The 67,004-nt window shown below is 34.6% G+C and overlaps 3 protein-coding genes across 7 annotated transcripts; all 3 read right to left on the minus strand.

The window, feature by feature from the left end:
* Positions 1-27,718: 27,718 nt before the first annotated feature.
* LOC145823933 (uncharacterized) lies at positions 27,719-28,564 on the minus strand. The gene has a single exon (XM_082923503.1). It carries the CDS (start codon positions 28,562-28,564, stop codon positions 27,719-27,721), a length of 846 nt encoding a protein of 281 aa, XP_082779629.1.
* A 4,435-nt stretch (positions 28,565-32,999) lies between these two features.
* On the minus strand, positions 33,000-35,919 carry LOC114320847 (protein IQ-domain 26). 2 transcript variants are annotated; one of them, XM_028267924.2, is made up of 4 exons: positions 35,752-35,919; positions 34,631-35,067; positions 33,846-34,046; positions 33,000-33,762 (listed from the first exon to the last, which is right to left on the minus strand). In XM_028267924.2, the coding sequence occupies exons 2-4, from the start codon at positions 35,030-35,032 to the stop codon at positions 33,217-33,219; spliced, it is 1,149 nt and encodes a 382-aa protein (XP_028123725.2). In that variant the 5' UTR covers positions 35,033-35,067; positions 35,752-35,919; the 3' UTR covers positions 33,000-33,216. The 2 variants fall into 2 exon arrangements, with proteins under 2 accessions (XP_028123725.2, XP_082781550.1); XM_082925424.1 differs by lacking the exon at positions 35,752-35,919 and having other exon boundaries at positions 34,631-35,499.
* Positions 35,920-46,854: 10,935 nt separating this feature from the next.
* Positions 46,855-57,824, minus strand: LOC114320846 (uncharacterized). Of its 4 annotated transcripts, XR_014366781.1 has the most exons (7): positions 57,618-57,824; positions 55,108-56,004; positions 53,779-54,559; positions 51,543-51,667; positions 48,754-48,859; positions 47,958-47,996; positions 46,857-47,363 (listed from the first exon to the last, which is right to left on the minus strand). XR_014366781.1 is itself a non-coding variant. In XM_028267919.2 (6 exons), exons 3-6 carry the CDS (start codon positions 53,914-53,916, stop codon positions 47,360-47,362), a joined length of 306 nt encoding a protein of 101 aa, XP_028123720.2. In that variant the 5' UTR covers positions 53,917-54,559; positions 55,108-56,004; positions 57,618-57,824; the 3' UTR covers positions 46,855-47,359. The 4 variants fall into 4 exon arrangements, 1 of the variants encoding a protein (XP_028123720.2); XR_014366780.1 differs by having other exon boundaries at positions 46,855-47,363; positions 51,543-54,559; XM_028267919.2 differs by lacking the exon at positions 48,754-48,859 and having other exon boundaries at positions 46,855-47,363.
* Positions 57,825-67,004: the final 9,180 nt, after the last annotated feature.

Consider the following 67,004-nt stretch of genomic DNA (forward strand, 5'->3'; position numbering starts at 1 on the left):
GATTTGAAGTGATGTTTCAGATCTGTTATTATCATGTTCTTATGTTAAAAATACCAAGATTTGAGTATTGTTTCCATCTCTCTTGTATTTTTCTCATTTTGGTACAAACCATCTTCCTTTTGTACAAATCTCTCAACTTTTCAAGGGTACTCTTTCAAACAAATTTTCTGAGTTAAACATGTGATAGTTAGCATATTTTCTTCACAAAAGAAATGAAACTTTCCCATGGTGGAACCCCCTTTTTTATAAATTTCCTTGTTTTGGGCATTCCACCTTAAAACCTGTTTTTTTCAGTCAATTTCAAAAATTTCAGAAAAATGTAAAAAAATATTATGAACCTCTATTTTATGTCAAAACCTTCCTTAAGGAGTTATCTTTCAACTAAAATTGGTTTCATCGAAAAACATTGAGTGGTTTGCAAGAAAATCAAGTTTTCGTAACAGTCGACAGATCTAGGCAGATTCTGGACAGATTCTGGAACAGTACTGGACTATTTTCTAAATAACTTAAAATCGGGAAAAGCAATCCCATTTCCGAAAGATGTTCTATGAACTAGATCAAATTCTCTACGAACCATAAGGAAAACCGAGTCCGGTGGATGAACCTAAGTAGTCCTTCCATATTAACCTTCATGTGATGTAAATCTGGAAATTTGTTATGTTTGGATGTTTTATACCCTTGTATTCATGAAAATGTCTAATGGCCTATTATCATATCTTGGAATAATGTTGTATGGGTATGTTATGTTAATTATCTTCTTATCTTGAGGAGGCATGCTTATGTGAATTTTATTTTATCGTTTAGTTGAACTAATCTTGACTTAAAACACTTAATTCAATGGGAAACCTAATTGGGAGGGTATTGGGTTTTCGAGCACTTGAGAAATGAAAAGATGAGAATATGTGTCATATGGATTGTTGGGATGCGTTCCCTATTTGAAGTTAAAGTCTTGCGCAAGTGGTTTTCGGTACCCTTGAACGGAGCGGTTGTATTCGGAGCCTAGGTGGTCTGGTGTGGGGAGGGATTCGGGCAAGGCCCTATTTCACCGTCTCTTTTGAGGCCCTGTGGTTGGCGCTACGCGGTATATAACCGTTGATAGGCATCCGAGGTTAGTTCTGCAACAAAGCAGCAAAAGAGGGGGCATACTGAATAATCAGCGTCCAATTCTTGTGGTTGGGAGGACGAAATCTCTTTGGGGGATTTCTAGTTGCTAACACCTAACCTAACCCTTTATTTATTTATTGAAGTATCATGCTTTACTATTTGACGTTATAATTGTGATTGTGTATTGGACTGGGAAAAAGGGGTGGGATGTGTGTGTGTGTTTACTGGGCATTCAAAGCTCACGGCGTATCATGCCAGGTGACGAAGAGGAACTCATAGCTGGAGATGTCGAACCTGAAACATTTGAAGACTTTTGGTTATCCTAGAAAAAAAAGTTAGGAGTTCTTTTTGGATATTTTGTAAGACTCATGCGAAGATTTAAACTTTCTTTTGGGATGTAATGTAATGGAACGAACTTTTGTAATAAAGGATATTCATGGCTATTATGTTCTATATATTTATATGTATGAACCTTATCGTTGCTTATGAGACCTTGTGTCAATACCTTTTAAGATCTATCAAAAGGGTAGTACGCTGCCTAAGAATGTTGGACTTAGAAGGGAGGCTATTTTGACTCCTCCGGCGATCTAGGATCTTACTTGGCTATTGACCATATGACTCATTAGTGACTCTCCCTTGTCTGCAACCAATAGCGTAGAATCGGGGCATCACATGTTCTTTTTCTTTTTAATTATCAAATATTTTAAAATCACAAGTGCGCAATAAGAAGGCATAATACCAATTGTGTTGCAAGCACGAGGTTTGAGGTGCTTGGTTTTGTTAAGTTGTGTTTGTTGAAGGCCATGGTTGCCATATAAAACATTTATTAAAATCTTTTCTTCTCATGAAAGGGATTAAGGACTTGGGTCGTAATGTGAGATAACTATTTGGAAATTTGTTGCCGAGAGATCGATAGTTGTTTCTTGGAGTGTGAATGTAAGGTGAAAGCTCAATCTCCTAAGGTTCTACATTGTTAGGCCACTAAAAATTATTTTCTCGAGGTTAAGTTTGTTTGAGATACGACTGTAGGGTATGTTAATGATGCCTTCACTTGACTTCTTGTTTTATAGAATTGATGAATTCTTGTGGCTTGTTAAACATAATCATGTGAATGAGTTAAAAAAAAGGTTCGCCACTTTAATCATTTGAGTGTTATCAAAATATCAATGTGGGACTGAAATATTGAAGTTTTCTTTAGTCTTCGAGTTAGATTTTTGGTGTGGTGAATGTAAACCAATTGGGAGTTGTTTCTTGTCCAACTCGTGAAATTCATTACATTGGGAAACTCTTCTAGAGACTTGTGATAGAGTAGAGATTGTTCATGATTAGTTAGAGCAAGTGTTAATTTTAGAATTTGTTCCATTTTGGTTGTTCAAAACTTTGATTCTTGAATTGTCTAATTTCAGGGACGAAATTTCCTAAGGTGAGGAGTTTGTAATGACTCGGATTCTAATTTGTATTAGATTGGTGTAAATTAGTACCCGTCACCTTAAAATTTGTATGGTTGTCGGACTCTTGACATTGATAGGTTGGCAAGTGAACTCTAAATATTATAATTGAGGATCCTTGGGGATGTTTGGAACCTTGATAGAAGCCTTAATAAGGTATTTAGGCAAGATTATATCAAAAGCCTCAAATTTGAGTTTTTGTTTTTGATCAACCTTCACTCTTTAGCCCTTTTCTCCTTCCATACTTTGAATTTGAAGAACCATTGGAAAGCTTGTTTCTGGGGCTTCGATTTGGACACAAGAACGACCTAAAACAGAGTCCGAACAAGAAGTTATACCTGTTTGAATTCTTAGTGCCTCTACTGGTTTTCTCTGGGATCGACACCCGAGTTCCAAGGGTTGACCCTTCCCTTCCTGTTTTGTCCTAGGTCACATTTTGAAATAAAGGGTCGACACCTAAGTCCCAAGGGTCGACCCTTGGCTGCAGAGAACATTAATCTTCCAAGTTAAGGGTCGACACCTCAGTCCTAAGGGTCGACCCCTGCATGTTATTTCCAGAATTCTTGGGTCTGAATGGGCCCTACTTTTGGGGGTTTTGGACTTATTCTTTGCAATGACCTTAGGGCTATTTTTCTACTAATATAAATAGACCAAACACTCTTCTCTCTCATGATTTCCTCCTCATCTTTCCTCTCAAACTGTGAGCCTCTCTCTTCTCTCTCTCTCTCTCTCTAAACCCAATTTTTTCCCACTTAGATCGCTAGATCTACTCATCTAGAAGCATCTTCTCAACTAGGTCCCTTGGGGAAGGTTGTAGAGCGTGTCAAAGGCTTTGTTTTGATTCAAGGGCTTCGAGATTTCATCAACTTTGGGTTTCTCTAAGTTTTCTTTTCATTTCTTTGAGATAGGGATACTTTTATCCCAGTATTTCTTTATTTTGAAGAAATTTCATGGTATTGTCGTGACTTATAAGCTAATTCGAGGATCTTGTTAGATTAAACCCATGTTTTACATAAATAAATCATTTTTCTTAACTTTCGCTTGAAATTTCTTAACTCTTTTTTTTAAAAACATACATATAAATGTTGTTATAACCTATATCTATGATTTAGGAGAAAAACCCCCAAATTTCGTAAAACCCTAACTTTTCAATTTCAATAGAAAACACTAAATTGAGTGGAATTTCCTTTGATTCGTGGAATATTATGAACAATCAGGATATGAAAGATGTGCATGTTGATATGGAAAAGGAATTGTGACTTGAATGTTATTATTCTTTGAATATTATGTGGTGTTTCATCTATTGTGACGATGGATGTGTGTTGATGGAATTAAAATGTGATGGAATTGTTAATTGTGCATGAGTCCAAGTAAGAGTCCATTTTGGAAAATGTGGTGTTGTATTGGTACCCGCACGGGAAGTTTAAAAGGTGCTCAAATGCCCTGTCTAGGCTTATCGCTGGACGAATGTGGGAAAAATGTTTTGGGGTGGTCACACAGTCTTGCCATATAATAGCTGGCGAAAGTGAAAAAAACGGATGGTTTTCTTGGGTGCCCACTTCCTGCCGTATAACAGCCGGCAAATGTGGGGAATGGTTTTTGAAACTAAAGCAACTTGTGTTGGACTCTTACATGGGACTCATGGTTTGTTTTCCTTTGATGTGATTGTTTAATTGTTGTGTTGTAAAGGTGTGAAATGTAATGGTCCATTCTTAAACGTTATGTATTTACATAATTAATGAAGATTACATGTGTTCATAACTCCTTATTATGTTTTGTCTCAAGGGTGCCATAAATTTATTCGAATGATTAAATACTTGGTTAAATATATTCTTACTGGGCATATAGCTCACCCCTATTCTATTTTTCAGGAAATAATGTTGTACAACTACAATGGTGACTTGAAGTAAGCAGTGTTGGGATTGACAGTTGAGAATATTTCGCTGTAAGGACTTAGAGTTTTGTAATAGGGCTGTTAGACTTATTTTGTTGTTGTCTTGTACACCCACGGGGTTCTTCTATTGTAATTGTCATCTTGTTTGTAGAATTTGGAGTTGGGTACAAAGTTTTAAGGACATGTAAGTGTGGAAGTCGTAAATTTTAATTGTTAGTTCAGTGAAAAGGATGGTTTTGGGATGTGTTGTTATATTGGTTGCGATGGATTCATGTATGAAATAGCAGTGCGTTACAAAACTTATGGCGTAGGCGGTCCTTGCTGGACATACGTTAATCACCGAGCCAGCATCCACAAGCACTACCAGAATCCTTTTTTTTTTTGGCGCTCTAGAGTCACATACAGCGGTCGATTGTGGTTTGCACCTTCAGGTGGAAACTCTTTATCTGTAAAAGATATCACTGGTGTAACATCCCCGGATGTGACCAATGACACCAGTTGGTCAGTGGTGGTGTCGATGGGCAGCTTCGTTCTGTTCATGGCCTTCAGCAGCGCCTGTCTATGTTCCCGGGAAGCCATTATTAGCCCCTAGATTGATATGTCTGCCTAAATGTTCTTGTGATAACCATGGTCCATATTATGCTAATTAATCTTAATTGTGATTGTAATTGTGTGTTTGATATGATTTTGAGTGCCATTTATATGAATGTATATGGTTTTGAATTTCTATCGGTTCACCGTAGGAAAATCTGTTTGATTATGTGCTTTAGAGTTTAAATTGAAGGCCTTATCGGCCACAGGAACCGAAATTGACTACGCCATTGTGATCAGCATAATTTTTAGAGCCTACAGTGAAATTTGATTGAAAATTGATTTGGATCAAATTAATTAGATTAAATTAATGGAATAGTGTTCAATTAATTAGTATTAAAGCAATTTGATTAAGAGGGGCTATATAAGGGCCATTATACACTCAATTCCTTTCCTTTTATTCAATTTGGCTGAGATTAACTCTCTAGAGGGAGAGAGGGCCGAACCTAGTGAGAGAGAGGGGCCAACATTGAAGATTTGCTCAAGAAGCTTGAGGATCTTGGAGTGTAACTCAAGAATTAACCATAATTTGGAAGATTTGAGCCTCTAGGTGAGTAAATTCATGGATTTTAGTTTGTAAGTTTGTGAATTCAAAGTTGAATGATGATCAAGAACAAGAATTGTGTTATAAGTGATGAATTTGAAGCTAATATGTACATGCATGTATAGAATTACCATGATTTGGCATGATCAAGCATGTATTAAGTTGAATATGGGAATATGAGCATTGAAGCATACATGCAAGTATAGTTTGTTGATTTTCATGTTTATGAGCATAATTGGTGCTATTTGAAAGGGAATTGAAGTAAAAAATTGACATGCATGTTTGGTTGTTGGAAATATGGAGCTTACATGAGATTTGAAGGCATGAGTTTGATTATACAAAAGAAGTGTTGAATAATTTGAGTATGTGACCATGATTTTAAGCAATTGACCTCATCTTGCTTGTATACTCATAATATATAATGTATTTGTATGTTTTGAAACCAAAATTATGAGTTTTGGACCTTTGGAGGTCGAGTTTGAACTTGAAGAACAATTCTAGATTTTCCAGAATTTGGCATGTCCGCTCGAGCGAGGAAGACGCCACTCGAGCGGGAAATGCGAGCTCCCAGAAGTTTTACAGACATGGGTGTCCGCTCGAGCGGGTAGATTCACGCTCAAGCGGGGAGCCATGTAGTGAGACCTTCAGCTCGAGCGTCCGAATTCATGCTCGAGCGTAAAAATGAGGCAACCAATACTTTTGCAGACCTAATGGGTCCGCTCGGGCGGGAAAGTCCACGCTCGAGCGGGGACCCATGTTTCAGAAAATTTGTAAAGGAGTCCTGTGTTTTATTTTCCGTTCTCTTTCACTTCTAAGTGCTCTTAGGCATGCATTGAGCATTATGAATGAATTAAAAAGATAAGAAAGAAGCCTAAGAGGGATGTATGAATTAAGAATGGATTGAATCGTTTGTGACCCATATGTGTTATGTAATGTGTAGGGTCAAGCTCAAGGGTGAATCCACCGGCAGAACACTGTGAGTAATATCTTAATAAAGATATTCTGAAGTATGTTATTTGTCCAATTACTTATCTCCCTTATAAGTCTTATAAGTTTGTTAATTTGAATTGTGGACAAATGTGTGCTATGCCATATGGTTAGGCCTAAGGCCGTCTGACACGAATGATAGTCTGACATGAATGATAGTCTGACTCGAATAATAGTCTGACATGAATGATAGTCTGACTCGAATGATAGTCTGACACGAAATGATAGTCTGACATATGAATGAATGGGCCAGAGGCCGTATGACATGATAGTCTGACACGAATGATAGTCTGATATATCAATGAATGAGCCAGAGGCCGTATGACATGAATGAATGGGCCAGAGGCCGTATGACATGAACGAATGGGCTAGAGGCCGTATGACATGAACGAATGGGCCGAAGGCCGTTTGACACAAATGATTGGGCCAAAGGCCGTCGGACAGGAACGATTAGGCCCAAGTCTATCTGTTGTGCATTGTTATAGTGTATCTTCTTTATTCGATATTATTCACTAGGCTTTCGCTCACGCTCATTCATGTGTGTGTAGGTGAGCGAAGGGATGTCCAAACCCAGCCTCAGTGAAATAATGTGGGAAGCAGTCAAGGTTTTGGAGAGTCAGCCCAATGTCTCACGCACGAGACTTTTCTTCGCCTCTTTTGCCCTTTTAATATGGTTTTGTTATATTGGCGAAAACGTTGGATCACTTTTGTATATAAACTTTGGGTTTGACCGACTTAGGCTTAATGATCCTGTATGTACAATACTTTGTGTTATTACTTATGTTGACGTGAGTTATTAACATGCATTTATATGGATTGTTATGGTGTGCCATGTCAGCATAGCTCTATGGACAAAAGTTTTTAATTTGCTTCCGTTTAGCCCCTTTACTCTGATGAGTTATGTCTAGCTTGGTTTGAGGCCGTAGGTAATCCCTTCATTACTGGCCGGTTATGTCCTTAACCCATTGGGGCGGGTTCGGGTCATGACAGTTCTTCAGCTATTTCAAGACCAGGTCTTCCTCAACATCCTTCTCTTTTGATTTCTCAGCCTCTTTTCTAGAGGATTCTGGCTGACTAAAGTTAGCGGTTTAAAATGCCGACCATTGCGGGTCATATGATTAATCTCAATTGTATGCCATGTATCGCCAGGGGTATCGGCTTTCCACCCTTCATCAGTGTATGCATGACTTAGGTCACTATCTTTCCACCACTCCCCTACAGTCATGGCCGGGCTATTATCAGGTTCTATCTAGAGCATGTTTACATCGCGTCCCCCGTCATCATACCACTCCTCTTCCACAACAGTTTTGGTTTCTGCATTCCAGTATTGCCTGAGTTTCCTTGGCATCCTTTTCTTATCACTAGGCTCCCATTCAGGTTTTCCCGTGCTTTGGACATCTTCCGTTGTTGGCTCGACTTCTGCTTTTCCTTTCTCTTTTCCCCACTCCAAAGCTATCTTCCTTTGGATTTCCTCTATTCTTTCACGTTGGAATTGTTCTAACTCTCGTTCTTTGTTAGTTTTAGGTATGGCCTCAGTCGTAGACACGTTCTCAATCTAGCTGCTATCACCAACTTCCTCTTCTTTCACAGTCTCCTCTGCCTGCTCCTCCGTATCTAATTCCTCTTCACTCAACCACCCATTGCTGGTTTTGAGTTGGCTTGGATCCCACCACCCAATTTGTACACTGCCCACATCTTCTTTATCAGAGAAGTAAAGATTCTCCAAATCTTCCTCTAGGTCGGCCAAGTCCTCTTCTAATTATGCCAAGTCATTTAGGCCTTGTTCAGGCCAATCATTCAGATTTTGCCCTAGTGCATCTTCCCTAATGGCGTTAATGTTAAGGAAGTCCGATAGTGTATGGATTTAGTTAATGTTTCTAGGCGATAAGACTTGATTTTGGGTGGGAAGTGGGTTTGTGGTCACATTTAGTTTGGCAAGTGGGGCGATGATTTTATTATCAATAAGATCCTAGATCTCATGACGTAAATGGTTAGTAGGGTGACCATGCTGTTGGTGGAAAATGCAATATTTGGTGGGGTTGTGTCTAGGTGGTAGTGGGTCAGGGAGAGGTCGATGGTCGAGTGGCTTGAGATGCCTCTTTACCATTAACAGTTTGAAGGTGCAGGTTGGGCTCATATGGAGGGGGTAAAGATTCTTTGGTTTTGGCTTGGACCGATGGGTTGTGAGGTTGTTCCGACGAAAGGATCGGCCATTTTGGCCTCTGTGACAATAGTGCTGACATTTGCAAGCTATGGAATAGTGCTATTGATAGCATTGGTATTCCTGGTGAATGGCCTTCTTGTAGGTTCGCTGGTTATCTAAATGATACTCTTCTTGAATGCACTTTCGATTTGAATCCCTAACTCGTGTAGTGAAGCAAACATAGACAACAGCGCCACTATCATTCTCGACAGCATATCTGGTTCAAGATTCTGGACCACCAACTGGACTTGCTTCCTTTCAAAGGGTCTGTTTGTCATCCTGGTTGCCTTTGCTCTCCATTTGGTGACAAAGTTGATGAAGGGTTCTTTGGGGTTCTGGGTAGTAGCTTCCAGTTCACTGATGGTTACCTCTATCTGAGTGTTATGAATATTGGTTGACAAACCCCTCAGACAGCTCCTCCCAATTCCGCTTCATAGAATCCTCTAGTTTAGCGTACCAAATGGTCGCCATATCAGACAGAGTTCTCCTGAACAACAACAATTTCTAAGCCCAAGACAGGCCCATTGGCCTCAGAACATCCGAAAACAGGCAAACATGTACAATCGGATCCCCACTTCCATCGAATCTGTCGATGTGAGGCATCTTAAATTTCTTTGACAATATGACCAAGGCTTTGGTATAGCCCTCTTCAATATTCGAAATGAAATTGAAGCCCTAGGATTTTTTAAGTGCTTTCTCTAGCTTGGCAATCTTGATCGTGGTTGGATCAATATCATTAATATCAAAGGGAAGGAGTCCCGCATGTGGCTATGCCAGAGGCCTGTAAGCTGGAGCCGGTGAAAACATCTCCTGATGATTCGGGACCTGGAGGTTGTCCACTAGTGGAGGTGGATTGGGATTCGGCTGAGAAGCTGGGACTGGATGCACGGTAGATGCTAATGCCCCAGATAGACATCGCAGATCAGCGATAATTTCATCATGTGCGGCCATCCTTAGATTTACGGTGTCCATGGTCCTCTAAAAAGCTATCATCATGGCAGCAACTTCTTCTGCGCTCTATGCCATTGCTGGTATAGGTGAACTAGGTACTGGTGAACTGAATGAGTGGGAATGAATAGGTGTTTGCTGACTGCTCTGTGCTGGTACGAATAACTGCCTACCCTCTCTTCGTCAAACAACTGATGGAAGTGAGACTAACACTGGCTAACTGCCAACAAGATCCTAGGTTTTGCAAAGTTTGCCAGAACGAGTCCACATAACTTAGGGGATATTGGGTCTATCTGAAGCTATGATTGTAAACTACCTAGCAAAAAGAAAGAAAAGGAAAATAATAAAAAATCAGACAACACTTTGGCCCAATTCTCAATAGATATAATCACAAAGCTAAAGAACTGTAATTCCCAGTAATCTCTGCTCCCAAAACTAATACCAACCACTGATATGAACATTCCTGTACAGTTTCACTGTAAAAGCACATGCCAAGTAAAAGAACCAAAACATCCTTATGAGAGGGTAGGGTTACCCTATCCTAGATTTTGACATGATCTAGGCTGCACTATTTCAAGCAAGTGGTTTCATAACATCCTATATATGGGTGAGCATCCTGTCCTAATTTAGAAAAGTCACTATGGCTTTACTATATGTAACTAGGCCAAATGGTCAAAAGGGGTACCTCGGCAAGATTACATAACATACCTCTCACACCAAACACCAAGAAGTGAAAGGTGGATCAAGTGGTATGGCGCTGATCTAGAACCAAGGGTTGTGTTTCCAACATGGCAGAGCCCACGACCGATCAGCCTTGTGGTAAGCTTTTGGGCAAGCCTCCGACAAACCGTCCAAGAATAGCAGATGGAAAACATAGTAATGTAAAGTAACAATGCAAATGAAATGCAAAGAACATATATATGTAGATAAATTATCACATCATGAAGTTCAAGTCAAGTTCACTAATTCTCCAGTGGAGTCGCCAGAAACTGTAGCTTGTTTTTCGTGATCCTTTTAGAAGAGATTAGCTATACAATTCGGACTCCCGTGGTTTTGAATCTGATTTCACAAGTGCAATGTGAAATAGATAAACACAAATGAGTCCGAATCCGACAAATCTTTTGAAAAATCAATTTGAATCAAAATGCCAAAAATGGACTACATTGCCAAATTTTAGAGTTGCCATCTAAATATTTTTAGAAAATTTAGGAAACCTGTGACTCGTGCCAAAAAGGTCGTTAGTCCGTCATCACCAAAGTGTCTCGGCTCGAGAACTTAGGTATGAGAGGGGAAGGTCATGAATTAAGCATCTCACTCACCCGATCAAAGATCGGCCTCTACTAATCATGATGTGATTTTTATTTACACTATATGCTCGTGTCCCGATTTATTATGCTATGTGTACTAAGTGTTGCACACAAGTATAGACCAATTCACAAAATTTGGAATGCATTGATTTTATATTTTTTTTTGAAAGAGTGTTTTGATTACATGTCACTTGAAAAAGCAAGCTCGTATGTAAAAAGGCCTTCATCCACCGGCATTCAAACAAATATATGCCTCATGGAAAACATGCTTGGTATGGCAATACAAACACTCATGCAAAATGCTAAAGCAATGAATGCTCACCTAGTACTCTAGGGCAAGCCGAATAGAAAAATGCATGCTCTAATATTCAAGTGTCTAATGCAAAACATATAAAATGTAATTATAAGGTTCGGTTTTTAACATGGCATATGAACTGATTTGATATCATGTAGTGAAGAACGTATGTAGTGAAACACATACTCAAATAATAAAGGGACAACTATAAAGTGAGAATGATGCACCGAACCAAATGTGTGAAAAATGGATATTAAGCATGGTAATGATATGAAAAAATGCAAAACATGATGCTACCATTATAAGTGGATAAATAAAAGGGAGAAAGAATGGGGGTTGGAAGACATACACAATTATTACATATTTGCCCTAATGCAAGAGGGTTCAAATGTCTGATTGTCCAAATTAAACTAAATATTACAATACCAAATGAATGATAAATGAGCGAATAACTAACTATCTAATTTATTACAACAAAGGTATGACAACAAGAATATGAATAACAATAACAATAATATAAACAACAACAATAAAAAAAATGCACAAGGATCGTATGCGCGTCAATGAAGACGATTTTCAGAAACTACTCTATCTGCCCTCTAGGAATTTGCTCTATTTGAACCTCAGCCACTGCACTCTGTTTCTGCCAAAAGCACTCTATTTACCAAACATTGGAGCCCAGTCGGCTCCCAATAAGGCCCGGCAGGGTCCAAACAAGGCCGGTCATGCCCTATTCTCTTGTAGAAAAATGATTTTGTGCTCTAAGGTGAAAACAATGCAGACAAAGCAGCATTAAACCATGTTTGTCCCTTCTGCTCTTCTTTATCATGGAGAAACTTAAGAGAAGAACGGATTCGGTTCCAAAACCATCAATAGGTGCAAGTTTTGGACACGATTGGATATAACTTTATGAATGTAATGAAAGAAATACCATCCCTCCCTCCTATCATGAAGTTAGTTCAAAGAAGGAGGTAAACACACCTGAAAATTCATCAAAACATCACAAGTTAGTATGCGATGACTATAGAAGCGATGGATTCAGTATAACGTCCAACCAAATCCAACCAATGTTATTAAGCTTTTTTATTCTGGTTGATCCAATTTTAAGCCAATTGTATTAACCTTTTTTAACTTACCTTTCCATTACTTAATCGTTTTGTCCAAAAAAATAAGAGTAAGTCCACTAAAAAGAGGGAAGTGTCAAACAAGAAGTTGTTCTTAGCATGAGAGAGATGTTATGCCTTGGTAATGAACCTCCAAAGAGATTAAACCATTAAGCATGGAAGGGTTTCTTTCTCAAACTTAAACAGCACTCGTTTGAAACAACTCTCAAACGAGGAAAATCTAGAAAGGAGGGAGGGTGCAAAGATGATTATGCGAAGTTGATTATTACAAAAAGTGGGAGTCTTTACATGAAAGAAAGGTAAGGAAGGCTATCAACTCAAATGGCTCGATGTCTAAGGCCTAAACAACCAAAGCCATGAGGACTTATAACACAACAAGCAAAGTATTCAAAGCATAAACTAATTAAATGAATTAAAACAGCCCTAAACAGCCCCTAAAATGTTTAAAAAAGAAAAAAAAAAGTAGTAGTTAAAAGTATGTTTAAAGAGCACAAAAAGAGAGGTAAGAACAAAGAGACACAAAACTAGTAAACAAGACAAAGGAGAGGTGCCTAACCCCTCCACTTTTGAGACTTCTAAACCATGTTTTCCAGCCCTTTTAAACTCTGAAAATTAGCATGTAAACCAAACAAAAGAGTAGGAAAACAAGGGGTATGAGCTATGGGATAAGGTGCAAGAAAGGGTGTTAAACCTCTCTACCTTTGGTAGTTCTTTAACCCCAAGTTTCAGCACTTGAAATGGATCCAAAATAATATAAAAACTCAAGAAAAAGATAGAACAAGATTAAATGAAAGAAAGGAAAAAGGTGGTAAGCTTATACCTCTTGAAGAGAGCAAGCTTCGGTTATAAACCAAACTTGATCCTAGAGCACTCTCAAGGTTGAATTATGGTTCTCAAGGCTCAACCAAGGCTCCAAGGTTCAGCTCTAAGGATGTATATGATGTATGTGTATAGTTCAAGGATTATAGGCTAGCTCAAAGATAGCTTGCAAAGGAAGAGGGAGCTCTCAAAGATGCTTTTAGTTCTTTGAAATTTTTCTAACCCTCAATACAGAGCCATCAGCTCGTATTTATAGAATTTGAGCCAAATAGGTCATAAATATCTTCAAAAATAGATAACTGGCGAATCCCACCCAAAATAGTGTTTCTCGCCCAAAAGGCACTACTGGGCTCTAATGATCATGGTCGGGCCCCAATGTGATCCATCTGTTTCTCTGTTTCAGGCTCAATGTAGGTTGGTACAGTGCTCAAAAATGGATTTTTGAGACAAAAACAATGTGGGTATGGAGGGTTGGGATTGTGTAGAGCTCGAATTCAGATTCCTTTGTTGAGAATTCAAACCATTGACAATAACGTTCATCAACGAGTGCTTAGAATAAAGCGCCCAAGTCTTGTGAGCAGTCAAAAATGGGGTGTCTACACCATCCACCTGCTTCAATCCTCTAATCTGCGATAGTATTGCTTTTCGAAGTTTGCCTCTGTTGGCGTTTATTGAATGCCGTTAAGAGCACACTGTCGGTCTCCTACTGTGCCGTGTCGACATTTGTTCATCGTTGTGGACACCAGCATTGATGACCACGGGTGGTGATGTCGGTATTGGTGGTGTCTGCTGCAATACCTGATTTTATACCATGAACTTCACCATGGTTTGCAATTCTGACACCTTGTTGGCCAAATCCTTTACCTCTACATCCTAACGTGAACATTAATCCTTCTAGATTTGGACATCATTCTTGTTATAATATTCTTCTCGGGGTTGATTTGGTGCCCTCTCATTGCCCCTCCTCAAGTCGTCTTCCACCCTTAGATTTTGGTTTATTCTCATTTCTTTCTGAATATTCTTAGGCATAAATTGAGAATGCTAAATAAGTTAATGAGATAGAATGAGACCAAAAAGAATTAAACAATTTAAAGGATGGTTTGAATAAGCAATGCGATTCAATGTGTGTATGTGTTTATGTGATTTATAGGTTCATCTACGAGGACGTGTCAGCAACCAAATTATTGTGAGTAATATCTTAGTAAAGATATTTTTACGTACATTATTTTCTAAGTGCTATCAATGTGGTAAGTTTTTCCGAACCTATGATTTTGTGCTATGAATGAGCCTTCTATCTTAAAAGATTTGTAAGTATGATTGACAAGAATGAAAGCATATGCTGGACCTAAGGTCATTTTGTATAATTGAAAAGGACCTAAGGTCATTCTGTATATTTGACAAGGTGAACCCAAGGTCGTTCTGAATATCTGATAAGTCTAAATATCTGTTATGAGTTGACCAAATGGTCATTATACAATTGTCAATGATTGGACCCAAGGTCGTTTCATTAAGTTATGATCAGTTCTGTTCTGCACATCTATTATACGTTGGACACGAGGTCGTTCCGCTATTTATTGGACCTAAGGTCATTCCATTATGAATTATTTATGATATGGAAATGTTTATGTTTGTATAATAGAACTCATTCATATAACCTCTTTAATATGATGTTATTCACTAGGTTTTAACTCACTTTGTTATATATATATATATATATAGGTGAGCAACGGGATGTCCAGCCCTAGTGAACTAGTCAAAGTTTACCCAACCTTTGTGAAGTCTGTTAAGGAGCGCCTTACGAGCGAGGCTTTTGCTATCTTTGTTCCTTTGTTCTCTTTTGCTGGTCATGTATGACCATGGTTGTACTTAGATTTTTGGGTTTTTATATGATAATGAACTTGTGAACGGTCTTGAACATGTATTATCTGATTATGTATGTATGGATGTGAGTTATTAACATATAAAATGTTTTTGTTCATGCCATATATGCATAGCTCATTGGAGAAAATTTATTATTCTACTTCCACTCCTGGACCCATATAACTAAATATGTTTTGAATTCTATTAGAGGTCATACATAATCTCATGATTACTGGCTGGTTATGATCTAAACCTCTAGGGGCAGGTTTGAGACATGACACCGAATGCATGTCGATTGTGAGTCATCTCACTTGCCGTTGTAATGCCCTTCCTACTACTCATTTCTAGTCCTATTTCAAGGATGTACCCTAGCTTGCTCATAAAGTAAATGCGCTGAGCACTCACGTACATCCATTTTTCCTCGACCATAATTGTCTGCACTGATTAGGCATATACTAGAGTGAAACCCAGAAAGAAAAACATAGCTAACGTTTGGTAGAGTTTTCTAAATATGATTTGAGAGTAGGAATTGTATTTTGAGTTTGTGAGTTTTGAAATTATGATTTAAGTGTAGAAAATTTGTTTAGTTATGGTTTTTGAATAGAGTGTTGAATTGAGTTTTGAATTGAGTGTGAAATTGAGTTTTGAAAGTTTGATGTGAAATTTGAAGTAAGAAAATTTGTTTGATTATGAATTTTTTTTTTAGTTTTTTAAACTTAATTCAAAAAGTTATAATCATAATCAAACACACAACTCAAAATTCAATTGAAATTTTTTATCAACATTCATAACCAAACTCTTTTTAAAATTCAATTCAAAAAATGGATTAAGATTTTTTTTCTTCAATTAAATTTTTTTTTGATATAATTTTTTTTCAATTAATTTGTTTTTTTAAATAATTTTTTTAAATTTTTTTTTCAATTAGTTTTTATTTCAATTGATTTTTTTTTCCAACTAATTTTTATTGCAATTATTTTTTTCAATTTATTCTTTTCAATTAATTTTTTTTTTTCAATTATTTTTTTAAATTAATTTTTTATCAATATAATGTGAATGATCTCATTGTCATAAAATAATAAAAAATAAATATAAATATTTTAGACCTGAATAACTTATTTTTTTGTTTGTACGTGTTAAATTTAGACAATAAGTATTATGTTCAAACTAAACACATTTGTAATTTATATTTTTTTAAAAATAAATAAAAAGTAATTAATAAAATTTTTGTAAATAGAAACCAAAAATATAAGCATTACTAAATGCTACTTAAACATTTTTTCATTTGTTAAATTTTATCACTTTTATGAAAAAACCGTAAACCTATACCATTGTTTTCACTTTCATTTGTACCACACCAGTCCATTTCACTGTCAATTGCACCCATGAAAAAGAGACCCGTGAAGTGGAAGTACCATCAATAATATTAGTGTGTGATGGGTTTGATATTGAAATGAACACATTACCCCTCTTTTAGTGAATACTAAATTCATATGTTAGAAAAAAATAAAAAGGACAACATGGTAATTTAACTAATATTCTACAGAGCCATCAACCCTCTGCAAAACCTCAGTTGGTCAACTTTGAAAAAAGAAAAAAGAAAAAAAAAAGCCAAAACTCAGCGGTATGTTTTTGACCATTTGTTTGACTAAAGCTCTTTATATCACTTTGCTAACCAACAATTTCACTTCACAACTTTCAGCAACACCATCTTCATTCCAACAACTTCGTTACTTCACAACTTTCACCAACTTCTTCACCATTTTCATTGGCATTCATTATTCAAATAGTATCAAAGTAATATTAATACCCGAACCATACAATCACCTCCTCCACCACCTATCTCAATTAATTTCCAAATCAATTAATTTCAAAAATTCAGTCTATATTTTTACAATTCATATCCGTGTAAAACAAGAGACCAAGAGCTTTGATCAAAGGTTCCTTCAGATCTGTTCACAATTTCAGAGCTGTAGAAGTAAGCCGAACAATGCAGCAAACAGGTCGACCTAGCAGTCAACCGGTGGATCATCCGGCAGGTCAACCGGCCTCACCTCTTCCAGCTCCAGCAAGTCTGAACCCGAGGCTAAGCTTTGGCTATATGTTGCTTACCTTTTGCACACTATTTTCATACATTTTGCAATACATTTTTCATACATTTTTGTTACCTTTTGCTATCCTTTTGCTTACATTCATAAGTCATGCCAAGAACAAAAAGAACCAAACCAAAACGTGGCCAAACTTTTAACCCTTCACCACGCCAACAAGAGCAGACTTATCCAACTATTGATTTTCTCACATACAATCATGAACAAGCTTATCCAAATTTTACCAACCGACCAATTGTTATCGAGAGAATGGTAAATCCTCCTTCACAATATGATCATTTGTTGGTTGGCAGACTGGAGACAATGGGATGGCTACATTTAACCAATTTACCACAAAAGATATATCCACGTCTTGTGTATTTGTTTTACCTTCACTTAAGACCTATTAAGGGAGTAGTTGGAGAGAATAGTTTGACATCTTACATGAAAGGTAAACTAATCACACTAAACCCCCACACTTTGGCACAAATTATTAGAGTTCAATCAGGGGATTTGCAAAGTCATTTTCAAAGTGAGGCTGACCTAGTTAACATAGTTGGTGATGTAAGTAAGGTTTATACTACAATTTGTGAGAATCGATTTACTGGCACTAATTTACAAGAACAACATTTAAAACCCCACCTTCATATTCTTCATCGATAGATAGTAGAAAATGTCACTCCCAAAAAAGGACATTTTGATGTTGTTCCATTTTATAATGTTTATTTGTTATATTGTTTTAGTTGGACAAACATTAGATTTATGCTACATACTACTCAAGGAAATGGTGGTTGCAAATCTTGGTACTCTCAGTGGCTGGTCACTACCTTTTGGAGCTCTGCTAACCAAAATTTTCAAAGCTCATCATGTCAGTCTTGTAGGTGAAGCAGATGTGAAAATCTCTTCCCCAATTTCAGAGTATACACTGACCCGAGTTGGTGGCGCTGACAACTTATTGGGATCTATTAATGTTGCAAATGCACCAATAGCTGATAATTCCGAAGACTCTAATGACAATGCCATGCCACCAAATCAACAACCCCAATACTGGACTGATTATTTGGCATTAAAACAAGAACAACACAATCAGCGCGTACAATGGGAACAACAAATGGAGAATTAGTTCAATGCATTGGGTAATCGGTTTGATGCATTTGCCGCTGCTCAGAACTCACTAATTCAACAATTTGGTAAGTTTTCTGTTGACACTGAAAGACGTGATAAAGTTACAAGCAACCGCATTGATCAAATTGACCATCGAGTGACTCAGGTCTACCATCACTACTTCCTTCCACCTCCACCTCCACCACCACCACCGCCACCTGACAATGACGCTTAATTTGTTTCGATGAGCGATTAAATGGTTGACGCATGTTATGATTTTTAGTTGTGTTGCAGATGTACTCGTACTTTCTTTTCTTATTTGTTTGTTTCCTATTCTTTCTTTCTTAATTTTTTTGGTTCATGGATGTAAGCACCATTTTTCATTGTATTTTGTTTGTGAATTTTTTTTTCCCGTATAATTTACCGATTTCTGTTTTTATTTTTAAATGATGCACCTATCCGTTTATTTTAGTTTGTTTTTATTTTATTTTCATTTTTTTTTTCATAACCAAACTCTTTTGAAATTTCAATTCAAAAAATATTTATTAAAAAAAAATATTGTTAACCAAACTGTTCTTAAAATTTAATTGAAAAAGTTAATTATTAACAAAAAAAAAAATAACAGTTATAACCAAACTAGTTTTTTTTTTTATAATAAAAGTTAACTGAAAAAACAATGTTAACCAAACTGGTTTTTTTTACTAAAATATTTTAATATTTTACAACAAAATTATTTTTTTTTATATTTTTTTAAAAAGTATGTTGATTTTGTAGAACACTAACAAGGTAGATGAATTTTAAAATGGTTTTTTTTTATAATTTTTTTTACTGAAATATTTTAATATTTTACAACAAAATTATTGTTTTTTTATTTTTTAAAAATTATGGTTGATTTTGTAGAATACCAACGTGGTTGATGAATTTTAAAATTGTTTTTTTTTAAATAATTGTGTTATTGAAATATTTTAATATTTTACAACAAAATTATTTTTTTTTTATTTTTTTAAAAATTATGGTTGATTTTTAGAGCACCAACAGGGTAGATGAATTCCAAATTGGTTTTTATTTTTTTTATTTTTTTACTGAAATATTTTAATATGTTCCAACAATAATTTTTGTAATATTTTTTTTTAAAATTATGGTTGATTTTGCAGATCACCAATGGGGTAGATGAATGTTAAAACGCTTTATTATTATTATTATTATTATTGTTGTTGTTGTTGTTGTTGTTGTTGTTGTTGTTGTTGTTGTTGTTGTTGTTGTTGTTGTTGTTGTTGTTGTTGTTTTACTGAAATATTATAATATGTTACAATAAAAATAATTTTTTTAATATTTTTTTTTTTAAATTATGATTGCTTTTGTAGAACACCAACAGGGTAGATGAATTTTAAATTGATTTTTATTTCCATGCCAACAAGAGCAGACTTAACCAACTATTGATTTTTTTATGTATAACCCAACGTCCTATTATGGTTGATTTTTTAGAGCACCAACGAGGTAGGTGAACTTTAAAAAAAAAAAATCCAAGCATGTTCATGAAGCCGACATCCACTAAATAATACTTACCTATATGTAAATAATGTAGGCAATGCTCTGTTAAATATATGTACACAAAAATCAACAATTAAGACAATACAGTGTTATTTGGTGACACTCACCATGGGGTGGTTGTGGGAAATGTAGATCAGCTCTTGTAATTGAGTCAACTAAAATTGGGTTGTCGTGGGCGCTACCTTCCCATCCAGAATTGATAAATGTGAACAACATGTCAAAGTCGCAAGCTGCGAGTACATTTTGCGATACCGTAGCTTTGCGACCACAGAATGTATTCTGTCTTGAGGCTGGGACCCACGCATCCACCAATGTGCTATCGATAGTACCAACACAATCCTACTTGAAATATATTAGTTTGACATTAAACACGAAACAAGCCTAGATATTACTTGTAAAACATTATAAAAAAAAAATAATTATTTCGTTACTGTTATTGAAAACTTACAAGCCAAACATGTAGTCATACCTTGAACCACGGAAAAAACCTCCTATCATTTAAAATTTTTGCCAGCATCTCATCTTGGTTACATGGTTTGACAATCGTTGATGCAAGCCTGCACAGTGCTCGCATAATGATTTTGATGTGCCGACAAATAGTTTCAGTGGAGTGTTGAAATCTATCGGCTAGTAGTCTATGCCGGTCATTTTGTGCAAAAGTGTACAAAAAAATGCCAAGCGATTCCTCGACACTGATATGCATATGTTCAGTTTTGACAAAGCCATTTTGAAGTAAGGTGTTTTTCAATAAAATGAATGTTTGGGCATCCATTCGCATGATGTCCATCATTGTTTCTGGATGGCCATTTAATAAACTGAAGATGTAATCATCACCTTTGAATGGACAAGTTCGCTGCAGTCGTCTACTGGTTGACGCATTCATATGCTCATTCATAAAAGCAATCATCAAAAAGTCTATAAAATCTTCAATAACTTCATCCTCCTCTGATGACCTCTCCATTGCATTGTTTTCTGTGTCGGATGACATATTGTTTCGGCTACAAAACAATAACGCATAATTATAAAAAAAAATTATTAACGACATGCTAACTGTTACCATTATTGGTGAAACTAAAATAAAATACTACCTACAATTTGTCGACCTTAGTTATTTATCGAACTAGATTGAAACATACATGCGAAGAAAAAACATATTAATATTTAGTCATATTGTCATTACTACCTTTTCATATTGTATGTTGTGTGTTAAATTAAAAGTTGAAGCAGAAATAAGAAAACAGACATGAAATAACGCAGAAGAATAAAATCACATCTAAATGTAAAACAAAAACAATTTTAAAAATTATAGAAATAAATAGAGAAAGGCAGATAAAAAAGAGTATGTCATCAGGTGAAAAAAAAAATTTAATAAGAACGATATAGACATCATCAAATCATGTTGGACAACCACGAAGAGAACCGCAAGCTCGATCAAGCCACAACTTCTCCCTTCATTGCAAAGATAGAATCATAGCTAGGCACATATGGGCAGAAGTACGCATAAAAAAACCTCCGCCATTCCTTGTCTTTGAATAGTATCAGTGCCCTAATGTACTGGACCGGTGGTATCTCCCCATGCTCTAATAGGGCATCTTGACATCAATCAAGAGAATAGTTATCACCACCTACACTTACAGCCTCTGTGTCTGTTGATTGGGCAAGAGAATGTTCTGTTTTTTCCTGTACATAGGTAGTGAAAGCTGCACAGACATCATCAAAGCCACTTGACCGTGACCTTTTAGAACGATCACTATCAGTCTGGCTATTTGTAGGGCCCCTTTTGTGACTTTTGCCCTTCAATAGTTCTATGTACTCATCGCCAGTAATTGGTTCGGCCGCATTACTCCCACTAGCTCTAGGAGACCAAAATTTATTAAGCATTTCATCATCTTCATCAGAGTCAAGGGCTCCTTGTGTGGATGCATGGGCCAAGGCCCCTGTGGCACAACAATTTTCAACAATTTCGGTTATTTCTTGAAAATACTCAAATCCTTTTGTCCTAAATTTCTTAACATTTTTTGTTTCCTACAACAATTGAAAATATTAAAAATAAGCGTTCTGTACGTGTGATCAAATGTTACCAAAAAAAAAAAAAATTAAAAGGGTATAGGTTAATTCAATACTTTATCCCAAAATTCATCGGGTGCAACAACTGTTCCTACAATGAGATCCCATCCTAGACCGGTCTGTGCCTGCAATTTTTTGAAGGTTTGGTAATCAGCTTTCAGTCGCTGATATTTTTGTCTCACTTGTTTTGGTCTGTATTGAAACCCATACAAATTTTGCAACTCAATTGCAAAATGATTCCAATGCCTAACTGTCCACACAGTACTATGACCTGTTGTTTGATATTTTTTATACGTCGTTTCTCAACATGTTTATTAGCTTCATTTCAATTCTGGAACTCTACATTCTTGTGTCCTGATTGTCATCAGAATTGTTGCCATCCATCTAACAACACACAATTCATATCCAAACAAATCTGAATTGGATATTAAAAAATAAAAATACAAGAATCATCTCCAATTATGTTTCGGTAGGAAAAAAAGTTCATCAATTGAAGTTGTTAACAGTGTTGGGAAAACCAGATACAATAAGAAAAACCAGAATATTGCTAGGAAAAAAAATTCAACAATTGAAGTTGTTAAAAGTGTTGAAAAAGATAGAAGTAACAAGAAAAAGCAGAATATTGCATGCAAAAAGCTTGTGAAATAAGTGTACATAGTAGACAATAAGCAGAATGAGAGCAAAAGAAGAAGAGAAGAATCAAAGGGGGTAATGGCGGTCGACCTAAAGGAGAGGGAGCTGGGCCAGCGATCGGCCAGCCGGAAAATCGGTGGAACGACCGGCCAGTTGTCCTGGCGGTTGACCGATTTAACAAATCAGAACCATTTCTGCTTCTCAGCTATTACATAACAGATTGATTGAAGGATTGAAGTATATACGACTAGCAGATCAATTCAAGGATATACGTACCAGAGCAGTAGGAGTGGAATAGTTGTCACCGGTGACAGAGTGGGTACAGTGGGTGGATGTGCGCTTCTTCGATAGGTGTCTGATTCGAGAATACACTTCACAAATTTGGCCTGACACGCATAAATTGGGAATGAATTTGGGGATGTTTGAGGAAATCAGTGAGCTGTAATTTAAAATTTGAGAGAAATTTGTGAAGTAGTTGACCTCGGTCTTGTCATTGTTTCATTGCTCGGAGAGTGAATCTTCCACAACACACAGACTGCAACTTACTTGATTTGTGGGAGCCGGTAGATGCGATTTTATGGGTGTAGAGGGGGTTCACAGACGTAATTTAGATTTGAAGGTCTCAGTTCACAAAGAACAACATGACCCGTGAAGAATCTTGAGCTGTGATCGTTGAAATAGAGGAAGACGGCTCGTGAAGCTTTAAATTTCTTTCCAGGTGAAGCTTTTCAAAAGTTAAGCTTTAAATTTCTTTCACGTGAAGCTTTTCAGAAATGGAGAATATCGAAGACATAGAGTATGTACCATTAGAAGCTTTTTATAGTGGAGAAACGAAGGGAGAAAATTGCCAAATGAGAAGTGAAGATGTATTATGAATTGTGTGGTGGAATTACGATTTGAAAATTGTATCCAAACGTGAAACGCAAATGTACCAGTGGAAATATATTTTGAGAATGCAACCAAACACAACCATATTCTTCCCCGTGATTAATCTTCAGCACTGGTGTTGTGACCTATGGCGGAGAATGAATAGATGAGTTCCCAAAAATAGTGACAACACCTCCATCATGCAAGTACTTCACTATTTGGTGTACCGTAGATGACACTGCTCTCATTTGATGCAACCATGGCCTTCCCAATAGCAAAATGAATGTTGTTGGGACATCCCTGATGTGGAGCTCAACTTCGTGCTTAGATGGGCCTACCATTATTTGTACTTTAATGGTCCCAATGACCTCTCAGCTAGTGTTGTCATAAGCTCTAATCAGTTGACTAGTGGGTGTGAAGTCTGCTGGTTTTAGCCCTATCGCGTAAGCAGTGCGCGATGGGCATACATTAATAGTTGATCTAGTGTCAATCAAGATGACTGAGACCCACTTTTTCCTGCATTCAAGAGACACATATAAGGATTTGTTGTACTCTGAACCCTCTAGTAGTAAGTGAGAGTGTAACTTTGTAAAAGTTAATTTACGAAATTTTTAAAAATAAGTTGTTTTTAAAAAAATTATACAAAAATATTTTTTTTAAAAAATATTTTACTTATTTTTTATTTAACCAAATAATAATAAAAAAAAAACTCTGGACACGGTGTTAGTAGATAGTAGGGCTACAACAATATGAATTACATTCCTTTCCATTGCGAAAGTAAAACTAGTTCACATTTGATAAATAAAGCCCCTCATAAGAGCATCTCCAATGGTTTGCCATTGGAGCTGCCATTGCTATATATAGCAGCTGCCATTGAATTTTGATGCTCCAATGGCAAAACATAGCAGCTGCCAAATTTGAGAATGCCAAAGCTTGTGTCAAATTGACACAAGCTTTGGTAGCTGCCATTCATGCCAACTCAGCCAAAACCAACGGTTTCCCTCCCTTCCCCCCCCCCCAAAAACTGTTTCACCACTTTTACAGATTCAAAAATTATTCATCAAATTCATCAAACAGATTCACAGATTCACAAAAAAAAAAATTACAGATTCAGAATTACAAAACATGAAAACGCATTTAAACATGAAAATTACAGATTCAGAATCATAATTAGAAAATTCAATTAAAAAAAAAACTTGCTTAGAAAATTCAATTAAAAAAATTCAATTAGAAAATTCAATTACAAATTCAATCAGAATTAGTAAATTTAATTAGAAATCAGTTTCAAAAAAGCAAAAAACTTGCTTTACCAAATAAAGAAAACAGTGAAAAGTAACATCAATCAATATAGAATTACGCATAGTTAGCTTAAGATTCTACAATTAGCAGCAAATCCATAAAGTGGCCATAATGTAGAAAATTCAATTAAAAAAAAAAGAAAGAAGAAGAAGAAGAAGAAGAAACATTTGGCAGCAGAGAATTATTACCGTTGGAAGTAGAGACTCCATAGAAAGATTCAAATCGAAGCTCTGTCAGATTGAAATACTCAAACCCATCTACACATTTGCTAACAAACCCAACAACAAATAGAACCTATAAACCCATAACCTTCCTCATAACTGTGTCAACCAATCCCACCCAAAAAATTTCAAAAACCAATCAGAGTGAGAAGAGATCTCAACACAGCTAGAGTAAGAAGAGATCTCAAAAATCTCAAAAAATCTGAAAATCTAAGCAGAGATCTTTGAAACTGTTAAAGTAGTCACGCCATAGCCAGAGTGAGAAGATCAAAGACAATGAGAGACATGGATGATGGGGATGGTAGATCGAAGACAGTGAGAGAGAGGTGATCAAAGACAGTGAGAGAGAGACAGAGTGTAAGAAGAGAGTGAGAAGATTCACCGATCGAAGAGAGAGAGAAGAGATTGAGAGTGAGAGACGAATGTGAGAGTGAGAGGGACATGGAAGAGGAATGAGAGAGACAGTGAGAGGGGGAGGAAGAAAATTTTGATGAACAAATTATCTCAACCGTTCAAGATCAACACGTGGACGATGGGGATGGCATTTGATAGAGCCGTTGGGCTCTGTTTGGCTTAAAAAAAAAAAAACTCAATTTGCTGAGTGGGTGGATGGCTTAAAAAAATAAAATTATTTTTTATTTCAAAAGAGCCGTTGGGCTCTGTTTGGGCATTTGATAGAGCCATTGGGTCTATTTGAACTTTTATAAATAGGAACTCTTTGTTTGTTTTTTTTTTCACAGCAACCATTGCACATTTCATTTTTCTTTTCTTCTCTCTTCATCTCAATTTGATTTCATAATAAATTTCCAAAATTATATTATTTTTAGTTTTTTCACACAATCACTATGGAAGGTTCATCAAAAACAAAGAGAGAAAAATCATTTACTACTGAAGAAGATGTGGCAATTTGTAGAGCTTGGTGTCACATTACTGAAGACCCAATTGTTGGAAATTCGCAATCGCATACTCATTTTTGGGGAAGAATTTTTGAAAATTTTTGCTCGCTGCAAAATGATCACTCAAGAACACAAGTGTCTATCTCATCTCGATGGGGTGTAATAATGAAATGTTACAACAAATTTCGTAGGTGTCTAGCACAAGTTGAAAATCTATATCCAAGTGGGGCGTCACAAGTTGGTATAGTAAGATTTCATTTTTATTTATTATGTTAGTTTTTTTTTTATTTTGACTTACATAAAAATTAACTAATTAATTAATTTAATATTTTTTTGATATAGATGCTTCAAGCAAAATTGTTATAACATCAAGATGAAAACAAACATTTTATTTTTGAACATTGCTAGCCAATTTTGCAAAACAATATCAGGTGGCAAGATGTAAATCCTACGAATACGGTGAAGTCAAGGATACATACACCATTTTTCCTTGATTCAGCCCCCGATTCCCCGATGGATAATTGCATTTCTCTTGAAGACGACACCAGTCCAAGTGTTGGTAACAATCCAACTGTTGGTGAGGGCAGTGTCTCTGCAAGGGGTAAAAGGCCAATGGGTAGGAAATCTGCAAAAGAATTATTTCGGAGAAATCAAGTCATTGAAACTAAAGTCCAAAAAATGAGTACACAATTAGACACATTTAACCACCACCTTGCTGAGAAAGAAAAGAAAAAAGAGAAAAGAGAATAACAAAGGATTCAAGCACTACAACAGATGAAAGAACTTGAGATACAAAAACATGAGTTTGAAATGAGAAAGGAAGAACACCAAATAATGACTACGGACATTTCTCATTTGGACCCTCAGATGAAAGCGTATTACACAATGCGAAAAAATGAGATTTTCGCCAAGTGGTCCTCAAATGTGAGCAGTCCAAATTTTTATTTCCCCTACCTCCTGATGAATAATTATGGGATAATGTATTTTTTAAATTTGCAATATCATTTATTTTTTGATGTAATTGTTAGCCTTTATTTGCAATGTAATTTTTATTTTGTAATGAAATTTCATGTTTTTTTTTTTATTTTTGAGTATTTTGTACTTCACAATGTAATATTATTTTTTCAATGTATAATGTTCACTAATTTGTATTATTATTTAATATTTTCAATAAAGTATAATGCAAAAAAATAAATATATTTTTTCAAATGAAGGCAACAAAAAGATATTTTTATTTTTTATATTTGTCTATTTGCAATGTAATTGGTTGAAAGTTAGTCTTTATTTGCAATGTAATTTTTATTTTGTAATGAAATTTCATGTTTTTTTTTAATTTTATTTTTGAGTATTTTGTACTTCACAATGTAAAAAAAGACATTTTATGAAAAGACATTAACTGACATTAAAAGACATTGTAAAATAAAAAGACATTAAATGAAGATCATTTTATTAGAATAAAAAGACATTAACTGACATTAAATGACATTAACTGTCATTAAAAAGATAAATCCAAACTTAATCTAACTCTCTAGCTTGGGACCACAAGTGTTCAATTAGATCATTACAAATTACATTATGGGCTTCAACAGATCTAATCCTTTGTCGATTCAACATAAATTGAGCATACTCCCCATTCGGATCGCGTGACACTTGACAGCCCAAATTACTGGTATCAGTCTCAAGTTGTGCTGCATTGCGTTCATTTTCTAGAATATCACGCTCGTCTTCAATGATCATGTTGTGCAAAATAATGCACGTCTTCATGATGTAGTACAGATCCTCATCACTCCAACCTCTAGCTGGCACGCTGACAATATTAAATCGTGCTTGGAGCACTCCAAATGCCCATTCGACATCTTTCCGACATGCCTCCTACATCCTCGCAAATAGTTGTCTCTTTGCGCCTTGAGGTTGAGATATTGTTTTCACAATCGTTGCCCAACGAGGATAGATACCATCAGCAAGATAATACCCCATGGTATATGCGTGATTATTGATGGTGTAGTTGGCAGAAGGGGCACGTCCTCTAGTTAATTCAGCAAATAAAGGCGACCTATCAAGAACAGTAATATCATTTAAAGAGCCAGGCATGCCAAAGAAAGCATGCCGAATCCACAAGTCATAGGAGGCACCTGCCTCGAGTACAACTGTTGGTTTGTGATAGTGTCCAGTGTAAGCACCGGCTTGGGCACTTGGACATTTATCCCAACGCCAGTGCATACAATCCAAACTCCCTAACATTCCAGGAAACCCGCATTGCTCTCCCTCTTGCAATAATGTGGCGACATCTACTTTATTTGGAGATCTTAAGTAAATGGCTTCATAGGTAGCAACAATTGATCTGGTAAAAAAATTTAAGGCGGCAATAGTAGTACTTTCGTCGATTCTAATGTACTCATCTACAGCATCAGCAGGCACGCCGCATTGGAGGATCCGAAGTGCTGCAGTCAGCTTCTGTATACCGGATAATCCAGGAGCACTACTGGCATCACAGGTTTGGATGAAGTACTCATTCACTTGTTCAATATCGTGTAAGATACTAACAAACAATGACCGACTCATTCGAAAACGTCTTCGGAAGTATTCTTCTGGATAGACAGGATTATCTACAAAATAATTTCTATAAATTTGTTCGTCGCCTTTGACCCTCTCACGATTAATGTATCGACGACCACTTGTGGAACCAACACGTCTGGTTTGTTGGTTTAGGCTTAACATCTGTAATCTTTATTGTTGCGCTGTGAATAGTTGCATCATGATGATATCATCATCAGATGATGAAGATTCATCAAAATCACCATTTAATATGGCTTTACTCAAATTGTTCATTGTAGGTGGATGGGTGAGTAGGTGAATATGAAAATTGTAAAAAATCTTCTTGGTGGGTACAGAGAGTTTTGAAGATATGAAAATGATAGGTAGGTGAATATGAAAATTGGAGAAACTCTTATGTTATATTTATAGAGAAAATTGTGGATGGGTGAATGATGGATGGTTGTTGGGTGTGTAGATGAATAATGGGTGATTGTTGGGTGGGTAAATAAATGATGGATGGTTGTTGGGTGGGTGGATGAATAATGGGTGGTTGTTGGGTAGGTGGATGAATAATTGGTGATTGTTGGGTGGATGGATGAATAATGGATGGCTGTTGGGTGGGTGGATGTGAGTGAATGAATGCTGGGTTAATAATGGATGGTTGTTGGTGGTTGGTGGGTAATTGGTTTTAAAATTAATTTTTATGTGTAGTTAAAAAAAATTATTAAATATGTAATGATATGTTTTTTGGTAGGGTGAATTAATCAAACAATTTTTTTTTTTTCTAATTTTTCATTTTTTTAATTTTTTATATTTGTCTAGTTGAGAATAATATAAATATATAATTTTTTTAACAAACACGTAAAAAAATGTCACAAAAGACAAAAAAATAAACAAAAATAAAATCACAAAAAACCTATATCCAAACAACACCTACAAAGTTGGAGGGAAAGTTGGTTGAGATTTGCCAAAAATAGCAAACAATCATTGGAGCACCATTGCTATAATTTGACAAAATAACACTATTCATTGCCAAATTATAGCAACAGCAACCCCAATATAGCAACAACCGTTGGAGATGCTCTAAACAATGCCACATCCTTTCTGTTGTCAAAAAAAAAAAAAAAAAGCACAAAAAACCAAAAAACCAAAAAAAAAAGAACCCAAAAAAATTTATTGTCACAATATTTTTTGCAACTAACTTAAAAAAGAAATATATATATTCAAATATTTTTAATACCAAAATAAAATTATCATATTACTCTTATTTCTAGGGATGTAATCGGTTCAATACGGTCAGAATTTAGGTAAAAAATTTCACCAAACTGATAATGTTGATTTTATTATTTTGAGTACCGATACAAATCGTTTCTCCTATCAAATCATACTGCACAGAACTAATTAAAACGGTTCGGTTTGATACGGTTTAATCAGTTTAGGACCTTTCAAACTTGAATAACTTTTTAGTATAGCCACTAATCTATATAAAACTGTTGAATTAATTATTTATCCACCACTTCAAACGTATACAATCCATTCATTTAATAAATACTTTTCAATTCCTAAATTAACAAAAATACAAATAAAAAAGTTAAAAAATACTAAAATTTCAAAAATAATGAGTTATAATTAAGATTATATGTAATAAGAGTTCACAAACTTAAGTTATAGAGACGATAAGTTTAATTAATTAAGATTAATAAGTTATTATACTTATTAATATTATTATATTATTAGATTATATATATTATAAATACAATATATGTTAAAGCAATTATTTTTTGTTTAGTTTAATATATAAGGTGCTTGAACTAATATTAAATCAAAAATTAGAAAAAAAAAATCAAATTAAAAATTTGCATAATCGAATTTTTGTTAAAAAATATATCAAATATAATCAGTTCAGTCCGATTCAATCAATTTAGCTTTTTTTTTTCTTTTTTTTCTTTTTTTCTACTCATTTTTATCCATTCACCACCAAATTTCTGTCTGTATTTACACCGCATTCTCCAGCCCTCCATGGCAATAAATCAAATGCTTATAGGTAATAATGACATTGATGTTGATTGAGAGTAGGAGGGGGTGATGTGATGATTAGGCAGAGTGGTGCTACAAATTAAGAGAAAAATGGAGAATAAAGATGGCGACATAAGGAAAAGAAAAAATAAATTGTTTAATTTTATAAAGGTTAATTTAAGTATTTTTTTTTAAAAAAAATTAATGCTTATATTATACATTTTGTTACTTTGACTTAATAGTTGATTAATAAAAGTAACAATTTATTATGTAATTGACAATTGGATGAGGTAATATTTTAAATGTGGAGAGATAATTTGTATTGTTAATAAATTTCAAAAGATATATTTGTAAATTACTTACAAAAAAAAAAAATGAATGCTTTTATTTGCACTAAAAAAATTAAATTGAAGACTCCATTACTTTGAACACTCCAATCTAAAGTTTAAAATTTTATTTATTTCTTTTGACACCCCCAAATAATACCTATTATACCCCTAAAAATCCTACAAATATATTAGAAACATATTAGTCTAATAGTCACAATAGAGGAACAAACTCACTGCCGAACAAATGAATTACATCCGGATAGTTGGTTCTAACTTTTCCATTCGGATACTTTGTGTAAGCTTGTCCACCTAGATACTTAGTGCCAAATAAATTAAATATATTTGGATACTTAATTTCAAAAATATTAAATTGTTTCAAATACTCAATGCCTAAAAAATGAAATATGTTTGGATACTCAATTTCAAACAATAGAAAATTGCTTTTAGTTTTTTCATTTGGATACACATTGCCGAATATATAATTTTGCTTGGAAAATAAGAAAATAGGGATATAGTAAAAAAATAAAAAGAGAAGATTGAGATTGATTATGAATGAAGTGTTCAAAACACTTTGATTTGCATTTTTTTCGGTATCAAGTACTTTTTGGTCATTTTAAATACGAATATAGTAGTAATAAAAAAAATATCATTAACTTGGAATAGAGGACTGCTATTTACCGATACATTTTTTCGTAGAATCCCCACATTCTTTATATATATATATATTTTTTAAAATCCAATTTTATCCCAAAATAAAATTCCACTTTTACCATCATCCATAATTTCCCAAACCCTAACCCGAACCCGAACCCCTCCTAACTCTAACTACCATCTCCACTTGCCACCAGCCAACCCCTCACTGCCAACCGTAGCCACCCAGCCCCTCACTGCCAATCTAATTCTACCAACTGCCTCCCCCATTCAGCTCCTTTTTACCGTTGATCCTCCTTCTCACTACCGTTCCTTCTCCTCTCGTTATCTCTAGCCATCCTCCCATCACATCCTGTTGAGCTTCGAGACCCAGACCTATCATGAACTAGACTCACCTCTTCCACTGCTGAGAGAGAGAGAGAGAGAGAGAGAACCCTAGGAATGAACTGGGTCCCTTTGCCACTGCGATCAAGCAAGATTTGAATCAGGGAGGGGTTTCGTGTCGGAGTAGATGGCAGTGATGGCAATGTGATGGGAGGGTTTTCGCACCTGCAGAGGGTTAGGGTTAGGATTAGGGTTAGGGCTCACAATGGGGTGAAGAAGAAGAAGAAGAAGAAGAGGTGGAGATAGAGAAGGGGTTTCGCACCTGGAGAAGGGGTTTACGATAACTATGGAGGATAGGGTTAGGGTTTTGCAGGTGAAAAAAAAGCAACAAGATAAAGAATGAAGATGGTCAGAGATGGAGAGAAGAAAAAACTAAGGTGGTGTTTGGGAAGCAAGTTCCCAAATTTTTTTCTCATTTTTTCCACTAAAAGACAAAAGTTTTGCAAAACCAAAAAAAATACATCCAAACAAAATATCACATCCAACCCCATAATCATTTCACTTTTTCTCTCACAAACATCACATCCAACCACATAAAAACCCAACTATCTTCCCAAACACCAAAAATTTTTTATCTCATAAAAACCTACATCTACTAAAATCTACATAAAAACTCACTTCCCAAACACCATCTAAAGAGGGGTAAAGTTGGGAATATGGTGGGGTTGTAAAGAAAAATAGGTTAAGGCCAAGTTTGGCAACTCCAATATAATCAATCTTTTTATTTTTTTATCTTTTTTCTATCACATCACCTCTCTACTTTTCTGCACATCTTTTCATAAAAAGATAAAAAATACACTTATTTAAGTCATCTCAAAGAACCCTTAAATGTAATTTTGGAAGGTGGGGGGCTAAAAAAATGGGGAGTACAAAGATAAAAAGTATGGACATCTAGCAGCCCTCTTGGGATATCCAACCTCATTTTTGAAGTGCAAATAGAGTCACCCAAAATAAATTAATAAGCACAGCTTGACAAAAGCACCCTGTTTTAAATATATAGATACCCCGCTCACTTGGCTCAGTGGTTACTAACTACTAAGAACCTCCATGGAAGTTTCAAAAATGTTTTTGAAAAACAACTTCCCAATGATTTTCTTCTTCGGAACCAGTTTCCCACTTGACTGTCGTCAACATTCTTCAATTCACATTGATCTAACTGCCCTGTTCTGCTAACTCCAATGTCTTTTTTCTTTTCTTTTTTTCAAGCAGGTGCTCCACTTTCATGTATATAGCAAAGATGAAAAAACTCATTTCCATTCACAAAGCATGACTACTTAACCAGAACAGTCAAAGAATGTACACCAGCACTCTGTTCTATTACGTATTTGTTTTAGAGAAGGTATGCTTGTTAGTTCATCTTCTCCATTCTCTTCAATTAGCCATCTCCTATTGAAAATCCATCTCTTAATTTCTCTATTAAAAACACCACCAAAAAAAAAATCAATAACAAACTTGTCAAGAATCCAGAGCTTCCTGAGCTTGAGAACAAGACCTCTGCATCGAAACACCGCACGAGCTAGTCCTCGACGCCATTATTTCACCTAGTGTCAGCCTCTTCTTGGATACCAGCTCTGGCCTTTGCTTTGGAGCACTGTGAGACCTCAGTTTCGCCCTGAATGATTGAGTGTTCGCCATGTAGTTAGGAAAGTCGAAAAAGCTGTCTCCACATACACTTTTGGATGGTGTCACTGGAGCAATTGACCTGCATGAATTCGAAAAATGAGGTGTGCTTTGAGGAGTGGATAGCCTAAATTCATCATTTGTGAAGTATTCTGGAAGCTTCCGGGTCTGAATTGGACATGGAAGTGGAGACGAGACAGTTTGGTAATACGGGTCTTTTCTAGAATCCGACATTATGGTGTTGACTCGCCGTGATCTTGATCTAGGCTTGTATGTGTCAATCTCAACTATTTTTGGGCTATCCTCAAATGCATTTAGCGATCTTTCAATAGGTCCCGATAGCCTCTTATGGAATTGAGTCACTGTTTCATCAAATCTGTCCTAAAAATACCAAAAACACAAGTTGAGATTGAAGAGCACTTCATCATTTGAATAAAGAAAAGAATGTGTTTAATCATTCTCACCATGGACCTTCTGGCTCGAGGTTGAAATCTGGTTTCTTTGTTGATCAAACGACGAGCTCTCTGGAATTGAACAGTAGACTGAGCTCGAAAAAGAGCTTGCATACTGTGAAGAGCTGCAGTAGCTCGTTTTCGAACAAGGTAGCCCCTAACAAGAGCTTGTAATTTCACCAGTCCTTTTAGTGCTCGAAGCGCTTTTCGTGCCTGAATGAGAACCCAAATCAAATCAAATTTACAAGAAAGAATCCAAATCTACTGAAACACAACAATGAACTAGTTGGTACATATTCAAGTGAATTGGAAAAGGGCAAACACAAAAAGTTGAGACTTGTTTGGAATTCAAACAAGTGAAAGAGCCAAACAATGAAACAAAAAAATCAGAGCCACCAATCACACTCAAAACCATTCAGAATTCAAAATACAAACATCAAATTTCAAAAACTTGTACTGAAAACAGGAGAGCAAGAACTGAAAGAAAGAAAAGGGTAAGACAATCATTAGACTAAAGAGAGAAGAAAGTAAAATATAAGGTACTGTTTAGTTAGAACATATTTCAAAGTACTTCACTAACTTTAAGCAACATTTGACATTGAAAAACAAGAAACTTGGTATAAGAGTACTTCCAGACTACATGGCAAACAGTACATGTATAAAACATAACTAAAATCATAATATAACAGAACACAAGATAGACAAAATTCCAATACCCTGCTCAAAAAATTAATTTATGAGATGAGATTGAAGTTGTAAAGATCAATGAACCAAATGGAAAATGAATACACACTTACCAAAAAGCCTCTGAAAGCATTCTGTATTTTTTCTGCAGCCCACTTCTCTCTCTCACCACAAAACAGAGCTCCTCTGCCTTGACCAGTAAGCCTTACCACAGCCACCGCTGCCTGAGCCGCCGCCGACACTGCGGCATCGGCAGCCGCAGCGGTGGCAGCAGCAACAGCAATTGCGTGCTTGTTCTGCTCATTCTCTGTCTCAGCAATGTAAGATCTCATCCAAGCAGTGTCAGTCACCGGAATACTCACCGGAATGTTACCCACAACCCCTGAATCTCTACTGGACTTGCCAAAACTCCACCTTTTCTTCTCTTTCCGGTCGCCGGAATTTGAATTCTCCACATTTTCATTCTCTTTCCTCATCCCCAACAAGCCCCTCAACCACCTAATTGCTCTCCCCATCTCTCTTTCTCTCTCTCTCTCTCCAAATCTTTGGACTGCAAAAGAGAAACCGAGTCAATCCTACAAGAGGGAAAGAGTTTGAGGATTATTACAGCTGGTGAAACAGAATACCCAAGTGGTCTTTTTTGAGAAGAAATTCTCAGACAGGTACTTAAAATCTTTACATGTTGCAAGCAGAGAAGTGATGAGAGCAGAACAAGGAGTGGTGGAAAATATATACACAAGACGTTAACCCTTAATTTTTTTTTTTTTTTTCTGGGGAATAATTTTTTTTTTTCTGACAGTGCCTCGTGAAGAACTGCATTACAAGACAAAAAGGTGTCACTGAAAGAAATACATATTTAAAAAAAATTACATTGAAAAAAGATTGAAACATCTTCAACGAATTTACAGCCGAATATCAGCACAAGAAGAAAAAATAAAAGCAAAACAGGAAAGAAAAGAATCAATCACAGTGAAAAAAGCCCAAAAGTCTCAGACAATTGCCCAATTTTCAAATTCAAAAAAAAAAAAAAACAAAAAATATTAAACTTGATTATTAACTTCTCACTTCATCCAATTAGATGCTCACAAGACCATCAAAAAAGTTAAAATAAAGAACAATCGTCTTTCTGTATTCCCTTAGTCAAACAAACAGAAATCACAGACAGAATCCAACAAAGTGAAAGTCATTGAGAAAAGGAGAAATGATAATCACAGAGAAAAATGCCCAAAGGTACCTTCTTAAAATTCAAAAAAGCACTCAATTCCCTGTTCCTCCGGTGAGAAAGCTCGCAAAACCACTTCCCTCTTTATTTCTCTCAAACACCTTCTTTTACTATAATGAGGTCTCTCTCTCTCTCTCTCTCTCTCTCTTAACTTTCTAGAGCGACGTGTACTAAAAATGCACAATGCCACCGGGCTCCCAACGGCTGATACAGGGCTTGTTTGATTTGTTTTTGGGAGAATTATTTTTGAAAAAAATTTTGGAGAGGGAGTTTAAAAATTTTTTTGGTTTGTTTGGTTGTATATTTTGGGAGAGTTGTTTTTTTTTAGAGTTTGGGATGATTTGATATTTTGGAAGAATTTGAGTAGATGTGTATGAGAGAAAAAGTGATTGAGAAGGAGAGAGAAAAGAGAAAAAGTGATTGATTGATATGTAAGAGAGAGAAAGTGATTTTAGAAATTTTTTGAGAAAAACTCAAATCAAACAATTTTTTAAAAATTTTTTTCTAAAACTCATCTCCCAAATACAAACCAAACATACACACAATCTCGTGAATCCCTTGGAGGTTTTTTTTTTCTTTCTTTCTAAAACCACAAAACCCATTATGATTGGTAAATATAGTAATTATGGGTGTGACTGGTTTGAGTTTAGGAAATAAAATTTCAAGAAAATTTTGGAAAAAGAGTTTAGAAATTTATTTTGTTTGTTTAATTATATATTTTGAAAATAATTTTGGAGTATGTGAGTTTGAGATGATTTGATATGTTGTTATAATTGAGTATATGTGTGTGAGAGAAAAAGTGATTGAGAAGGAGAAATGAGAGAGAAAAAGTAATTGATTGATATGTAGGACAGAACAAGTGATTTTGGAAAAAAAAAATTCAAAATTTGTTTCTCAAAAACAAACGAAATAATACTTATATATTTCATCAATCATACATATAATATTATATTTATTATCATATTTAGAATTATTGTATTTAAGTTTCTCCTTTCCTATATAAAAAAATTTTTGTATATATTTTTACATTATTATTTAACATAATATTGAATACACATATCATATAATATTCTCTCTCTCTTAAATATTGTAACATGATATCAGAATTATAGGATAAACACTTGGTGTTCTTCGCCTTACTAAAGGGCGGCAACCTTAGTTTGGCCGCCCGTCAAATCTCAACTCATCCTTGTGTCATATTTTTCTTTCAATATTGCTTTGTGGTGATCTATTTCTCTTCAACTAGTTTATTCATACCCTAAATATTTCTATCATATATATATATATATATATATATTTTGTGTGTGCGCGCGCGCTTCTGATCCACTCTGTCTTTCCTTTTACTTCAACCTCAAAGTAAGTTTTTATTTTCAAACCTACTAGCCTATCACCCGTGCTCTGCACGAGATAATTATATATATTTATATTTATTTTAGATTCTTTTTAATCTATAAATTATGTTTTTTAAGATTTTTTATAAAAATAATTTAATAATCTTATCATTAATCATAGTGTATGGGAGAAGTTGAAAAGGATACTGCAGTAAATATATATGGATTGTATCTATAATTATTTGTTTTAGGGGATTTTAAATGTTGATCATGGAATTTTGATCCAATCAATAAATGCAGGCATATGGAAAGACATGTGGATTGAAAAAAGTTAATAAATGCTGATCAAGGGATTTTGATCAAATCAATAAATGGTGAGTTTTGTTTTATTTTTTCAATTAAAAATTTAAAAAAATCATATTGGGATATTAAAACTCTCACAAGTCTTGGGGGTTAAAAACCCCCTTTTGTCTTTTTTTATATTATATTAAAGTTTAATATTTTGATAATAATCATATGTGTTAAACTTTTCAAGGAATTAAATGTCTTTTTTTTATTTTTTTTATTATATTATATTAAAATTTAATATTTTGATAATAATCATATGTGTTGGACTTTTTAAGAAATTTTTTTTATACTTGTTCTTAATGCATTAAAGTGTTATTATGGGGAATAATGATCATATGTGTCCGGACTTTTCAAGAAATTCATATGTGTTGGATTTCAAAGAATTTTTTTTATACTTGTTCTTAATGTATTAAAGTGTTATTATGAGAGTAAGACTTGGGGGTTGGAAGAAGTTAATAAATATTATGGGGTTTTTTTTTCTTTTTTTTAATCAAAAAATTAGGAAATTTAAATTAGGAGATTGGAGCTTCCACAAGGTTTGGGATTAAAAATCGCCTTTTGCTTAATATATAGTAAGTATAGATTGGGATATTAAAACTCTCACAAGCCTTGGGGGTTAAAAACCCCCTTTTGTCCTTTTTTATATTATATTAAAGTCTAATATTTTGATAATAATCATATGTGTTAGACTTTTCAAGAAATTAAATGTCTTTTTTTATTTTTATTATATTATATTAAAGTTTAATATTTTGATAATAATCATATGTGTTGGACTTTTCAAGAAATTTTTTTAAAACTTGTTCTTAATGCATTAAAGTGTTATTATGAGGGATAATAATCATATGTGTTGGGACTTTTCAAGAAATTCATATGTGTTGGATTTCAAAAAAAAAAAATTTATGCTTGTTCTTAATGCATTAAAGTGTTATTATGATGGTAAGACTTGGGGGTTGGGAGAAGTTAATAAATACTAAGGTTTTTTTTTTTGAAATCAAAAAATCAAGAAATTTAGATTGGGAAATTGGAGCTCCCACAAGACTTAGGGTCAAAAACTCCTTTTTACTTAATATATAGTATAGATTTGAGTTTAAGGGGATATTATATTTATATCGTGGTGAACATGAGTATATACCATGTAAACTACCTAAGTCGCCCTATAGCGCACAACTCAAGTCACCACTTATCACCTAATATGTCCCCTTTAGCGCACAACCCTAGTCACTCAGCCTGTGTTTGGCAAGTGGGTTTGCAGGCTTTTTTGGCTATTTTAGCCACAAAAAACAAAATAGGCTATTTTAGCCATAACAAACAAAACATCACATCCAATCCATAATCATTACATTCTTCTCTCACAAAAAAATTCAAAAAAGCCAAAAAGCCAAAAAGCCCTTTCCAAACCAAGCTTTTAAGCCCAGGCTAAAATAGCCAAAAAAACCAAAAAGTTAAAAAGCCAACCATCTTCCCAAACGGAGGCTCATTAGTACACTACCTAAGCTGTTCCTTAGCACATCACTAAAGTCGTCCCCTAACATACTATCCAAGTGGCCCTTAGCGCACTTTTTAATAAGTTGTCCCCCGACACATCATATTATATTCATTATCATACTTAAATTTCTACCTTTCTATATAAAGATGTCTTATATATATCATTATATAATTATTTAACAAAATATTAAATATACAAATCATATAATATTCTTTTGCTCTCACTTAAATATTGTAACAATGATTACATGGCCATTATTTGCATCTGCAAAACCCTTCCTTCGTCCCTAGTATATCTTCTTCTTCTCTGTCTCTGTCCGTCAACTTCTAGGTCTTAAAGCTCTGAAAGTAGACGAATACTGAGATGGGTCTCTGAGAAACCTATATGATTTCACTCTGTACACAGCCATTAAAGCACTTGCCAATAAAAAAATGGTAAAAAAAAAAAAAAAATTGTACCAGACAAAAAGGACTGCTATAGAAAGATCTTCCGATTTGGGTCTGCGTATCTCACTGCGATCTTCAGAAAAAATTTCATTGCTTTTAGTTGATTCGCCCAGAAATCTCTGCTATTGTTGTGCAGAAAATCTCTGAGAAGATGTTGATTTTTTGCTAAAACTGAAAAGGGGTGTAAATGTATGTATGTATGTATGTATATATATATATATATATATGGTAATGTTAGGGACACTAAATTTTCTACCAAACAAATGATCAAATATCTCACATGGGTGTGGGGTCCGCAATTTTGTAGGCCCCATACCCATGTGAGACATTTGGTCATTTATTTGGTAGAAAATTTGAGACCTCTAGCATTTTTCATATATATATAGGGTAATGCTAAGGACACCAAATTTTCTACTAAACAAATGATTAAATGTCTCACATGGGTGTGGGGTCCGCAATTTTGTATTTGAAAAGATCTGAGTTGTATTTGGGAAGATGAGGACAATAGTCATTAAGAAGGTGATAGCGAGGGGATTTTGTGGCTTTGTTGATTGATCTTTTTTTTTTGTTTTAAAATTTCCATAGTTCCTGACTATTTGTTGGGAGTCCAGATCCCCTCATTACTATTCTTCCTTACAATCTTTATTATAACGGTTGAGATAAGCCGTTGCAACATCCAACAGCCATAAAAAAAATAAAGAAATTAAAATAAGCCGTTGGATGTTGCAATAGCTGATCTCAGCCGTTGCAAGGAGGGGATCCCAACTCATTTGTTGGAGGTGGTTTCAATTTTCAAAATCTTGGGTTTTAATAGGATGTCTGTCACTACTCTGATTACAAAAAAAAAAAAAAAAAAAAAAAAAAAAAAAAAAAGAAGAAAGAGAAAAGAAAAGAAAAAATCTTAGATTTTGACTTTGTAAAGCTTGTAACAAGCTAAATTTCAAATTTAGAAATTTTAATTTTTAGTTTTAATGCTACACTTCTAAATTTGTCTTAATTCTAACTGTTCCTCATCCAACCACCACCAGCGTCCCTCCCTGCCGCTGCCGTCATCTCCATCATTACCTCAGATTCGTCGTCATGTACTCAAATCCGCCACTCATCTCTCGATCTCACTATCGCGATCTGGATCTCGCCGATGCTCCATTGCTCCTCCGTTGTCCATCGACGCGAGATCCAGATCTAGATTTAGATCCAGAACCATGACAATGTCAAAATCATGGTTGTAGATGTGGTCCCGACACAAGCATACCTTGTTGGGGTCACAGCAGATCATTGCCATGCGCGGTGGTTGTACCCTAAGGTTGTCCTACAAAGCTTGAGCGATGTCGTAGGAATGGAATCAAAGACAAAGACAAATGCTTTACAACAAATCTAGGTTTTTACGGCACCAAATACACTCCGTGGATACGATTCTACAACGCGCGATGTAAAGCCGTGTTATTACAGTCATGGAAAGTCATTCACTTCAGCAACATACTGTAGTACGTCATTAAAAACCCTTTAACAACGGATCTTATGAGTCGTGTTTTATTTTTTAACAACTATTTTTGCACATCATTAAAAACCCTTTAACAGCAGATCTTGCGCGTCGTATTTTATTTTTCTACAACTACTTATGCACGCCGTTAATTCCTGGGACAAATCACAACTCTCATTGCTCATCGTAAAATATAGGTAACAACAACCTATTATGCCTGCCATAGAATATGCAGTATTTTTTTTTTTTTTAATTCTGCAGGTTTTATTTGACATATTTTATACAATCTAACAAACATTACAAGCAAATTTCACAAAGTATCAATCAACCACCAAAATATTGTTTCAAGCATAAAAAAGAAACTATATTCATAAGTTTTGAAAATTGAAAAATTGTCTATACATTTCAAAACATCCAAAAACTATGTTTCTAGACATAAAAAACTATCCTTAAGTTCAAATCGTCCAAAAAGTTCAAAATATGTATATATATATATATATATATATATCTATATAAACTATCCTTAAGTTCTAAACTGAGTAAATTGAAAGACAAAAAAACTATTTGTCACAATACCTTATGTTTCTATGAAAAGCTACTACATTCACTACTAGAAAAATAACTTTTTGCGTCTATTTTTTTGCAACTGATTATTTGACTGTCGCAAAAAATATTATTCGCAACGGCAAATCAGCCGAAGCAACTATTGAAACTTACATTTTCAAACAAAAACTTGTGAGCCCACCATTAGGTACCAGTACCACTCAGCCCAATTTATATTTTCCTTTTCTCTTAAACTCTCATTTCCCCCAAATCGCTCGATCATTGATTTATATCTTGCCCTAGACTCTCATTATCCCCAAATCGCTTGATCGTGTCTGAGTAACCAGGTTCATTGTTAGATCAAGATCCCTCTCTCGATTTAGTCGTCTAAAGAAGAGATCTCCAACGGTATATCTCTCTCTCTCTCTCTCTCATCTCAGTGAGTCTCTTCGAATCATTCGTTCGTATTTCAACTTATTCATCTCTCTACTTCGATCACTTGAACTCACTGTAATTCGTATTCAACTTCTTCATCTGAACTCACTGTAATTCGAATCATTCGTTCGTATTGATTTTTCCACTAGGTAGTCTGATTCTAGGAACAAGCTTTGGTTTGTATCAATCCTTTCTCATCTGCTATTAATTTGAGAGAAATGAATCAACAAATGAATATCAGAGAGCATTCACATTATCTTTGGTTTGTTATATCTCAGAGAGGGTGACGCTATTAATCAAGAAATTATTCAGCTAAAGAAGGGAATTCATCAACAGGTTAGCGTGCAGCACTTGCATCAAAGAATATCTCCCTTTTCTCAACTATATTTTACAGTATTTTTCAAGCAAAGTTCGTTAGTCCAAGCAAAATTGTTGCAACCTTGTTTGAACATTTTTCTCCTTACATATCTATCTGTCTCACTTGTAGCATTAACATGCTCTGTTCTTAATATATTTTACAGTGTGCTCCTATAGTCTATAAGATCTGTGGAGGACTTCTGGTGCCACATAATATGCACTTCCACATATTTCATTTCTAAAAAAGAAACATCTTATGAATTCAATGCTAATGTTGTTCATGAGATTGAACACATGCACGATCACAATAATCCATGCAGGTAGCCTTTTTTAAAAAATTGAATATGAAAACTCACTATTGTTTTTATTTTTGTTTTGGAGGATTCATGTTCAATTCTCACAAGAAACAAAATACCTAAGCTTAACTGATACATATGTGAGTTTGTCACACTAATTCAAATTTTGTTCAAAAAGCCTTATACTCAACGACAGTGAGTCCTGTCATAAAAATATATATGTATGATCATAGCATTATTGCAGAATTTACATGAGTGCACAACAAAGACTACATTGGAGTATCAGGTGCCATTTCTAGAACTGAGCAGAGTAGTAATTAGTATTAGAAATTTAGAATTTCACATCAACACATCCTACAGTAAGTTTTTACTGCATACACAGATAAGTACATAGGTAGAGGCAGACAGTAAGTAAAAGGTAATAAGGGATGGATAGATGATGAGGATGATAAGATAAAGATAAGATTACAAGAGAGAGAGAGAAAGAGAGAGAGAGAGAGAGAGAGAGAGAGAGAGAGAAGTGTGGTCGTTATCACTATGAACATAGCACTGGATCTTGTTTCTCGAGATGCTTGAAGTAATTTTTTTTTCACCTCCTTGAACATGTTTTTGTGTTAATATGTGCATATTTGTTGGAACATCCGTATTCAAGCAAGGGATTGATTGCTGGTGTTACTTAGATTGGTTACATATTCTCCGTGTCATGGTTCTGTGGGTTACTTTTCAGGATATTGTTACTGTGAAAGTCAGTAATATGCAAGTAATTGCAGTAGGAGTCTATCTCCTTCAATTGGTGAATGTGATGTGACCTAGAAGCTAGATATTTAATAACACCAAAATTATGTATACCATATTATCTTCAATTGGTGAATGTGATGTGACCTAGAAGCATGTATCATGCCTGTGAAACCATCTCGACCAAGTTATTTGATTCATTCCTCTAATATGAGATGATTTTGGTAATCAAGGAACCTGCAATAATTGTTTTCTTTTTTCTTTTTCTTTTTCTTTTTCTTTTTATTTTATTTTATTTATTAATTTTTTTTTGACTTAGTTGGAAATGTGGATTATGCTATAGGAAACAACTCATTTTTCTAGACGAATCTTCACCAATGCTCTGCTTTCTCTGGATTATGTGTCCTCGTGTTCGTGTTCGTGTTCGTGCTTCATTGTAGCTAATGCGTGTTCTTCTTTCTAGTGACTTTGTGATGATTCATTTGACAATTTGACTTATATTTCTACAGTCTTGATTTAATTTTGTTCATTGCTTCCCTTAGAGAACAGCAGATGAAAGAACAGCTAAGGTGGCAGAACTTGAGCAGAAGGTGGCATTGTTGAAGGTATCTTTAGTTCTTCAAAATGAAGGTTTATTTCCCATTCTTGCTATGTAAGTCCACATAATCTTCATCATCTGCCATCAGGTTGAATGTGCATCCTTGAATCAAGAGCTACAAGATATGGAAGCCAGTGCTCGTCGTGGACAAAAGAAGTCTCCTGAAGATGCGAATCAAATGATTCAGGTACACAAATTTAAACCAGCATCCATTTTTATGAATTTGTAAACAAAATACGTAATGAGTTTCACATAATTTACTTGGTTCTGTGGTTTTGAAGTTTGTGCTTTATATAAAATATATATTTATATATTGGCAAATTATGTTCCAAAATTATTCCCCCCTTGCTTTTAGATATAGGAGTGCAATTCCTAGCATATGCATATCTTTTGATTAATATATGATATTTTTATTATATAATTAAATTTGAGTTCAAACTATCAGACCAATAACCAAACATTTATGAAATCTTTAGTTCTGAGAATCTGTTCACCGAAAAATTGTAATGCTCTCCTGTTAAGTTCAAGCCTCACCTTTTTTTGCATTTCTATTACAATGTTCTTTTTAGGTTGAAGAATTTCTCAGGAAAATTTTTTTTGCAATCAATTTATATATCCATCATTCATTTTTTTAAAGCTTCTACTTTAAAGCAAGATTTAATTTAGTGTTGAGACTTCAAATCTAGGATTACGACGTTGGTCTTTCATATTGAAACGGTTTGATACCTTGCACTCTTTATTTTTTCTTTCAAGTGTAATTCTCATAGTTTTTATATCCTTTGTGTTTCATAAAAATAATACAACTATAATTTAGTCTTTCACCAATAGAAGAGTGCTATAGTAGTACATATCCATCTAACCACTTTATCTTCTGAATATGAAGATGCATGCACGGCATGAAGAAACGGAGCAAGCTCGGCAAGGTTAGAGAGATGCTGAGAGCAAGCTTTCCTCTTTAGAGGCAAGTTTCTTGTGATGTTCCTGTACATGTGTTACTTGTTATCTTTAATCAAGTTACACGATTGAAGACTAAATGCTGTTTATTTGGAGATGTCAATTGGGAATTGATTCCAACGTCTAATTTTTATTATTATACAATAAATAAATTTGAAACGTTGCAAACTGATGTTTCAAGATTATTTAAGGACTTTTTTATGTTATATACTTATTTGCAGGCTGAAGTGCAAAAAATGAGAGTCGAAATGTCTTCCATGAAGAGAGATGCAGAACGTTATTCACGTCAAGTAAGCAATCTCTCTTTTATCACCCTGTTTCTGATATGTGGTCATTTTCTGTTTGGTTATGCTAATTTCCCAGCATCACACTTCTGTAAGAGCTTTTTTCTCATCTTAAATTAAATTAAGGCACCGTATGTTCTAAAGAAGGAATTTAACATTCAAATTTTGGGATTGGGCTGGAAGTTTCCTCTTTTCCCATTCTGCTCTATCTTGGCCCAGATCGATCATTAAGTCACAGGTCTTTCTAAGAACCTGTACCCATCTTTCTCTGTGCATTTCACTTCTCCTTGTAGTGCTTTACAGAGTCGAGATGCAATTGCTTTTGTCTCTGGCCCACACCCCACCCGTCCACCAACCTGAGTCTGATTCTGCAATGATTTTTTTATCAGCATCTCAGTCTACAGTGATCTCTATGGCAAAGGATTCAGGTATTGAGTGGCGTGATATGTTACGATCCCACATCGATTAACATAGGCCATGGCCATGTGCATATAAAACTCTTGGGCACTCTCCCCTTACAATCAATGGTGAGTTTTTCCCAAGGGGTTCGTATTAGTAGTTAAGTAATCTTTGGTATTGAAGGGTAGGACACTGGAGATAAAAACTTAAGTAGGTTTAATTGGAGTTCTTGCATGACTATGGCAACTTATGGGTGCTAGGGTAATCTGTGTATCTACTTTGTCATCACAACAGATAACTAGAAAAAAGAATGCCTAATATATAATTTGCAAAAGATCCAGGAAACAAAGCCAAAGGCTATGGTTGGATTTTTGTTTTATCGGCTTAAAGTGGCAATATCTCAACTAGTTGCATTTGCAATTGAAGGAATAGATGAAGCAAGCCCCAGAGTTTTTCTTGTTTTCTTACACTTAAGGGGGTGCAAATTTCTGCAATTACATCTCTGCATTAGCTGAATGACTTTCAACTGGACAGATTATATCTTTTGACGGGTGGCTAAATGAATCTTTTTAACACTGATAAAATCTTGTCACAACTCCAACCCATTGCCTTCTTGGCATGTTATTTTTATTTATTTACCGTTGAGCCTTTATACTGAAATTCCTTGTCTGTGCTGTGGATTATGTTCATTTATTAAATTATTATGATTAGATTAGATTCTCATTGATGTGGATTATGTTCATGTTAATTTGAACATTTGATTAGGTGGTGTTAGTTATGCCATTTTTCTTTTTTGAATTATAGCATACAGGAAAGATTTTCATTCATGGTGATGCTTCTGCCAAAGCCACTTTATATAGGGATAGATTTCTCTTGTTGCTCCACAGGCTTTCTCGTGATCAGCATTTTTCTAAGCCTGCATTTGATACTGAAAGGTCTCAGTTCGGCAGCTGTGAGGTAACCCGTCTCTCTGTTTTGCACATAAACATATCAAGATTGGAGACACATGTTAATTAAACAAAGTATGCTTATTTATGTGCATATGTTGGGCAGATATCTCTAATTCAGAGTCTCATTGGGCTAACAGGGGGAAGATAGGTCATGGGTGTTATATCTTAGTTAGAGGATGGCCATTTCTAGTTGGAAGACGTCACTGGAACAGTTGAAATCAATGTCTAATGCAATATCCTCTACATGTTTATATTTTTCCCTTTCGAGAGACTTATTGTTTGTTTTGAATGCTTGGATTTGGGCTGCCCCATAATCTCCAAAAGAGAAAGTTCTCATTGTAGGCCTTTTTAAATAATGGAAAATAATGCATGAATGTTGAGATTTTTGCAAATATGTCTTTACGTTTATTGTATATAATATTTGCATATATATATATGATTGTAGGTATTTTTTTTTTTTGTTTTTTTTTTTTTGCGACGGTAAGAAGATGGTCGCTAATACATTGTAGGCCTTTTTTAAACTCTTTTGCGATGGCAAAATATCAGTCGCTATATGTCACGCCCTAAACTTGCCCCTAAAAGTTTGGGCATGACCTATTCAGAAACGGACATTTAACCTGGTATACATCACATACGGGGCCTTATCGGAAGCACTAACTATAAAAACAACAATGAGACAAACAACTCCATTGAGCTACTAGTACCATGCCAGGATCACATACATCAAAATAAGTAGGTAAAGTCCAAAAACAATATCCCTTAGCTGGCTATATACATACACATATACAGTCCCAGCCCTAAAATCGGGCGTAAACAAAACCATTGAAGTTATATACATTCAACCTTAGATGGGAAACCAAAAAGTAGGCCAATCATCTTAACAAACTTCACAAAATAAGTGGCCTCGTAAGGTGCCTGGACTCACGAGGATTGACAAAAGAAAACGGGTGTCATGGCTAGGACTGACCACCTGGTTGGTTACCTACAGAAACAGACATAACACAGAGTAAGCCAGGCTCAGTGAATAGTAATACCTAAATAAAACAATGCTTAACTTGAAACATAATAGATCAATGCGTATGAAAGTGCACACATAGTTAGTCTGATTCTGTACTATTTCATAACGACCTTAGGCCCAGTTTTGAAACATAATAGCTTGAATCATAACATCTTGAAACATAATGGCTATAAGCCCTTGAATAGAGTGGCATAAAGCCCTTAAACATAGTGGCGCGAAGCCCTTAAACATAGTGGCACAAAGCCCTTAAATAGATTGGCATTACGCCCTTGGATAAACTCGTATGAACTCAAGAGGTGCCTCACACGGATTCTAGAGGTGACTCACATCGTAGCACTTAGTTCCGTGTAGCACTTTGTTTCATGTCATAGCAACTTATACGGAATGGCCATAGGCCCCGGGTCTTATAAACACTTAGAGTCATGTGAATATATTTCATTCTTTCCTTTATTTCTTTTCATGCTTGGCTTTATTTGCATAGTTACATGTATAATAGTCATGCGTTAATAGAATGCCAATGACAATCATCAGCTATATGTGAAGTGTATTACTACTCACAGCGTTGTGATGACGTGCTTGTTCCTCCCGGAGTGTGCCCTACACACATTCCAAACTTACATTTTAGTTCATCTTTCATATCAAGTTACTTTCCATTTCACTTTACTCCGAAGGAATTTATAAATATCGAATAGGCATCAAATATATATTCCGACAACATTAGAGGGCCCTACACGCAAAACGGTGCAATCCATGTTTTTCAGCATGGGCCGCACGTGCGGCTGTGAGCCTCGCACGTGCGGCAAACTCCCCTACACGTGCGGCAAAATTGCCCTGCACGTGCCTTTTAAGCAGAACCAACCCTCAAAAATTCAGCATTTGCCGCACATGCGGCAGTGACTCCCGCACATGCGGCGATTGCCCTGTTTTGGCCCGAAAATTTCAACAAACCTCTTTCTTTTGGGAGTGTTTGTAAGGCTCCAAGGTGGATCTTTTCATTGCTAAATCATGGTTCAAAAAGCATGTAATTTAAAGTACAACATACAACAATCTAACTTGAATCAAACCCATGAACACAACTCAATTTGATTGACCAAGGTTGAAATTCATAAACACAATTCCATTTCTTGAGGTTCTTAACTTCACATGCACATAACATAACATAGATACACAAAGTCATGATCATAAGAATGAATACCAACTTGATAATGAAGGAGACACATAAATGATAAGATTATCATATCAAAACTTCAACACACACACATCCAAGACTTTCATCACACTTGAGATCATACCAAATCAAAAACTTCCTATTTCAAATTGAGGAAAAGGATTGGACTAGGGAAATTAAACTTACCTTGGCTTCAATCTCTCTCAATTCGTCCTTGTTCCTAGCCTCTCTTCACTTTTCTCCCAGGGAATATTTTATGAGAAGGTTCCTAAGTCTTGAGCTCATTGAGGATCTTATAGACATACATATATAGATATTGAATAAGGACAAAAATCAATCGTTTAAACATCCGAAATTGAAATTTCCCAGAAATGCTTAATATTACCTAAAAATTATGCTGATCACATATATAAAATCAATTTCAGATAATTAAGCCCCTAAGACTTCCAATTTCTGATCCAAACATTCTAATGTAACAGAAACTTTTCTTGTTAAATAGATAGGCATCCTTAAACATGAGGTTCACTTACTTAACCTTAATTCCTCATAGGATTTCACAATAAGCATTCAAATAGGGTCCGAAAATATATCAGAAAACATGTACGAGGGTCGGGTTATTACACTATAAGTAGGTTAGGCGGTCGCAAATAGTTTGCGACTGCTATTTTGCGGTCGCAAAAAGTATTTGACACCCCCACATTCGCGACCCTCATTTGCCGTCGCATGAGCCGTAGCAAAAAGTCTTTTGCGACTGTTTTTTTATTATTTGCGACGACTTGTAATGGTCGCAAAAAGTACTTTTTTTAGTAGTGATTGTAATAGCCACGCTTACAAAGTGTGATGAAATTCTCACATGCCCTGGGAGTTGTATTACAGTGCAGCTAAATGTATCCTTTCTTCTTGGGGGGTTTCTCAGCCATAACATATCCTTTCTTCGTGTTTCCACCTCCCCTATGCAATGTAATTTCTTTTTCTTTCACATAATTCTCTTTCTTCCACCTCTGATGAAATAGAAACCGGGAGTGTTACATACACCTTAAGAAATGAGAGGTAATTCCAAAGCGGATGAGAGGCATAATTAGAGGGAAAACAAATAAGCAAAGTCACTCAGCGAGCTAGCGGAGTGAGGCTCATTGCAAAAAATATTGAACTCAGTGGTGTTGACTTCATTACCTCCCAAGTGAACAAATTTAAATTTGAAGATCTTACTGAAATCTGCAACGAGAACTTTCAAGAATGTTAATTATTTTCTTATGTTGTCATTAAAGAAAATGTAATAAGTTTCCATCCATAAGTAAACAAGTAATTTACTTGAAAGAATCCCATATATTACATTGAAGGTAAATTTATTGCTAACATCAAGTGGCTGTTAACAACCCTTTGACGGCCATAAGGGAGGATAACTGGTCCCCCTAAAGATAATTATAAGAAAATAAATTATTAGGCACTTGAATGTACTTGTGCAAAATCATCAAGGAAGCATTTTTTTGATCTTATCCACAAATTTTCTAAAGCAATAATTGAATCTATTCAACACAATAAAACAAGAAATTATCCATTGAAATTGATAACTGTATAGGTTTCATTTGAGCCGAATTTTATTTCTGTTAAGTGCTTTGACACTTTTAAATACCTTCTCTTTTCTTTTTCTTTTTCTTTTCTTTTTTCTTTTTTCTTCTTTTTTGAATTTCAACACCAAATACAGCTTACTAAGATATTATGATTTTGATTTACATCACTAACACACAATTCAGACTCTTAATATAAATTAAAAAAAAAAAACAATACATAGAATAATATTAACATATTAGTTGACTTAGCTAGGTGCTATTGTGATGGTGAATCAAGAAAACTTTGGATCCATCAACAACAAAATAGAAGCTTTCTAGGAAGAGAAGAAAAACATATCTACTAGAAGAGTTGAGAAACAGTTTCCAACAACACCTCAAGAGGATAATCTAGAAAAATAAATGGCAATGATATTATTTTTCTACTAAAATTCAACACTTACTCCAAGATAATATAGAGAAACAAAAGTAAGTTGTCTCCTCAAAAGAGTAGTATCACAGATTCAGAGCAAATATAAATCTACACGTTAGTTCTATTATCTATACAAGAAGGAAACATGTGTGCAAGAGCATAACCCTCCCTTATGAAATTCATTCAGTTCCTAGTATATGCTGGGCAATGGAAATTAAATTACATTACTAGCATTTTTTGTTTCCTTTACTTATCAAAAAAAGAAAAGAAAAGAAACGATTACTAGCCTTACACAACGATATCATTGGACGGTGCTAATCCCAAACTAAAAAAATTCCTATGTATTCGTTCTAAACACACAGAGGAGAATCAACCCAACACACTAGCATATATAGCAAAAAAATTCCTATGTATTCATTCTAGGCACATAAGAGAAGAGAGATTATGAGGGAGCATGAGAGCGATAAAAGATATATAATCTCAACTATGCTCAGTCCAGTGTTCACTTTGTGCTCGAAAAAATGACCTAGAAGAGAGGAAAACTATATCTGGATGTCGAAGGGAGATTTAGAGACACCGATGTTGTCACTGATGGGGAGTTATCGCCATTGCTAGAGAGTGAGAAAATGGGGATATCTTCAGACGCCGGTCTACGAGAGAGAGATTGTGAGCATTTGCGAGAGTGAGAGAAGAGAATAAGAGGACATGAGAGGAGGATTGTTTCATTTTTTTAAATTATTATTATTATTATTATTATTATTATTATTATTATTATTATTATTGTGTCTAACTAGTTGGACCCCCACGTGCTTACACGCGTGGGGGTCGCATTATTGTTGATAGAAATAATAGAGCAAGGTAAAGATACAACGTTTCTTTGAGAAAATCTCCAACACAAAATACACAAATATTTCTTATTTTATATTTTATTAATCATAACCACATCTTACATTTCATGAAATTGTCGACCAAAAAATAAAATGGCCCATTGTTACCTTGAAATGCAACTTTGTGGGTAAGCCGATTGAAATGATTGCTTTATGTCGTCTCTCTTTTTCTTCTCTCTAGCACCAATGCAGATCAAAGTTGGAACTGAAAACAAATCTACTTTCGAGTTTTCCTTGCGAAGTTAATTGGAAAACAACATTAGTAATTTGTGTAGGTATAGATGATTCTCTATGCAAATTGCGTGTTCTACATGTTCTCTTTAATTTTCGTTTTTCTTCATATGGGTTTTGATCTGTTTACATCCTTGGTCTTTTTCTTTGATGAGTTTTATTTTTTAATCTTCTATTTTTAATGGGTCTCTATCTCTCTCACATACTGTATTTATTAATTTTTTACTGTGGGGGTTTACTTTTTATTTTACTTCTCTTGTAAACTTTACTAATCTGGGGTTTTCAATTTGGCGCAGGTGATAACTAATAGGAGGTTTAGGATTGTAAAGTACAGAGTTTTGGCTAACAATTTGAAACCATGGGTGTCAATCATTTGCCTTGGAGGCCCACCTTTGAGTGAAAAGTTAACACCTTCATGTTCACTAATGAAAGGAGGAGAAGAAAAGTTTGTACAAGGAATTCACATGGTGTAAATACAAGAGATCTGCTTACAACTCTAGGTTGGTTTCTTTTTAGCAGCTTGCAATTTGGATGTACAAGTGAAATAAATATTAATTTGAGTACAAAAGAAGAATATTTTTTCACCTCAAACATGGTTACGATTTGTGAGATTATTTTCTTGGTTACTTTTTTATTTTTATTTTTTCTTGTTGATAGTTGTGGGGAATTCTGGCTTATCTAATTCTAAACTGATTTTGGTGGATTTAAATGTGGTCCTACAGTAAAGAAGAATATATGTTGAAGTAGACAAAACCTAAACAAGGATTGGATTAGTATTTATTCATTTATTTTTTATCGTTTTAAATTTGTATCTATGCTCATGGGATGAGTCGCAAGACAATTGAAGTTTTGAACCGTGTTGGAGATTTTAATAGAAGCTTTTGAATGTTTAAAGGATTTGTTTAGAATTGTTTGTGGATTTGGGAAATCTCTACTAGAGTAGGTTGGCAAGGAGAATTAGATTGATGATCACTTATTCAATATGAAATTCAAATTTCATTATGGAAAAGATGCTTTGAAGAATCGTCACGAAACAATGAGAAATCTCTACAAGGCTATAAAAAATCTTATTGACCAGAAAGGGTTCAGCTGGGATGAAACTCAACCAAATCATGACAACTGATAATAAAGTTTGGGATGATTATATCAATGTGTAGTTTTTAAGATTTCTTATTTCCCATTATTTAATGGATAGTCCATGCAGGCTACCGACACTGCATTTTGGTGCATCATCAGTCAAACTATCTCTTTCTTCTCTATCGATGAATTAGGGAAAAGATTGCACTAATAAGATCCTCTAACGAACAACAAGAGTTCGGTTCGCACAATTGACATTTTACCTACGACAAATCATAACAAACAAAACATAATCTTTAACCGAAAAAGATTAAAGTGTAAGATTTGATGTACACAATCGCTGTTTGATTTAATGCCTCGCCTAAATTTTCTGAATGTATTAAACTCTTGAGGTTCATTCTTCAAAATTTTCTATATTGATTATGAGTAGGAGTTGTTTGGTGTTTTTGCGATGATTTAAATTTTTTTTTTCTGATTCGATCGCGATAGAGTTTTTATCTTTTCTCATTTCTTTTTTTCTTTGTTTTAATGCCTTAGTTTGATATGATCAGAGCTATTTGGGTCTTTTTTTATTTGTTTTGGCTCTAATTTTGTCTAGTTGTTTGCTGAAAAAAGGTAAGAAAGACAAATAAATTGATAAAATTTGTAGTTTTGTCCACAAAAAAATCCACTAATAAGAGCTTAATTCTACTGTATGACTTGGGTTCTATAGTTTCTTTATTTTTTAGAAGCCAAAATGCTGTAAAATGTAAGATTCACAGCACCCAGGTTCTTCTTCTATCCTTGCCTTTTCTTAGCAACCAAACATAGGGTGGATAATTTCAATAAGAAAGCTTTTGATGTGTATAGTTACAGTCACTTAACATGAACTAATTCCTTTAACTCAAATACTAATTGGTTCTTCTCTCAACCTTGGTGGATTCAAATTCATTTCTTGTGTTTACAGTACAAAAAATTATGTTTTGCCAACTTATCAACTTTAAATTTCAATAGAATTTCTATGAAACAAAACTCTTATATAATTAATCAACCATACCTGATGATTCCTTCGGTGATGCCTAGTAGGCTCAAACTGCTCCTTTACAGCCGCACAATCAACCTCATCATCAGAAATACTGTCGTTGCCTTCTGCACATAGAAGGCTTGACACTGTATAATAAAAACTTGGTGCCATTACAAGCTTCCACTAAATTCTCTTTGATTTCTATAGATATGATTTAATAATAACCCATCTTATCAAATGAGAATGATAGAATTGTAGAAACCTCAGTTTTGTTCCTTTGGATTGATTTAGAAGAAAAGTAGATTTTTTTACTAAAGAATGTATGCAGAAACCAACAATGAAAAGGGTATGAGAACAAAAAAGAGATGACGCACATGGTGGGCACACAATTAAACAATGGTGAGGAACAAGAATAGAGCCTGAAATAGACAAATTAGGAATAATCACATACTAGACAAGTGGAAGAAGACACGCCTCAATTTCTCCAGGTTGTTCCAGTTGATAGAACATACATCAATCCAGTATGTGTGGCCATAAATATACTAAGAGATTATTGCATAACACTTGAATCTTGCACAAAACACATTCACCGCCATCACCGTTTCAGGAAGACCACAAGCAACAGGGACCTCCAAGAAGGAGCTCTTCACGAGTTAAATGGTAGGATCAGTGGAAGATGTGGGTTTTCAAAGTCATCACTGAAACAGGAACCTTCAAGAAGGGAGAGATGGTGGCCTTCGATTGGTTGGTTAATCGGTTGTAGATGTCATGGCTATTGATGAATGAACAGTCTGGACTCATCACAAGTAACACCCTGAACAAAACAACGGGGCAAATAAGAGAATTTGATGAGTTAGATTCAAAACACCTGCTAGCTTCATTCTTTTAAATATAGGTTATAGATGTGTTTAAATTCCTAGCTTTTTCTTTTTAGATTGATGTTAAGGCTGAAAAGTTTGGGCTTTTGATTGTTTCTTCTTCTTCTTTTTTTTTCATTTTTTTTTGTTTTAATTTTTTGGTGTTTAGAGCTTGAAATTTTCATTTTGGCGTTACATTTTTTTTTTGGTCATACCTTTCATGACAACAATTGCATGTCGTAGAAAGTGCAATATTTTAAATGGCTGGCTTTTTGTACGTCGTGGAAAGTGAAATTTTTAACGGCTAGCTTTTTGTGCGCCGTGAAATGTTCAATATTTTTAACAACCAATATATGTGTGTCGTGTATAATTGATGTATTAACGGCATGCTATATGCACGCATAGAAAGTTTTATTATTTACAGCAAAAATTGCAAGTCGTAAAAAAATCATCGTTATTAGCATTCACAACCTATGCAATAGAGATATCGTGATTAGGAAATTACTGTATGTCGTTGATATGAAGCTGTAAAAACCCAGTTTTATTATAGTGATGGCTCTCCGAAGGTGTCACGACCCAAACCAGCCCCTATAAGTTTAGCATCGTAATCGGCCAGTAACCCTGGGATTACCAAAGGCCTCTGAGACAGATTAACATAATATTAGGGGCTAGTGGAAGCAAATAACAAATATACAACATCCATTGAGTTGTGCAGACTTATATGAGACGGAAAAATTTTAAACTGTTTATATACATATTTATGCATCACCCTTACGTCATCATATATATACAGATTAGACAAAAAAGGACTTAACCCTATTTACAAAATAAGCAAAGACTTGTTTAACCAAACAAGAAAACAAAATTTGAACTTTATACACTTAGCCATAACTACTAGACATATCTGAAACCTCCACAGGAGACACATAGGTTGGCTGACAAAACAGAGTCCAAGCAGAAGCTCTAGACCTGGTCACCTATATACATAAATAATACAGTGAGCTGGAGCCTATCGAATAATAACATAGTAAAGATTTTAATGAATGATGTCTGTATCAAATTCAAAAATTAGATTTCAAATCTCTTACCAAATCAGAAACATAGTCATGTTCGTATTCATATCAAAAACAGATTCATATTCCAATTCATATTCAAATCATGTGTGGTACTTCCTTTAGCGTAACATATCATGTTGGTCAAGCATATCAAGTTCCTTAATGGAACCTCCGGTACCAGGTAACATATTTCATACTTGGGCCACGGTATTGTTTCTCTCGGGCGAGGGCCTGTGCCACAGTATTATTTTCCCCGGGCGAGGGCCTGGACCACGGTGTTATCTCCACCAGGCAAGGGCCTCATGACCATAAGCCACAATATTATTTCCTCTGGGTGAGGGCCTCCACTAAGGATACCACAAAGACATTTCAAAGAATTAGATCATCATTCATGTAATCACAAAATAGCCTTTTGTATCATTCAAAAATAGTTCATATCATCTCATAATGTTCAGAAAGTATTTCATATCGAACATAGCTTTACTAAATTATTACTCACAGATAGCTGCAGAAGCAGATCAGACAGATCAGGCAGACAATAGCGTATGACTACACAAACACATAACATATACACACTGAGACGCAATATCAATTCCTTGATCAAACTTGACTTTTCTTGTCTTTTTCTATCTAAGTAGTCCGAAGTTCTACTATGCTTATTCTTTCTTATGCAAATGAATCGGGTTCTCATTTCATATATTCTTTCATTACTAAATCATTCTTTTCTGAATAAACCAATTTCTTACTTGGCTTCTTAATCAATCTACTAAGTTAATGATTTATTCTTTAATCAACTAATTAATGTTGATTGTTATCTTATTAATCTTTATTGAGCCATAAATGACGTCTAGAATGCTTTGGAAAGAGATGAGAATAAAAATATGAACTAAATGCAATTTTCCAAAATGTGCTGAAAATAGCTGTTTACTCAAGCGGTCTGTAAAGATTGCAAAAGTACTGGCAGCCTTCAATGTGTGCTCAAGCGGCAGTTAGCCTGCTCGAGCGGCCTGTAAAATTCCAGAATTCTAAATTTCTCAAAAATAGCTTCCTAGTGCATTTTCAATCTTTAAACCCATACTAATCTTGATCAAAACTTTGAAAATACTTCAGAAAACATAAACACTTATTTATTTATAAATTATTTTCTCAAAATCTTGAAGCACAATATTTAAATCAAAACCCATGAACTCATGATTCTAAAGCTCATTTTCAAAATCAAATGCACAATAAAATTGCATATAATTTATGGAGCTTAATTTAATTACAACTTCCAAAATCAAATCCAAAATAATTAATTTCAAATTAAACTTCATAAACTTAATCTTAGCTCCAATTCTTCATTTTCTTGTCAATTTTCCTAGCAAACATTGCATATATGTAATTCAAATAAAACTAACTAATGTAATATATACCAAAACATGTTTAAATTAATTAAAACTCTTAAATTACATTACATGCATGGATTAGAGATTAAAATCAAACCAATTTTTAGGTTTCAAAACAAAATCAAAATCTCATTTGACTCCATGATTAAACCCTTTCCATGAACTCAATGTTTTCAAAATTTTTTCTTCAAAATCAAATGCATAATAAACTTGCATGGCTTAATTCTTAAAAACTTCATTGTGCATGTAAATTTACATCTCATATATATCAAGGTTTCCAAACCCAAGCTCAATTGAAGAATTACAATTATTTCCATATTGATTAACCTTAACCATGTTCATGAATTAATTCTTTAATTTCTCCAAATTACATGCTTGTAAAAATAAGACTCAAATTCATATAAGATATGCAAAACCAAACCCAAAATAATTAATTTCTAAGTTAATTTCCATAATCATGAACCTAACTCATTTTCTTGCTAATTTATTTTTCATTGCATGCAATTGAATCTAATTACCTCTTAATTTCAGCTTCTAGATGATTTGTCCACAAGATTTGAGCTTTAATTTCTTACCCAAAACTTTCAATTTGATGAGTTTCTACACAATTTCTTGAGTGTCTCTTCAATTCTTCACTTTTTCCAAGCTTTTCCTTAGCCTTTCTTCTCCATTTCCAGCACATGAGTTCTAAGTTTCTCTCTCTCTCTCTCTCACGGGTTTGCCCAAAACAAATACGAAGCTACGCTTCTTTTTTTGTTCTCAATCTCCTTCTATCACAATAATGCGTCCAGCAAGCAATAAAATAGAGTTGCCTACTCTATCTCTCCTCATATACACACACTCCTCTCTTTACAATGCACACGTGCAGCACAACACTCACCTGCACACACAAACAGCCAAAATTTCTCTGCACACCCAGATTTCTCAGCGCACACACCCACATATATCCTCAAACTCTAAATCATTCTACAATTTAATTTACGGTTAAGATTAATTTAATTAAATAACACTTATTCTTAATAAATCTTGATTAACATGTAACTAAATTAATCATAACTAATCATAAATCCCACCTAATTTAATTAGTCTAATTAATTTCCATTAGAGCCCAATTAATTATATTCAAATCTATCAATCTGAATCAGATTTTTAATTAAACTTTCAAAAGGTTCCAAATATCAAATTAAATTTATTTTCATCATCAATTTTGGCTTCTCACATTGTTAAGGCCTTCAATTTTAGATTAACTCAAGATTTTCATCAATAAATTACATATTCAATTGAATACCTCATAAAGAAATTTAATTCATAATAATCTTTAATTCTCAATCCTCATAACTTAATTAACTCCAGTTCGGACCCAATTATCCAAATCTCAAATTTATAAATCTGAATTGAATATTTAATTAAACTTTCATGTGGTCCGATACTCGAAATTAAAATAATTCAATTCACCATTTGTACTCTCTTGAGCCATTTAAGCTTTCAATTTCTAATTCCAAAATAAATCCTCAATAGAGTCATATACAAATCGGTTTTCATAATTTTCATAAATCCCAAATTAAATTAGAATAATTGGCAATTAAAATTCAAATCTCCTTAATCAATTAAGTGCTAATCATTGTATGTGGTGGGGTCGTCACAAAAGGCATTGTAGGCATTCAACACAATGCTTTCTATATGCATTGCGCACTGGTAATTCATATATATCAATCAATATTTCTTCAATCAATTCTTTCATATTAAAAACCCTAATTCTCCGATTGATGCAGTCACCAGGACTCCAACAATCTCATAGAAGCCCTAAAATATTCGGCGCAAATGTTGTCTGAGCTCCAAACATCTAGACTATCTTCTCACAAATACTTTGAACTCTGTATATAAATGAATATGATTTTGAGAAATATATATATATATATATGCCCAAACAAAAATGGATGCCCAACTATAATTATAGCTTTCTGTTGATGTTTTCTCATAAACTAATGCACAATTAACATGAATCCTAGTTGGTGCCATCCTTGGTGAGGATGAAGTTGGTGTGGTGTGATGTGATTTTGTTTCCAAATTGTTCACTGGATTTACTATAAACTTGTATATAATACTTTTCTCTCTAGAAGAGATGTAAAGCTTCAAAGTATTTGTTGAACAATTTGTTATTATTATTATTATTATTATTTATTTTTGTAGTTGTGGATGATTGTTGTTATTGTTGTTGTTGTTGATGAATAGATAGAACAAACACGTGACACCCCAAATTCTACTTTAAGGGTCAGGATAGCATCACTAAAGAGTCTTTTAGTCAATAAATAAATAAGATACCAGGAAGGTCAGAGGAGTCAAAAAAGCTTTCTTTCTAAGCCCAACCATCTTAGATAGCAAGCTATCTTTTTGACAGCTTTTAAGAGGTATTAACATAAGGTCTCATAAGTAACGCGGAGATATGTATATGATTATAAAACGATATATATATATATATATATATATATGTATATAAGCAAACAATAATTATAGGTAAAATAAGGGCCTTGCCCATTCTCTCCTTACACGAAGCACCTATGGTCTGAATATAACCGATTTGTTCAAGGGTTCTGAAACACCACTTTCGCAAGACTTTACTTTCAGCTAGGGAACACATCCCATCAATCCATGCTTAATTAATTATTATCTCATCATTATTCAAATGATCAAAAACCCAATACCACCGCATTTAGTTTCCCCTTGAGTTAGATGTTATAAGTTAAAGTTAGAACAACTTACCAAGACAATAATATCTACATAACCATGAGTGTCCTCAAAGGACTATGATAACAAACATAACTATAACACATGAAAATATAATAAAAAGGCATGAACAAGTGATAATAAGCACATCCATGAAATTTAAGAACATAAGTTCATCAACAAAAGTAAATTTTCAGTTTTGGTGCACTTTAAAGATTAAAATTAAAGAGACACTTTTAGATTTTTCCTAAACTTGGCCTTCCTATGGTTTGTAGACAATTTTATCTAATTTTCAAAACCTTTTTCAGAAGTTTCATAGCTTTTCTAGAATTTTAGTTATTTAAGAAATACTCCAGCGCTGTCCAGATTCGTCGACTGTTACGAAAATCAAGTTTTCTCTCAAACTGCTCACTCTTTTTCGATAAGACCTTCTTTTTTTTTCCATGAAAGATAACACTTAAAGGAAGGTTTTAACATAAAAATGAGGCTAAGGAGATTTTTTTTGAATTTTTTTAGAATATTTGCAATGTAAATACCAGTTCTTTGAGCACAAAATAAGAGAAGAAAAAAAACAAAAGAAAATGGGGTAACCATGGATAATTTTTCACTTATTTTATGATGAAAACATGCTAAATAATATATATTAAACTCAAAATTTTTTATTTAAGGTGTGCCTTTGGGAGTTATGAGCGATAGGTGTAGAAAAAGATAGTTTAGCATCGATTAAGGGAAAACAAAAGCAAAGGTGGAACACGGCTCAACTCTTTCCATTTTTGACAAAAGAACACCATTAAAACATATCTGAAAATAATGTTTAGAACCTCTAAGACATGTATTTGAAAGAGGAAAATAGAAGAGAGGGTTGTGTTGTGGCTTACTTGTTGTCTAGATAAGATGTTTGCACAATTCTTCCTTCTCCTTTCTTCTTCTCCACCACCAAGCTGTCTCTTCCTCTCTTTTCTCTCTCTCTCGGTTGAAATGTAGTGTGTGAGTGTGAATATGTGTTCAACAAATGGGGATGGATGATATATTTATAGAGAATTTGGTGTGAAAAATCCAAAATGCCCATTGGTTCCAATTCAATTGAATAGTGCCTTGATTTAGTTTGAATGTAATGGAATCATGGATAATTAGGACCTTAATTATATTGTTAATCATGATCCAGTTAGGTATAAGAGTAATTAATCACCTTCCAATTACAAGTACATATATACACATATATAGCAAAGCTATCTTTATACCCAAGTTCAAAATTGCTCCAAGATTCAATGGATTTTTTGTACTTAGTATATCCTAATAAATCCTAGTATATCCTAGGGGGGTTGGCCGACCATCATGTACAACTTATTTAATTAGGAAATTGGTACATGTATGTATACATATACATACATATATATATATATATATATATATATATAATGGTTACTAACTTGGGGTCAATTTGTGATTCAAGAAAAATATGAGGGCCAAGGCCTTAATTTATGAATTGGAACATTGAATGAAGTGCAGTATTTAATTTAATTAGGATTTGAAAATTTAAGTCGGTTAAAGTTTCTTTGTTTCGAATTAAATAGCGAATTGTAATGAGAACCAGAAACCTAAGGTTTTGAGCAGAAAATATAATTATGGACTTAATTTAATTATTATTATGGTTTTGGAAATGATTCTTGAGTTCCTAGGTTCGATTAGGGTTTGTGAGTTCTAGATTGGCACGCGTTTCTGACTTTAGGGTTAAAATGAAATCAAGAGTCTACATTGAAATAATTTAAAAGTAAGGGTTAAAAAAAGAAATTTCAAAAGTCAGGGACTTCACAAAATAAATATGATCAAAATTTATATCTGAATTTTTTTTCTTTTTATTTTTCTTTATTAACTGTTGTTGTTGATGATGATATGGAAATAGATTGCAACATATAGGGAAAGAGACAGGTAAAGAGAATAAAAGATTTGAACATATAGAAAAAAATTCTAACAGATAGGATTTGGGCTGCTTGGTATTTCAATAGATAGAAAAAAAAATTGAATAGATAGTAATTTGGACGTGGACAGATAGAATTTTATTTGGACAAATATTTAAATAGATAACGAAAATTTGAATTGGAAGTATTCAAAATTAAACATACAGGGTAAAAAGATTAAATAGATAGGGAAAAAATGTGAACAAATTGGAAATTTTTTGAACAGATAGTCAACGGATAAAAAGGTCAATAGATAAATTAAGGGGTAAAATTGAAAACAAAATATCCTTCAAAACAAACGAAAGGACTTCTTACCTAACTATTTCATAAAGGGTGGACCTCCACCAACAAAAATATTCACTAAATCTAATGCCTTATATCCTCATTAGCTTAGATTTTTCAACAATTTACTTAAAAAATAAATAAATAAACAAATAAATACAAGTGGCTATATCTGTCATGACCCGAACCCGCCTCTAGAGGTTAGGATCATAACCAACTAGTAACCATAAGATTACCTACGACCTCAGATAGAATTCAAAACATACTTAGTAATATGGAGCTAGAAGCGGAAGCTGACTAATAAATTTTATTCAATTAGTTGTGCATATATGGCATAACAAAAACACTTTTCACGTTAATAACTCACATATGATCGTAACTATATACATATCAAAATATTACCCACATACTTCCATACATCATTCTACATAAGGACAAAACATTATCTTACAATACTTAAGGATTAAAGCACAAAATGTGGTCAAACATGACCAACAAAAACAAAAGAAACAAAGATCAAAAGAAAAAAAAGCCTCGTTCGTGAGGCGCTCCATGACAAATTTCACAAAGGTTGGGTAGACATGACCGGTTCACTAGGGTTGGACATCCCGCTACTCACCTACATACCTATAAATAACAGAATGAGCTAAAACTTAGTGAATAACATCAGGGTAAGGATGTTATATGAATGAGTTCTATTATACAAACATAAACCTTTCCATATTGTAAACAATTCATAGCGGAATGACACTGGGTCCAATGTATAACAGATGTGCAGAACAAAGTTGATCATAACTTAACGGAACGACCTTGGGTCCAATCATTTACAACCATATAATGACCATTTGGTCAATTCATAACAGATATTCAGACTTATCAGATATTCAGAATGACTTTGGGTCCATCTTATCAAATATACAGAATGACCTTGGATCCATTTCAAATATACAAAACGGACTTAAGTCCATCATATGCTTTTATTCTTGTCAATCATACTTACAAATCTTTTAAGAATAAGACAGATAAAAGGCTTATTCATAGTACAAAATTATAAGTTCAAAAAACTTACCACATTGGTAATACTTACAAAATAAAGTATATGAAAATATTTTTACTAAGATATTACTCACGATGATTTAGTTACCGATACATCCTTGCTAATGAACCTGCATAATTCATAATGTATACACATTGGATCACATTGCTTAATCGGATTGTTCTTTAACTTATTCAATTTTCTTAAGTTTCATTCTAACTCATTGATTCATTTAAGAGGCTCAATTCATACCTAAGACTACATTAGAAAGGAAAGAGAATGCAAATGCAGACAAAACATGGTTTCTCAAAACTTGTTGAAACAGAGCACTTTGCTGGAGCACAACATTAGTCGCTCGAGCGGACCACATTGTCTACAAAAGTGCTAGATGATTTGAATCTAGGCTCAACGGTCGCTCTAGCCAACATGCAAAGGTCACTCGAGCGGCAACTTGGTTGCTCCAGCCAACAACAAAACTCTATAAAACTATCGGATGCAAGATATGTGTGCTCGAGCGATAACTTGGTCACTTGAGCTAAGTGGAATGTTTTTGCAAAAATGCTAGATGCATCAAATGTGCGATCGACCAATAGATTGTTCGCTTGAGCGATGAGACCAAATTCTGGAATTTTCATAACAGAGTTGAGCTTCAAAACACATATTTTCAAATCATAAACTTGCATGTCTTGTTCAAAACCTTAAAACACTTAGAAACTCTTTCAAAAACATAATCATGTACTCAATTTCAAACCTTTAGCTAAAAACCTTAAGAATTTCATAAAATTGAAACTCAAATCCTCATGCATGTACAATTAAGCTTCATACTCTTTTCCAAAACTCACAAAACCCGAAATTCATTCTGAAAACTTTATAAATTAAAGATGCATGTGTCATGACCCTAGCCTGTCCCTAGAGGTTCAGGCCATGACCGACCAGTAATCTCGAATTATCTTTGGCCTCAAAGTCAAAACAATCATAATATAACAATGGGGCTTAGCGGAAGTAAAAGCATAATATAGTAACTGACCATTGAGCAGTGCATACATGTCGAAATCATAAGTATTAAACACCTTTAACTTCATACAACTTATATACAATATTTCAAAGTCAAACTCCTCACCCAACTATGTAAATCAAAGTTACAAAATTAACAAAAGAACAAAAGCAAAACCAAAGTTGGGTTGACAATGCTTGACTCCTCTCGTGTCCGAGCTCACCTCTTCACGGAGGCACTTTCCAAAAAGGCTTCAAGGGGTAGACACTGAGGCAACCTTAAACTTGACGTTCTGCTTGCTAACCTACATATATATATATATATATGGGAGAGGGGTGAGCTAAAACCCAGTGGGTAATATGAATATAAAGGGTTGTATGAATGAAGTCCAACAAATTATAATCATATCTTCCATTTTCGAAACAATACATGCCAATAAGCAATTCAATATAATTCAATCATTTCAATCCCTTCTTGCAATAACGATAAACAATCATTCAATTTACGTGGTACATTCAATAGAGTTCAATAGATGATGTATCGAAGCTAAAGGACCATGATAGGTCATTCAATAATTCAATGTGGACCTTTAAGGCCTAACATCAAAGATCTCTGTGTTTCAATTAATCCAATGAGTCATGGTATTGTTTCCCCCGGGCGAGGGCTAATGGCCATGGTATTGTTTCCCCTAGGCAAGGGCCAATGGCCAGGCAAAGACCTATGGCCATGGTATTGTTTCCCCCAGGCGAGGGCCACACTAAATGATGCCACGAATACATTTCAAAAAGGGATATTCATTCGTTCACATAAAATAACATTTCAAAATCATCATGCTGTAACAATTTTCAAAATATATTTCGAATATAACTTTATAATGACATTACTCATAGTGGGTTAGATCGATACTAGGCCTCGGACGTCCACCTACACAAATCACATAACACCAATACACATTGAAGCACACGTTCGAAACAAGAAATGTATCTTAATTCATTTTCCTTACGTGTGTTTCTAGCTTATTCCATGATTAAGGATGTTCAAATGGTACAAAAGAATGCCTATATGGGCATGGAAATGCAAACATGTACTTATAAGTGTTAGCAAAATTTGCTAAAAACAGAGTATTTGCTTGAGTGCACACTTGGTTGCTCGAGCGGTCCAACAATATGTAGAGGGTTGCTCGAGCACACACTTGGTTGCTCGAGTAGTCTGTAAAGACCGCAAAAGTACTAGATGCTCAATTTTTATGCTCAATGGTCGCTCGAGAAAAGTGTTGAACAAAAGTGGGGTAGTTTGTGAATACCTATACGTTTTTCCCAAAGATCTTACTAGTTTGCCACCTGTAGACACCCCATTTTTGACCACCCTTAAGACTTGGGCGCATCAAGTTGATCACTCGATGATGAAAAGTTATGATGTACAAGCGTTCGATTTCTTCAACAAAAAGAGCTCTAAATCCCAACCTTACACCCAATTTCTTACCAAAACTATTTTAGACCTTAAAACCCTCATTTTCAAAATATTTTTTCAAATGTTTCTACGATGTTCCGAGGCTCGCATTTCATTAAAAATTGCACTATTCGGTAAATCGAGTAAGGACAAAGTGGAAATAAATGAAAGAGAGGTGAACACTTTGAAAAATCTTTAAAAACATCTTATTTAGAGGTTTGGAGTTGAAGAAAATTGGAGGAGAGGGAAGAAAACTAGTTGGGGAAGAAGTTGGGCATGAAACCGTTAAGAGAGAACTGAGCAGCCTTCACTAAGATAGGTATATCTTCTTGTACACTTAGACTTTAGTTGTGAGGCCACCACCATTGGAAAGTAGACTTATGAGGCTTCAATTTAGACTCAAGTATGACTTAAAATCGAGTCCAGATGAAGGAGATATGCCCGTTTGAAGTCGGTCCTGGAAGTAGATTTTTGTGGCCGACAGCCCACTATTTGTGGATGGCCGCCCACTATTAGTGGCCAGCTAGCTACTACTTCTAGCCTATCGGCCACTTGTGAAAAACCCAGATATTTGCTGCCAGCTGTCCCCTAAAAGCTCCAGCTGTTCCTATACATATATATCTGACCTGAGAGGCAGTTTTTCTATATATACTTGACATCTCCTCATGTTTTTAGGTTACAAAAAATTCCAAAAGGCCAAATTCTTGAAATTTTCTCTCTATCTCTACCTTGCAACACACACACCTTACCCAAACACTTCCTAAACTAATATTGGAGCTCTCCTTGTTGAGATTATTGAGTCCAAATTTCAGCCCTTGAGAGCGAGAACTTGTGGGTTTGTAAACAAAAGAGTTACCTTGCTTCAAGAGATATAATTTTAAGCATATCTACACTACTTCTCTCTTATATTTTCTTTTTTTTTTTTTTTTAACTATTTTTGGACTATTTTTATGGGCTGAAGCTTGTGGTTTAAAGCTATTAAAGGTAGAGAGGTTAACCACCCTTCTTTAAACCTTGTCTCCTAAGCCTTTACACTTGTGTTTCCCATCTCTTCCTTAACTTTTTTTGAGCTTTTTACCACTGAATTTTAGAGTTTTTCAGAGGCTAAAAATCATGTTTTGAGGTCCCAAAAATGGAGGGGTTAGCCTCCATTCATTGTGCTTATTTACTAGCTTAAATTCCTCAATATTGTAGCTAACTTGTTCAAGCTTTTCCCTGTGAATTCCAGCACTTTTTTTGGACTGTTTTATCACTATTTTAGGTTTATTTTTAGTTGTTCATTACATTTGAGATTTGTATAGCATGCTTTTAGTGTAATAGTCCTCATAGGTTTGGTGGTTTAGGCCTTAGTCACCAACCTATTTGAGTTGATAGTGTTTATTTCAAGCTTTCCATATTTGTTTTCATCTCTAATCACCTCTGCAACCTCCCTCCCTTCTTGACTTTTTCTTTTCTTTGAAAGTTGTTTCAAACTAGTTGTTTGTTTAAGCTTGAGATAGAGGTATTGTGCTTAATGGTT

The sequence above is a fragment of the Camellia sinensis genome, chromosome 4, assembly GCF_055761805.1.
Source record: "Camellia sinensis isolate YWXY chromosome 4, ASM5576180v1, whole genome shotgun sequence".
In the NCBI taxonomy this organism is placed as follows: Eukaryota; Viridiplantae; Streptophyta; class Magnoliopsida; order Ericales; family Theaceae; genus Camellia; species Camellia sinensis.

What these genes read in the sequence shown, in the direction of transcription:
- LOC114320846 (XM_028267919.2), bottom strand. Translation starts at nt 53,916, where the DNA reads ATGGCACCAAGTTTTTATTATACAGTGTCAAGCCTTCTATGTGCAGAA. An exon ending in ATCACCGAAGGAATCATCAG is followed by an intron (nt 51,668 to 53,778) that starts GTATGGTTGATT and finishes TAACTTCGCAAG; the next exon opens with GAAAACTCGAAAGTAGATTT. An exon ending in CCACAAAGTTGCATTTCAAG is followed by an intron (nt 47,997 to 51,542) that starts GTAACAATGGGC and finishes GAATGTGTGTAG; the next exon opens with GGCACACTCCGGGAGGAACA.
- LOC145823933 (XM_082923503.1), bottom strand. Translation starts at nt 28,564, where the DNA reads ATGTTAAGCCTAAACCAACAAACCAGACGTGTTGGTTCCACAAGTGGT.
- LOC114320847 (XM_028267924.2), bottom strand. Translation starts at nt 35,032, where the DNA reads ATGGGGAGAGCAATTAGGTGGTTGAGGGGCTTGTTGGGGATGAGGAAA. An exon ending in ATGCTTTCAGAGGCTTTTTG is followed by an intron (nt 34,047 to 34,630) that starts GTAAGTGTGTAT and finishes GTTCTCATTCAG; the next exon opens with GCACGAAAAGCGCTTCGAGC. An exon ending in CTCGAGCCAGAAGGTCCATG is followed by an intron (nt 33,763 to 33,845) that starts GTGAGAATGATT and finishes TGGTATTTTTAG; the next exon opens with GACAGATTTGATGAAACAGT.